The sequence below is a fragment of the Oncorhynchus mykiss genome, chromosome 10 (genome assembly GCF_013265735.2).
Source record: "Oncorhynchus mykiss isolate Arlee chromosome 10, USDA_OmykA_1.1, whole genome shotgun sequence".
NCBI lineage: Eukaryota > Metazoa > Chordata > Actinopteri > Salmoniformes > Salmonidae > Oncorhynchus > Oncorhynchus mykiss.
In genome coordinates, this window is record NC_048574.1 from 37811336 (window position 1) to 37872283 (window position 60948).

Below are 60948 nucleotides of genomic sequence, written 5' to 3' on the forward strand. Positions count from 1 at the left end.
ATTATGTTTTTCAAAATGTATACAAATGTATTAAAAACGAAAAGCTGAAATGCTCTGAGTCAATAAGTATTCAACCCCTTTAATATGGCAAGCCTAAATAAGTCTAGTAAACATTTGCTTAATAACAAGTCACCTAATAAGTTGCATGGACTCACCCTGTGTGCAATAATACGTTTTAACATGATTTTTGAATGACTACCTCATCTCTGAACCCCATACATACAATTATCTGTAAGGTCCCTCAGTCAAGCAGTACATTTCAAACACAGGTTCAAAGACCAGGAATGCTTTCCAATGCCTCGCATAGAAGGGCACCTGTTGGTACATTGGTAAAAAATAAACAAACTGACATTGAATATCCCTTTGAACATCGTGAAGTTATTCATTACACTTTGGATGGTGTATCAATACACCCAGTCACTACAAAGATACAGGCGTCCTTCCTAACTCAGTTGCAGGGATTTCACCAAGAAGCTAATAAGGAATTTAAAACAGTTACAGAGTTTAATGACTGAGCTAGGTGAAAACTGAGGATGGATCAACACTGTTGAAAGTACTCAACAATACTAACCTAAATGACAGAGTGAAAAGAAGGAAGCCTGTACAGAATAAAAAATATTCCAAAACATGCATTCTGTTTGCAATGAGGCACTAAAGTAAAACTGTAAAACAAATGTGGCAATGAAATTAACTTCATGTCCTGAATACAAAGCATTATGTTTGCGGCAAATCCAACACAGCACATCACTGAGTACTGCTCTTGTCACGGCTGGCTAGGTGTGTAGAGAGGAATCAGGCGCAGAGAGCAGAGAGGTCCAGGGGAAAGATGCACTTTAATGCGGCACCAACCTGAAATGCCCAAACACGCAGGGCGCAAAACACTGACCAACCCAAAACAACGGGTAACACGGTCCAGAGCACAAACAACACCAATGACACAACGTGAACATCAAAATAATCCCGCACAACAAAGGGGCGGGTTCCACACGCTAAATATGGAAGCAAATCAAGCACACACAAAATGGGAACAGGTGTAACAAATGAGACAAAACTAACCGAAAAGAAAAAGGGATCGGTGGCGGCTAGTAGACCGGTGACGACGACCGCCGAGCACCACCCGAACAGGCGGGGGAGCCAACTTCGGCGGGAGTCGTGACAACTCTTCTTATTTTCAAGTATATTGATGTCTGCATCATGTTATTGGTATTCTTGTCATTGGCAAGGACTAGGGAGTTTTTTATGATAAAAAGAAACGGCCAAAATTCTAGAGGAAAACCTGGTTCAGTCTGTTTTCCAACACACACTGGGAGACATATTCACCTTTCTGCAGGACAATAACCTTAAACACTGGACCAGTTGCTTACCAAAACTACAGCGAATGTTCCTGAGTGACCGAGCTACAGTTTTGTCTTAACCCTTGTGTAGTCTTAGCATTCTGTATACTCCCGTTGTCCTGAAGGTAAAAAATGACCCGCCTTCACTAAACCCCTCAAATAAAGCAGCTTAATTGAATTTTAAACCCCAAATATATTTTGCATGAAGAAACAAACCTGTCATTCATCACGAACTTTGTGAACATCTGGATTTTCCCTCTTCATAATGCAGAACGACTGCATTTAATCAGTGGTCACCACTCGTTTTTCTTACAACACACCTGTCATAATTGTTTTCTTTACTAAAGTAGAGGTTTATTATTATTATTATTATTGTTAAAGGTACTGCATAGGTGTAAACATATTTTTTTTAACAAGAGATAGCACTTGTATAGCCTAAGAAAATAGTAGAAATGTGTAGAAAGAAGTTTTGAATGCATTTTATTGAAGGGAAACAATAACAGTCTTGAACTTTTTGGCAACATAGTGATATATTCTTAAATACTGTACAATGAGGAATTCAACTACAAAATACTAGTCTTCTCCTATTTTTTAACCATTGCCCCCACCCACAAGGTGTATGACAATAAATAAGAATAAAATAAGATAATAGATACAAAACAAAACGTGAAGAACATAAATCAATCAACTCTAATTAGCACATGTAGGACTGTATGCAATTGTTTGTGCATGGACTTTGCAGATGTATTTCTCACATGTCCAGTCTATCTTTGGGGGGCAGAATTGGCATGTCCTCCTCTTGCCTGCCCCAGCTGCAGCCTCAGGTGGATCATGACAAGATTCAGCCCCATGAACAGCTTTCACAAGCACTGCGGAGGCGGCTGTGTGGGGGAGGGCACTCACTTATTTGATTGTGTGGGGTTACAAGTGCCTTTCCCAGCTGCTCCAGGAACAGCCTCCTCTTGTTCTGCTTATCAGGCATCCAGGTAGGGTTGATCTTGTTTCATATCATGAAGGCATTGTATGAGGACACATCAATGATGTTATGGAAGATGACCAGGGGCCAGCGGGCAGTCATCCTCCTGCAGCTGTAAGTTCTAATCGCCTTGTCCAGGTTGTCCACGCCTCCTTTGTTGTGGTTGTAGTCCAGGATGATGGCTGGCTTCCTGTCCTCACGAGGACCACATTCTCGTTCCTCTTTGGGAGGTAATAAACTAGAGTGGTGGTGGGGGTGAAGGCAAACTTTGATGAGAAGGCCTCTCTCCCCCTTGTTGTGAGGAGTGCAGAGGGGAGCTCAGGCTTGTTCTTTCTAACTGTGCCAACCATGGTGATCTTCCTCTTAAGGAGCTGCTGGCTGAGTTCATAATAGGTGAAGCAATTGTCACATGTGACATTGTGCCCCCTCAGTCCATCTGTCACATCAAGCACAACCCGTATCCCTTGGTTCTTCTCCGAGCCTCCACTGGTCGGCTTCCCTGTGTAGACTTGCATCTTCCAAGCGTAGCTGGATTGTGTGTCACAGGCCACCCATATCTCAATGCCATACTTTGCTGACTTGCTGGGCATATTCTGCCGGAGAGGACAGCAACCTTTTGACAAAAGAGATTACTATCAGTAATTAGTATCAGTGCCACAGAAACAATCACATAAATCAATGATATTACAGCAATACATAATTCAATTAACGGTGAAAATCACTTGCATTACAGATATGAAAATACAAATTTATTTCTGAATGGAACAAGTTGCTCATCCACTGTTACTTCAGGCCCAGGGTTGTAGAGGTATGGCAGATGCTCCACCCACTTCTCCCAGACCTCTCTTATGGCTCCACCCACTTCTCCCAGACCTCTCCGATGGCCGCCAGTTTGTCTCTCACACGTCTTGCAGGTCTTCACTCACGGTCATCAAATCGTAGCCTTCTTGAGAAAGTGTGAAAGACTTTCAGTGGCATCGTGGCATGGAATATCACCCTTCCGCTCTCTGCATCCTAGAGACTACATGTAGCCTCGCCTCGGGACCTATACACACCCACTAAGATTAGCAGCCCTATGTAGGCACGCAGGTCAATCTCATCCATCCTTTTCCAGTTGTCTCCATATTTACAGAAACCATCCAAATTTGTCATCTCCAGGATGATTTTTTTGATGGCTGGTGTGATGAACATGTAGAATGTTGAGGTGATGTCCTGGGCATGGCAACTGCATGTATTGTGGGCACTGGGGTCATCCTTATGACTCATTACCTTATGCCTTGGTTGTCATATGGTGACAAGGACCATATTATTTTGCTGTTCTTTGACAAAAATGTCTCTCTTTCAGCTTGAGGATTTCTTCTTCATCTGAAGATTAAGTGCTTGTGCTCTATGTTGTATTCTTTCCCATCTTCTTCTTCAGATACCTCCTCCTCTTCTAAATCAATGTTCTTTTGCTCCTCCTGGACATCTGAAAAAGTGGGGGGGTTGTCATCTACAGCACCTTTATAGCCTCTGACTGCATTCCCCATTAGTAAACAATGCTTTCAAGAAATGTTTATTTTGTCTATAATTTGGTTTATTTTGTCTGAAATTTAGTTTATTTTGTCTGTGAACTTGAGTCATGTGTGGGGTCGTGGAGGGGAGATGCTGCACATGCACAATAAAGTTGTGTCTGAGTTCAATCAGTAGCACTCATAATCTACATTTCTCATTGTGAGTTTGTGTGTGTGTCTTTGTGGTTTTTGTGGTGTATACATGATTTTATAACTGCTGGGTCAAAAATGACCCTAAGACAATCTTTGTACCCTGGTGGAGTACAGCTTTCATGGAAATGTGAACAAAGGCGATGTTTCACTTTTTCTAGTGTTGGGGTCACTCTAGGAAAAATCATCAAATTTCAAGTTGGAAAAAATATAATTTAGGGGGTTTTCTCTGCCGTTAAACATAGCTGCGGATCATTTCTGACCCTTAAGACAACATAAGATTTCAATCTGCTTGAAAATCTGTGGCAAGACCTAAAATGTGTTGTCTTGCAATGATCACCAAAGCTTGAAGATGTTTGTACAATGCAGGTGTGCAAAGCTCTTAGAGACATACCCAGAAAGACTCAAATCTGAAATTGCTGCCAAAGGTGATTCTAACATATATTGACTCAGGTGTATGAATACTTATGTAAATTAGATATTTCTGTATTTAATTTTCAAAACATTTGCTGGAATTTCTTTAAACATATTTTCACATTTTCTTTGTTGTGTAGTGTGTGTATGGGTGACAGAAAATCGATTTAATCCATTTTGAAATCAGGCTGTAACAAAATGTGGAATAAGTCAAGGAGTATGAATACTTTCTGATGGCACTGAATACAGTACTGAAAGGATGACATTGACATTTAAAATAACTTAGAAAACACTATTTTGACATCCATTGTGAAGTTGTGTATTCATGCATCTTAATCATTTTCGTATACCCCTGTGGCTTCACGATCTATTAGTAAATCTCATCTGTCTCAGCACATTAGATCACATTATTACTGTTAGTTTGTACTTAAACTTGTCATTCCTCCAAGGCCTAAGACTGCTCTCTGAAATGAGCTGTGTCGTGTTTTCTACTGCCCCCATCCTGTCCCCACAGGAAAGTAGTGTAGCAGCCGAGCGGAGCAGAGTCCTGACTCCTGGGCTGCTCCTGTGCCAGTCCTGTCTGCAAAGGACATGATTGGAGAGAAATTAATCTAATTAATGACTCATTCAAGGTCACATTTATTAGTTACACCCTCCAGGGTGAAATCTATATTTAAAAACCTTGAGCAGATGCGTGGTTGCTTTTCAGTGGTCTGCTCACTGACTGCAGCTTATTTGCAGTTATTTTGTGTCCATCGAGCTTATTATCAAATGAACCCCCACACTAACAGCAGACGATCCCGTGGAGGAAGACTTATGTTTGCAGGTTCACCACCGGTCAAAAAGCTACAGGCAAATAAAGCAGGACAGATGTTCTGAGGGGGTAATTAACAAGATGTTTTTAAACTTTCAGAGCACGTGTTTCCTATGAAAAATATTCATTATCAATCACAGTGAACCTTTAATAATCGGATTGACAAATTTCATAATCATATTTTTTATTGTACAAGGACCTACTGTTATCTGAAAAGTATCTAAATAGCCTGGATACCAAGGCTGACAGTGTAGTCGTGTGTAGAGAATAAAATACAAAATATACAATGGCTTTATATACAATGGATTTTTCGTCCCAGTGGAATTCGACTCAGGGTCGAATTCGATTTGCACTCGTAACTTGATTTTGTTTTGAAAAGATGCTTGTGAAGTAAAGACTATATGTGAATACAAATCAAAGACAAATCTTATGTGAATACATACAGTATATAGCAAGAGAGGTGGCAAAAAAAATGACATAACCAAACTCCTGTTATGGGCAGTTATGTATAGCTACACTGTAAAAATAGACATATTTAAAACACCATGATTGTGTAATAAAACCATGGAAAGTAGTGCACGTAACCGGAAATCTGGTGTTTGGAGGGTGTTTGACATTACAGTAAACCCATTGCAAGTGTTATTATACACAGAAAGTGTTTTAAAACAGAATAGAAGTACTCTGAAACACCCAAAGTGGTTATTCAATCTGAATATTGGTGTTTTTAAGAGAGAGTTGCGATAACACTTTTTGGGGTTTCAGTGCATGTGAAAGGCAGCATCAAAACACTGTGTCACGTAGAGTAGGCCAGAAGGCTATACTGGAAAACCTAACCTCTATCAAAATAAAAAGATGGCGGAGCCGCAAATGTTCTTCTGTGAAAGGGTGTTTATTTACCTTATGGGACAGCTAAAAACAATGCTGCCCCATTCACAGCTCAATCCAAAATGGCCTCTCCATGAACTGAAAGAGAGGCTCCTTTTGTAGGGCTACCCTCCCCTCAGAACAATTAACACTAATTAATTAAGCAATTACAACATGTGTATTAAACAATATCACCACAATATCACCACAATATTTACAAAATTACATCACTACTGACAGTGTCTTTACATTAATGAGCCATTTGGGACAGGCACTACAAAGTCAGCCCAATTCCCTTAGCTCGGGTCCTTATCCAGCATACCCGGAAGCTATAGAGATAGAGAGGAACAGAACAAACAAACAAACAAAGCGCTCATCCACAACATAGATAAGTATAATACATATTGCTTATATTAACTATGAACATTGACATAAGTGTGAAATGTATGTACTAAGACAGAAGTTAACTTGTGTGTCGACGTACATTGTCACCTTATCTGATAATGGAGCAGGGAGGAGTGATGAATGTGTGCGTGCTTTAAAGTACCAAATGCTGCCCGCGGCCAGTGACGGACTTCTACGTCACACACTGTGTCTCTCATTTAAAGGGCACAAGGCGAGACCCAAATGCAGACACAGGAGGCAGATGGTAGAGCTCCGATATTTATTATAACAAAGGGAGTAGGCAAAGGCAGGTCGGGGACAGGCGAGAGTTCATAAACCAGGTCAGAGTCCAAACAGTACCAGACAAAAGGCAGTCTCGAGGTCAGGCCGAGTCCAAAACAGTACAAGGGGATAGGCAGACTGGTAGTCAGAACAGGCAGAGTGGTCAGGCAGGCGGGTTCGGAGTCAGGACAGACAAGCATCGAAACCAGGGGGATTAGAAACACGCAGAGACTGGGGAAAAATAGGAGCAAGGAAAACCGCTGGTTGACTTGACAAACAAGACGAACTGGCACAGAGAAAGAGGAAACACAGGGATAAATACAACGGGGATAATAAGCAACACCTGGAGGGGGTGGAGATAATCACAAGGACAGGTGAACTAGATCAGGATGTGACACTCATACAATCAAATGGTTTATAGCCTAAATGTTGATTGATGATAAGGGCTATGTAAAATATTTTTGTGAAATTCCACCTTCATTTTTCAAGGTTTTTAGACTTCAGAAACAGAAAAAGACAGTGAAGTAGTGGGTGGGTGGAAGCAGGAATTCAACCCCCCAACTTCTGGAACAGTAATATGGCACATTTCATTGGAATTTTACACACTCAACTACACAGCCACACTGTAAAACCTTATTCTGGTGTGAATTGAAATTGACTTAAAACAAAAACAACCAGCATATACTTAATAAAAAATAATGTAAGTCGTTTCAACCCAACTTAATATGTTGCACAACTTGTAAATATATTTTATGAGGATAACCAAAGATAGGGAAAATGTTGTGATGGTCTGGTTTTAATCTCCTTGTACTTCCTATCTTGTACGTGGCTGTATTTATTGAGGATTGTGGGTCATTTTTATACTTTATTATTATTTAAAAAAATGTTGGATGCAGGTTTGAAAAAATAAAAGTATACTTCTATATTAGTATAAAGCAGCTTACCATCAGGTGTAATGGATCATGATGAATGGATATAAAAACCGTCAGCCAAAATTGAACAAGGAAAATACAGTAGCCTGTAATGCTTTCTGTAAAACCTCTAGTTACTGCTAGTTACGAGCTTCAATGCCATACAACACTCCTTCCATGGCCTCCAACTGCTCTTAAACGCTAGTAAAACTAAATGCATGCTTTCCCACTGATCGCTGCCCGCACACGCCCGCCCGACTAGCATCACTACTCTGGACGGTTCTGACTTATATGTGAACTACAAATACCTAGGTGTCTGGCTAGACTGTAAACTCTCCTTCGAGACTCATAGTAAACATCTCCAATCCAAAATTAAATCTAGAATTGGCTTCCTATTTTGCAACAAAGCCCCCTTCACTCACGCCCCCAAACATACCCTCGTAAAACTGACTATCGGCGATGTCATTTACAAAATAGCCTCCAACACATCACAGTGCCATCCGTTTTGTCACCAAAGCACCATATACCACCCACCACTGCGACCTGTATGCTCTCGTCGGCTGGCCCTTGCTACATATTAGTTGCGAGACCTACTGGCTCCAGGTCATCTATAAGTCTTTGCTAGGTAAAGCTCCGCCTTATCTCAGCTCACTGCTCACAATAACAACACCCACCCATAGCACGCGCTCCAACAGGTATATCTCACTGGTCACCCCCAAAGCCAACACCTCCTTTGGCTGCCTTTCCTTCCAGTTCTCTGCTGCCAATGGCTGGAACGAATTGCAAAAATCGCTGAAGTTGGAGACTTATACAGTGCCTTGCAAAAGTATTCGGCCCCCTTGAACTTTGCGACCTTTTGCCACATTTCAGGCTTCAAACATAAAGATATAAAACTGTATTTTTTTGTGAAGAATCAACAACAAGTGGGACACAATCATGAAGTGGAACGACATTTATTGGATATTTCAAACTTTTTTAACAAATCAAAAACTGAAAAATTGGGCGTGCAAAAATATTCAGCCCCTTTACTTTCAGTGCAGCAAACTCTCTCCAGAAGTTCAGTGAGGATCTCTGAATGATCCAATGTTGACCTAAATGACTAATGATGATAAATACAATCCACCTGTGTGTAATCAAGTCTCCGTATAAATGCACCTGCACTGTGATAGTCTCAGAGGTCCGTTAAAAGCGCAGAGAGCATCATGAAGAACAAGGAACACACCAGGCAGGTCCGAGATACTGTTGTGAAGAAGTTTAAAGCCGGATTTGGATACAAAAAGATTTCCCAAGCTTTAAACATCCCAAGGAGCACTGTGCAAGCGATAATATTGAAATGGAAGGAGTATCAGACCACTGCAAATCTACCAAGACCTGGCCGTCCCTCTAAACTTTCAGCTCATACAAGGAGAAGACTGATCAGAGATGCAGCCAAGAGGCCCATGATCACTCTGGATGAACTGCAGAGATCTACAGCTGAGGTGGGAGACTCTGTCCATAGGACAACAATCAGTCGTATATTGCACAAATCTGGCCTTTATGGAAGAGTGGCAAGAAGAAAGCCATTTCTTAAAGATATCCATAAAAAGTGTTGTTTAAAGTTTGCCACAAGCCACCTGGGAGACACACCAAACATGTGGAAGAAGGTGCTCTGGTCAGATGAAACCAAAATGTAGCCCTGTGCTCAACAATGCCTCCCAAAATATATTAAACTGGCAAATGATCAGATACATAAATCAATGTTCAACATTAAAATACACCAAAAGAATGTATCTAATTCTGCAGGATTTGAAACACCATAATAGTGTTTAGAAGTTTTAGAGGGAGGAAATGGCATCAAAAGGGAACTAATTATGTTCTAAACAGAACTCAAAACTCCAAACGTGTGTTTTCAACCTCTTCTGGTAGTGCTCCCAGTTCCTGGAAAGGTGTTGCACAGCACTTGGTTAAATGGTGTTACAACACACTTTGTCATGTTTCAAAACATATCAGGATGCTGTGTTTCAATACTCCAAGTTAAGGTTTCGTCCAATTCATATTGATGGCAGCTCAGTTGCCACTCGTTTTGGTGTTACAAAGCACTTCATTTTAACAGTGTATGTTCACTCATCTCACTCAGTCTTGTTCAATTTTACGTAATTTTGAACGTTTCCACAGCACCAGCAAAAGTAGCTCATGGAGTAAACTCTTGAATCACTTCTATCTGTATTTCTATGCCAATTAATGCTTTTCTTCCTGACATACTTGAAATCCTCAGTATGTCAATGTGGTTCAGGGGTGTACTCAAAGTAATCCTCCCCGAAAGACTATCTTGACACAATCAAAGCTGGCTTGTCTAAAGTAGAGCTAATCAAGGGGCACACAGTCAAGCACATTGGTATTTAGCATCTACCTCTTGAATTTCAACTGGGGATACTCCGCTGCACTCTGTCAAATCATTGTTTGTTTTATTGGCATGAGAAAGAAAGAGAGTGCTTGGTAAAGCCTGCTAAAATAACATAATTTACGTACCTCCCAGCAAACCGAGAACATTCCCAGAACATTAGCTAAGATTCCCATGAAGTTCTAGTTGGGGTGTTATCTAACATTAGGATGATATCATCCCAAAATCTTTTTTTTCTTCATAAAAAACATTCTTCAGATAAGGTATCCTTAGAATGTTCTCTTAATGTTCACTAAAATGTTGTGCACAACATCTGTAACAACCACCACAGAGCATTCCCCAAACGTTCTCGTTAGGTTTCCAGGTAAAGTAAAACCACAGTGTACCAGTAATGTGTTTAGAACATACAGCAACATCACAACTGGACAGATTTTGTGTTTTGTGAACCGATCTCTTGTCATATCCCCACAACGTTAACACAACCTAAAAAAAAAAAACATCTGAACTTTTATTGAACATAACACATGTGTTCTAGGATTGTTCTTGCAACATCAGACAGATGTTTTTTCAACCTAATAGAAACATTGTAATCATCAGCACAACTGGCCATTTTTTGTTGTTCTGGGTCTTATCTCTTGTCATGTCCCCACAATGTTACCACAACCTAAAGAAATGTTTTAGAAACTTTTAAAGAACATAAAACATTTGTTCTGAGAACGTTCTTGCAACATCAGGTGAATGCTTTTTGCACGCTAAAATAAACATTGTATAATCATTCACATGACTGGACAGTTTTTGTGTTTTGGGAACACATCTTTTGTGATGTTCTTATAATGTTCCCACCAGAATGTTTCCACAACCTAATGAAACATTCTTGGAACCTTTAAGAACAGACTAAATGTTTTCTGGAAACGTTCTTACAACGTCAGGCGAATGTTATATTCAAACATTGTATAATCACCAGCACAACCGGACAGTTTTCTAGTTATGAGAACATTTGCCGCAATCTAACAAATGTTCTGGGAATATTCACATAACCATGGTTTACTGGTCTACACTGTTTACAATTCAATTCCCAGTTGACACTTTGTGAATACCGCAGTTTTCCAACCTTTATAATGGAACTAATCTCATACATAAGCAGTTCTTTGAGAGTTTGTCTGAGTCCAAGTGGACAATAAAGTTGGCATGATGTAACAAATATTTGATGTGCTGCCAAACCTACACTACAGTTAACAACTGTCCTGCTGCGAGTACAAGAATCTAACTGTGAAGATGCTCCAGGATTGATTGCACTATGGGCAAAGTTTATGTGGGATTTCAGATGAAAATAAGAACTAAGCATAAAGGGCACCTTAAAAGGGAGGCATTACCAATAGATCAGACCAGGGAAGCCTGTGTTGAGGGGGTTGAACTTGAAAAACGAATCCCAGGTTTATTGGATTTTCTGACCAACTCAGTAGCAGTCAGGGGATGGATCAGCCCCTAAAGACCTGGCAGAAAGTGGTGAGGCAGGTGAATGATAAAGATTAGCTATTGGCACATAGATATTTACCTCTAGTTCACATTGTTCCCAGATTCAAGATTTCCTCTGTTGACAGAAATGCCTTGAATGGTGAAAACAAAAGGTCATCTTAATAAAGCCGATGGCTATCTAAGGGTCAAAGTAACATTGGAGGGCTCTATTCAACTATGGCTCTATTCAACCATATCGTTGAAGTTCAGCATTACAGCATGATTCAAATTTAAAGGCAACGTTCCTACGTAAGCAGAGACTGCATTCACGGTAAACGCTGCTGCATATGTCGGCTCTATTGGAAATTACCTTCACATTTCGATCGCACAATCTGCAATGGTTCAGCGATACAGATTGACTAGAACCAAAAGTTAGAGACTTGTTTCTCATGGAGGAGAACCTGTATGCTCATCGATTTGATCACATCCATAATTAAGAGTCCATATTAGGGGAGTGATTCAAAATAGTTTAATTTGTGTGTAGCCTTATTGCTAAATAAGAGAATGATATACGTACTGTAAGAATAACAAAATAAAATATGGTAACACATACCACTACCAGTAAAAAGTTTGGACACACCTACTCATTCAAGGGTTTTTCTTTATTTTTACTATTTTCTACATTGTAGAATAATAGTGAAGACATCAAAACTATGAAATAACACATATGGAATCATGTAGTAACCAAAAAAGTGTTAAACAAATTAAAATATATTTTATATTTGAGATTCTTCAAAGTAGCCACCCTTTGCCTTGATGACAGCTTTGCACACTCTTGGCATTTTCTCAACCAGCTTCATGAGGTAGTCACCTGGAATGCATTTCAATTAACTGTTGTGCCTTGTTAGAAGTGAATTTGTGGATTTTTTTCCTTCTAATTAATGCGTTTGAGCCAATCAGTTGTGTTGTGACAAGGCAGGGGAGGTATACAGAAGATAGCCCTATTTGTTAAAAGACTAAGTCCATATTATGGCAAGTACAGCTCAAATAAGCAAAGAGAAATGACACTCCATCATTACTTTAAGACATGAAGGTCAGTCAATACGAACATTTCAAGAACTTTGAAAGTTTCTTCAAGTGCAGTCGCAAAAACCATCAGGTACTACGATGAAACTGGCTCTTATGACAACCCCCACAGGGAAGGAAGACCCAGAGTTACCTCTGCTGCAGAGGATAAGTTCATTAGAGTTAACTGAACCTCAGATTGCAGCCCAAATAAATGCTTCACAGAGTTCAAGTAGCAGACACATCTCATCATCAACTGTTCAGAGGAGACTGTGTGAATCAGGCCTTCATGGTTGAATTGCTGCAAAGAAACCACTACTAAAGGACAACCACAATAAGAAGAGACTCGTTTGGGCCAAGAAACACGACCAATGGACATTAGAACGGTGGAAATCTGTCCTTTGGTCTGAAGAGTCCAAATGTGAGATTTGGTGATTTTTTGTGAGACACAAAATATGTGAATGGATGATCTCCGCTTGTGTGGTTCCCACCGTGAAGCATGAAGGAGGAGGTGTGATGGTCTGGGGTGCTTTACTGGTGACACTGTTCATGATTTATTTAGAATTCAAGGCATACTTATGCAGCATGCTACCACATGGACAATGACCCAATGGACAATGACCCAAAACACACCTCCAGGCTGTGTAAGGACTATTTGATCAAGAAGGAGAGGGATGGAGTGTTGCATCAGATGACCTGGCCTCCACAATCACCCGACCTCAACCCAATTGAGATGGTTTGGGATGAGTTAGGTCGCAGAGTCTAAAAGCAGCCAACAAGTGCTCAGCATATGTGGGAACTCCTTCAAGACTGTTGTAAAAGCATTCCTCATGAAGCTGGTTGAGAGAATGCCAAGATTGTGCAAAGCTGTCATCAAGGCAAATGGTGGTACTTTGAAGAATCTAAAATCTAAAATCTATTTTGATTTGTTAAACACTTTTTTGCTTACTACATGATTCCATATGTGCTATTTAATCGTTTTGATGTCTTCACTGTAATTCTACAATGTAGAAAATAGTCAAAATAAAGAACAACCCTTGAATGAGTAGGTGTGTCCAAACTCTTGACTGGTACTATATATGTAATAACAATGTAATAACAATGTGTACTTCTGTTACTTACTTTAAGTAATGGTACCCGCTACCGAATGATGCGTAAAGTTTCTAGTTTTAAAGAATATAGCAATAATACAATAGTAAGGTTGTTACAATTTAAATTGAATTAATTGAATATCTGGTATGTAGCAGTTTGGAAAATAAGGTTGTGTGTCAGTAAAGTAAATAAAGATAAAGATCTCTCTCCCAAGGTATGACTGAACCAGCAGGTTCAGACTCAGAACCCATTAGTATGAAAGACTGGAACTGCTGCATCAATTTTTCAGGATGTTTCCTCACATTTTATCACCATTGCATCACTGGTAAGTGGTAAGGGAAGACCAAAATCAAAAAGGAATTCACCCCCCTTGCAAACTTTCAATAGTCCAATACTCCATGAAATTGGCCCCAACTCCCAACTGTTCACTGTGCCCTCTAAATCAGGTATGCACATTCCTTTATATGATGTAGGAGTATGTATTCAATATATTCAATGCTTTGCATCTATTATGTTACTTAACGATAATAGCTCCTTGAATCTCTCAATCAATCAGAGTTGATTACTGCTGGCAGGCAGGACTGCCGCAAAAAAAAGATGCTGGCTCTTAGATGACAATCACCTCACTCTCTCCCGATTCACCAGTAGATACAGTTACTATTAGAAGTTATAACATTAGAATGATCGACAGTGAGAATGAATGGTGCTAGCCAAGGAACAATTGAGACCTGGACAAATATACTTGACTCTGTAAAGAATAATCTTAGCTAAAACCTAACACATACAAATAAACAATCTATAAAGCCTAACACATACAATATACTGTATATATATCGTATGTGAGTACACCAAACATTAGGAACAACTTCCTATTGAGTTGCACCCCCATCAATAAGGGATAATAGCTTTCACCTGGATTCACCTGGTGGCTTTAATGTTTTGTGTACTCAGTATTTATACACTGAACAAAAATATAAATGCAACATGCAACAATTTCAATGATTTTACTGAGTTACAGTTCATAGAAGGAAATCAGTCAATTTAAATAAATTCATTAGGCCGTAATCTATGGATTTCACATGACTGGACATGGGCGCAGTCATGGGTGGGCCTGGGACGGCAAATGTCCACCCACTTGGGCGCCAGGCCAACCCACTGAGAAGCCAAGCCAATCAGAATTAGATTTTCCCCACAAAAGGACTTTATTACAGACAAAAATACTCCTCAGTTTCATCAACCGTCAGGGTGGCTGATAATAGATGATCTTGCAAGTGAAGAAGCCAGATGTGGAGGTCCTGGGCTGGCGTGGTTACACGTGGTCTGCGGTTGTGAGTCCAGTTGGACGTACTGCCAAATTCTCTAAAACAACATTGGGTAGAGAAATTAACATTCAATTCTCTGGCAACAGCACTCATGGACATTCGTCAAGTCAGCATGCCAATTGCACGATCCCTTAAAACTTGAGACATCCGTGGCATTGCGTTGTATGACAAAACTGCACATTTTATAGTGGCCTTTTATTGTCCCCGGCATAAGGTATGTGTGTAATGATCATGCTGTTTAATCAGTTTCTTGACATGCCAAATCTGTTAGGTGGATGGATTTTCTTGGCAAAGGAGAAATGCTCATTAACATGAATGTAAATACATTTGTGCAATATTTGATGAAACATGAAACATGGGACCAACACTTCGCATGCTGTATTTATATTTTTGTTAAGTATAGATACATATTTTCATCTTTTTGTACTTTCTTTACTTTCAGGCCCAAAGGGATGGGTTGATATGGGGGAAGGTTTTCTCTGGTTTCCGGGAGAGGGGGCAGGAGGGTGGATGTAAAAGCATCCTCGGTTGACAAGCAACATTGGATGTTTAGGGGGTAGAGGGGAGGGGGACTTAGTCAATATGTGGTGGGGGAAGGGAGTGGCAGTGGTTGGTTAAGGTTAAATGGAGACATGTTGGCTGGGTGGGGTTGGGGGAATGGGATAGCAGGTTGGGTGTGGATGCAAAAATAATAATTGTTTCCAAAGTGAAATGATTCAATACGTTGTACTCCTTTTTTGAGTGGCAGCCCACAGAATGTATCTATTGTACCTGTAACCCCCCGCCCCCCACCCCCTACCCGACAAAGAAAATTTGGTCACAAAAAATAGTCCAGTAATCCTATTACATTCTTCCTCTACCTTAATTATTTTATAGCCAGGTCAAAATATCATAGGGTATGGTTGTATTATGACTGCAGACGTGCTCCAGTGGATCTTCAGAATCAGAGTGGAAGACAGAACAGCAAAGGGTTAACCTTAAGAGAGGAACAAAGAGAAGAGTCAGGGGCTGGGGCTGGCTTCAGTCTACTTACTTCTCCTTCTTGATCTCTCACACCCTGGAGAGGACAGGGATATTTCCAGCCTCTTTCCCACATTTATTCCCGAAGGGAGGACAGGCTCCAGTGTGTGAGATAATCTGCAAATCAATGAAGGAGGTTGTAAAACTCTTACTAAGTCATGTCACCCCAGTTGGGGGTAAATTCACTCTGAAAACTTCTAATTAGGAGTGTCAAACCAGTTAGGGTGTTTTAAAAGGTAGGGTGACCGTAGGCTACCCTCAAAATGTCATAGTGCGGTAGCAAGGAAAGTTGCACTGTAAGAATTTGATTTGGTTGACGTTAACCTGCAGCCCTAGTCTTCAGTCAGGTTCAGTCACATAACTGAAAATTGTACTAGATTGTAAGATGATGTGAAGATAATAAAATGAGAAATGAATAATGTATACAGACAGAGCTGTGAAGAGCGAGGCACCATCTAGTAGAAGAGGAGAACGCAGCTGCTTCTCACACTGGTTGTTTCTGGTCACAGTGCTCATAACTAAAAACCTGGAGGGTGTTTTTCACCACCAAAATAAAAAATGTAATGTGTTATTGTTAATGTTTAAAATCATTGTTGAGTAATATATACATAAAAATGTGAGAACCAGCCCCGCTCTCCCCTACAGATTTGATAGAACATGAAAATATGAAAGGTTTCAGTTTTGTCCGAGTTTATGCAGATTTTCTCTTTTTACTTTCCTGTCATTTATAATGTTAGACGTGTTTACAGCTCTTGATGAGTATGACGTTATAACTTAACTCTGTGACCTCATAAGCATTGTAGGTTTGCTCTTGCTACTAAAAGAGTCTGCAGCAAAGTCCTTGACATCATATACTATCTGTATGCAGACCTTACCTCCACAGTAATCCACACTTTCCACAGTTTGTCTCCAAAGACCTCTCTGCCCTCAAGAAGACAAACAAAGGATTTTTATGAATCCCTTCAGGATTAGCACCAACCAATAATTATTCCAGCACTCCCTTATCACTTAAAGCTAATCTAAACATGTCTATGGACAGGAGGCTGATGGACAGCCCATCCACCTCTTTGCATAGGATAGAACATGTTAAGCAATATCCTTTTTTTTGTTGAATTTATTCATAAAAGGTATTTAAAATGAACATTATTTACCTTTATTTGACCAGGTAAGTAGATGAAGAAGTTGAGAACACATTCTCTTTTTTAATAATGACCCAGGGAAGAGTTGCAGAGGAGAGGTGAAGAGTTGAATGAGCCAATCTGAGGCCAGGATGTTCAGGTGGTCATGGTACCATGGGCAGTCAGGTTGGGAATTCAGACAGGACACTGGGGTTAACACCCATTGTCTTGTGACAAGTGATATACGATCTTTGAATGACCATTGAGAGTCACTACGTCTATTTATCGTCCCTTCCGAACAACAGCACGCTTCCCGAATCTTATGGGCTCCCATCCAGGTTTCGAAAAGGCCCCACCCTGCTTAACGTCCAACAGAGGAAATCAGAGGGATGAAGGGTGGCAGTTATGGCACTCATGTTTTATTCAGAGGAAAACAGTAATAGTCTTGACCTCACAACAATGTTCTATTCAAGGGAATGGTTGAGAAACAATAAATTAAAGGATATTTCATATTTTATTTAAAGGGTGAAATTGTTTCAAAGCCTTGTGCCTAAACAGGCAAATCAGTCGCAAATTACTGTCATGCAGTCAGGAAATGCATGCCCTAATCTCCCAAAACAAATAAGGCTGAGATTCTGCCATGTCACGTCCAAGGCTTAGAAAGATTACTCTTGAACCACGTCGAATGCCTAAATAGATTAAGAAAACCGATACTGCATCCTGTTAGACTCCTGCTTTAAAGTAAGAATTAAGAAGAGAGAGGGTTTTTGGATTTCCTTCATTGCATATTTTGTGCTGTATTTGTTAGTAACGCGAAAGTGTAAACCTTTATAAGTGCCCTGAAGGGGTGTACCACTTTGCTATCATGATTAATGAATGGTCTACCTACCTGAGAAGAGGTCTATAGGTAATGGTTGTTTATACTGAGCACAACTAGCTGAGGTGAACTCAAGATTTCAGTTGACTCATGAGGTTACAATGCAAGTACAGAACAAGTTTTATAGCTTTTTATAAATATTTTTTTCCTACCCATTCCCCAGAGGATTTCCTGTTTCTGTCACATTTTTATCAAGAATATTTCATTCAATTTTGGATCTCGTTATCTACTGATTCCAAAAACAGACGACCTGCATCTGACCCCATGATCTTAAGGTGGTTTTTGTTGAAGAATGGGTCACAAAAGGACAGGGAACAGAAGTGTGTTTTGCCCTGGCATTTCTCTGGCACCTTCATATTGTTGCTTTTCTATTGCTCCTTTAAGGTCACTGGGTGCTTGCTGTGTCTATCATTGGGCTTCTGGTGGCATTTCTTTATACATTACCATGAATATTGAGGTTGTTTAAGTCCGCATGTCCCATACAATATAAATGGTTTGGTTTTCCTGCAAAAGTATGAAAGGAAATTGATATGACATTGCGGTATGAATCATCACCCCAGCTGCTATATTTCAGACCCTAATGCAAACATGTCAGTGGCTTTTATCCTCACAAACATTTTGATGTTAGAAAATAAAACATGTTACCTTGAGGGAGCTGTAAAGTGAGTGAGTAAACTGCCGGGGAGAAACCTGTAAAATCCAGGGACTGTTAATTGCAATTGGGTCAGTTAGTGCTACATGTCTAATCAGATATATAGAGACCTGTAATAGTTAGATCTACAGGCCTGCTGGGCCAGATAAATGCTGTATAACACAGCTGCCCCAGCCTCTGAACTGAGAAACTGTCATTGGCCTTTGGAATTGCTAATATATAAACAAGCTATCTCCTGTTTATTTCCCAATAATGACATATAAATCACAAGAGACACTGCCTCTTGCAGGTCACACTTCATTTTACTGTGCTTATTCACCATAGGTATACTATGTAGAAAAAACTATATCATTAACTATCTCTCATTAAATTATTACCAAGACGCAGCGATGAGAACTTCATTTTAAATTATTTATCATTCCTCATTAAGTCCCAAATCTCTGGTGCAGTTAACATTTAAAGTGATAGCTCACTCTAAAGCCCATATTTGTCAGATGTTTGTAGACATCAAACGTGTTATGTTGAGATGGTTTCATGTCCTGTGGTATCTGTTGTGTAGATCCAGCTATATGCCTCCATCCCATCTAAATCGAAAAGATAGGTACACAAATAACTAGATTAGACATTGTCTTTCTGGCCTTCCTCCTCTCCTTTTATCGAGCTAATACTTGAACAAAGTTGTATTTTGTTGCATCAGCATTATGTGAGTGCACATGTTTGTGCTCAAATTACCGAGAGTAGTGCTAATTCAATCTATCACCAGAGGAGTCCTAAGAGACCGGCGTCTTCGTCCAACACCATTCTATCAATTACAACCCAGAAGGGCAGGTGGGATTTTCTGGTTCATACCCTAATCTCCACTATCAATAACCTCATAAGGTCAAACCATTTTGTTGCTTTTGCATGTTGCATGCTTCTTGATGTTCGATGTTGCTCTGTCTGCATGCTATGTCTTGCTTGTCCTGTGTTGCTCTGCGTGTGCTCACTGCTCATTGATTGTCTGTATTGTAATTGTTTTTAATAACCTGCCCAGGGACGGCGATTGAAAATTAGCCGGCTGGCTAAAACCGGCACTTTTACTGAAACGTTGATTAATGTGCACTGTCCCTGTAAAAATCAAATGAACTTCCATTCAATTAACAAGCAAAAATGTGTTTGTCTTGAAATCAGTCTTTTTTAACCAGCAACATTCATTGTGCCCAACAAAATAAGCCAGTGAATATAATAAATACATAACAATCTGACAAAACAGAAATCTATCAATTAAATGCTCTGTTGAGGCCACCGTGCTCATTTCCAATGGGCTATTTTAACATGAGTGGAGTTGGCTGGGAAAAGTAGATTTTGTATAAAACTTGAAGTGGTATTAGTATAATTCGTTTTCAAAGACCCTCCCTTTATTTGATGTGTGCATTTTATTTCCTAGATGCTTAGGTAGTGACTGCTTCCTGCTTTAACTTTACTAAACATATAACATGTTATCATAGCTACTGTACATACACTGACTGGAGGTAGGAGCCTGAACAGAAAGAAAAGTTTCTGTGCAGAGAATTAAATATAACCGTGCTGCATGCTTTAGTTACATTGAAATTCTTGCTTTATTTCTTAAAAACGTATGACAGTTAAAAACAAGTCGGGTTTCCTTTCAACTCCAGGCCTTTACCTTTCATACGTTAAAAAAATCTTAGTGTTGATCTCTTTGTAGTGGATTTCAAACCTATGCTCACGAGGGATGAAAGAGATGTACTTTTCCTGATGCCTTGTAAAGCATGCATAAATGTAGCCTTGATGAGCTGTTTCTGAAGCTCATTTGAGATGTCAGATCTTCTTGTTGAGGTGCTAGACAGTTGAAATGATCACATATTTATTCAGAAATTCACTCTTGAATTTAGGTAAGGGGTTTAAAATTCTCAATGATTCTCAACAACACTATCCTTCAACAAATGAATGGACAACATATAGTGCCAAATGTGTGGTTATTTGGGCTCACACTGGCAACATAGCCTAATAATAATACTATTTCAAATGCAGTAATAATGTTCTATCACAATAAACGTACTGTCTATGTCAGTACTACAGTATGTACTAACTCATAGTAGGCCTACCACAAATCAACAACAACACAATGCTGAAAAGCAGAGTGAGAGACACACGGAAAGTCTCCATGGCTCACTAAAGATGTATCTTGCTCTTCTCTCCATTTCCATCTTGTATGGACAGATTATTCTCTCTTCTGCCAGTCTTCACTGACCCTCTGTCAAGCCCACACCCTGAGAAAAAAAGGGAAGTTAGCAAATCAATCCTAAAGAGATTCATTTCATCAACTGGCAGGTAGAGAAAGACCTGACACCCTGAATCCATCATCTGGGCAGAATCCTAATAAAGACAAATTCAGTCCTGAAGAAAGTCAAAAGCAATTCAATTGTTTTATTTATCCAAATGATGTGCTTACCATTGTTTATCATTTAATTTCCTGCTGCTCACCATGATTGGGGTAAAATGGGAAAAAATATATGTTGTTAGCACAAAGTGACCTCCCAACATCACATACTGTATCTGTAATGGGCGGTGGCAGGGAAGTCAGACGCAGGAGAGTGAGCAGTTTAATAAATACCGAATAAAAGGGTACAAAACCCGGCGCGCACCAGAACATGACTTGCACAAAACATACAACAAACAGTCACCGACAAAGACAGGAGGGGAAACAGAGGGTTAAATACACAACCTGTCATTGATGGGATAGAAACCAGGTGTTATGGAAGACAAGACAAAACCAATTGAAAATGGAAAATGGATCAGCGATGGCTAGAAGGTCGGTGACGTCGACCGCCGAACACCGCCCGAACAAGAAGTCGTGACAGTATCATGGTGATACACACTACCGTGCCAGGAATTAGATGTAGTACGATAGGCATAAGATTCAGAAATGATTTTAATCTCCCATGATACATCAATGTTCACTCACCACTATTCACCCCAGGGTGACATTGACATTGACACTTTTGCACAAAAAAATACTGCATGTTACTTGTTTTTTTATTATCTTTTCTTTTCTAATATCCTAATATGGCATAGATTTACATGTAAACTTTGTATCATTCTCTGAAACAGGTTTTCAGCATGAATGATTCATGCTTACATTAAAGCTATTGCATGAATATAAATTGTTGTATGGTTTCCCATATGCAGTATAACCATACAGTACATCCTGAATCTACACAATTTAAAATATATATATTTCATTACCCCACAGATAGGGAGTGCTACTCAGTAGGTATTGGGGCATGGTCGTCTTTCATTGAGAGTTCCCTTAAAAAAATCTACTGGACAGAATGATGGATGCAAAACACGGCTTTGCTTAAAAGAAAGTGCCTTGTGCCTTTGGCACAGGACCATTGTCAGTGGAAAAAATATGGACTTTCTTACTCCCGAGTTTCTCCCCAAATAAGCTCTGTGCATTGTAGTATGAACTATTGCCGTGGCCACCGTTTACCATGGCTGAATTATTGATGTTGATATTTACAACAGACCATCCTTTTATTACCAGACCATGTCAATAATTTCGCCTCAAGTGTGTTTGGTTCTGACTGCTTCCAGTCTGTACATAGCAGCCTAGAAGGCATCAAAGTATTCTCATCCCTGGATGGACTTAAACAGTTCAATTAATTCCATTCTATCATTTTAGAGGTCTACTATGACTTATTGACCTAGAGAAAAGACATACAGCTCCCATGAGCATAGAAAGGGTTACTTTTGGTAGTACCCTTAAGCCTGAAATGTCACTGCCTTCATATTTCTTAATGCTTGGTATTTCCCGCTTTCATGCAGTAGTTACAGTTTACTAATGGTTCTGGAGTAGCTGAGCTGGGATAATTTTGTCACCAATTTCCAGTTTGTCTGTACATCAGGCCAGACTAGCCTGAATGCTAAAGAGATACCAGTGGGGGGGGAGGGGGGGGGGGGGGGGGTCTAATTTGAGCCACAGCACCTCTCCATGGCAATTTGAAATTTGCAATAATCTGAAGGAAAACCATTTCTAGACACATAGATTTGCACTGCTCAAAGTAATATGTCACAGCTAGCTACTGTCCTTCACTTTATTATGTTACCCCTGTAATTGAAATGCTTTGCCTATTGACTAGATCAAGTTGAGTCAACAAAATGTATCATTAGTTAATGCTTAAATTTTAAATCAGAGGGGTCATCTTTTTTTAGTTTGAAAGGGTGAGATTTTTTTATTGTAACAACATTCTAGTGCTTTGGGATAAGAAAATATAGTCATATATTATTCCTAAGCATTTATTATTGAAATATTATTATTTCAATCACTTTGCCTGAAACTAGCCCTCACAAATCACTCTTGTACAGTATTATTTGGAGACCTGTTGCTAAGAAACAAAATGTGCAGCAGTGCATGCCAGAATACTTACTGCTGTCAAATCCAATGAGGCATACACTAGACTGACAGAGAGAAACCAGCCCACATACAGATCTTGATTTATATGACGATGATTATTATGGATGCCACATTTAAAACAAAATATAAATGGCATGTCCAAATAGATCAAATACAATACAATTGAGAGAGAAAAAACAAGATTGATATTTACTTTTAATCTCAAAGAATAGGACCACTGAACAATTTCAAGCTCTAGTCTAGATGTTTCTGTTAGAATCAAGACAGCTAGACAATGTGCCTTTCATCTGTCAATGACCATTCACAAAGAGAATCGGAAAACTGAAATCAAAAGTGACATTTTGACAAAACATTATAAGAAACCTTGTATTGGGCTACATAAATGAAACATTGTAGGGTGTTGAAAATGAAATTCAATACAAAGCCATTTTCTCATGAATATCAAATTGGAATCCATTTCTTAGCATTTGCATGATATTAAAGGGGGACTACAAAAGAACATGCCTATACCTCCCCAGGGTTGTTTGGGCAGATCAACCACTTTATGCGAGGAGGAAAGTTGCACATTCACCCTGAAGTAAATGTAGTGTGCCAGAAGATAGGTTCTATCACGTAAATACAAAGGGTGTATAATAAAATGCATCTACATTGTCTATCATTTTTTGGTGTGTGTGTCTTCCACCCCTACTCTGAGACAAACCACTTTAGAGCCCATGAATACACATTTCAAATTGTTTACAAAAATACTTGACTAGTCTGGAAAGGCTCTATGATGTTGTAGGCAAGATGTGTCGATGATGAAGGGGGCTGTGCTTCTTTACTGACTGGTTCTCCTCTGTGTCTTTCTCACTCAAACATCCACATAAACATCCACACAGCCCCCGAGCGTCGCCCCGTTCCAATGCAACTGTTGGATTTTCAAATCCAAATAACTGGAGGTCTCAACCCCCAGATCCTTTTGTTGTTGTTGAGAGAACCAATCAAAGCTTAAGCCTCAACTTCTGTTTAAATACCACACTAACAGCGAATACTGCTCGCCTGTCCAGACCAGTGTGTCACAGCTCTCCCTCGCTGTGTATCACACGTGTTGTGTCAGCCAGGCTAGATCGTTACAAGTAAGCAGAGAAGTAATGGTAAAGGTAAAAAAGCACACATTCTTTATAAGACTGAGAAATGACTGACCATGGGTTTCTATTTCTACATAAAACTGAAAATCAAAGACATTTTTATTTCTATTGTATATTGATATACTTTTGTTTTCTGTCTTATTTTCGGAGGAAATGAACAGTGAGTTATGCTACGTTCTTCCTCCCACCTCAAAAATGCATTGTGAGATTGGATTTCCAGCTCATTTAACAGGCAGAAAAAGTGCGAATGGCATTCTGGCTCTTGGACTGGGAGTAATTCAGACTGTAATGAGTAATCTGGGCCATGTCCTGCCCCGGGTAGTGGAATCACTGTGTGACTGAATACAGAGGTTAATTCAAGCACCTCTACAGGTGTTGGGGAAAATCAGAGCTCCACTGCCTCTGTAATACAGTAGTCCCTTTCCTCAGATCAGAACACATCTGCTGTGAGATTGGATGCGGGGCTCTCTCTTTTAAATAAAGTGACAGGTGACCCAGTTTGCCCTTACAAAAAAAAACACATGTCAAATTTGCATTTCCACATGTGAAAATCACATTTTCGAATGTGAAATGGCTGTTTGCACATGTTGAGCTTAAATGACACATGTGAAACCATATTTTCGTATGTTTTACATTTAGAGTTGTTCACACCACCTTTTCACATGTGAGGGAAAAAAAAACATGCTTTCACCTCATGTGAATTCCACTACTGATATGCAGTTTCCTATGTGAAAACATTTCTAATGTGGAATTGCAAGTTGTGAAATCTAATTTGGAGTTTCACATGTAAGAAACATTGGCATGTGAAAATGTAACATGGGGAAAAGGTGTTATTCTCCTCACATCTGAAAAGGTGGTGTTAACACGTTGCAGTAGCAATGTTTCCACATATGCAATTGCAAATTCTGTAATGCCATTCTGTAAAAGCCTACCTGAGTGTAATAATTCAACTCAATTAAAAATGATGAGCCATCCATTCGGAATGTTACTGCTGCAGGTGCACGCCTCTCTTCATATGTTCGTTAGTGACCGTTGGAAGAAGCCCAGTGAAAAGAACAGAAGCTAGCGCCCCGTGTCTCCTTATTTATCCTGTTCAACATGTTAAAATTAGCGCTATCATTTATTAATCAGTGAATTGTTTGAAATTTTAGTGAAAGCGTTCAAAATACACTGAAAACATGCAAAATGCATCATATATACAGCTATAAACAACAATACGAAGTCAAAACAAATTGACTCTGAGGTTAAAAAAAGTGTTTATCAATTTACCTGATTTTGCTAATCGTTACTTTGGACAAAATCAAGACGTCAATATTCATGTAATGCTTTTTGTATAAAAAAAAAATGAAATTACAGCTCAATCCTGCGATATACACGATTACATTGTTGAATTGTTTGACAGCCCAAGTTGACTTTAAAATGTGAAAATGCACATGTGACATGAGTCGGTCATGGTTGCTCATGGTCATGTGATGAGGTAGCCTTGCCTGCGACTTCAAAATTAGTGATGCCCCTCTTGGTCTAATGGTGAAGACGTTGGCTGAGACCTGGGTTCTAATCCCGCCAGTTATAAGCAAATTTATATCACACGTAAAATGTTGGGAAACAACGTGTCTGAGTCATGTGAAAAACGTACAGGTGAAAAATCCATGTGAAACGTCACACGTGTCCGAAAAACACGCCTGACTCGTGAAAATATAAAACGTCACACGTTTTCAAAAACCACGTTTTTTCACAGGTGTTCTTTCCACGTTTCATTTTTAAGGGCAGTGCCATGTTGCTGTGCCTATAAAAAAACAGAGGTCCAGCAGAGCTTGTCTGGCTTTTTAACAGTGTATGAGAGGTGAAAGACACACAGGTCTCATGAAGCCATATTGATTTCCAATCAGCAGCAATGTCCAGATGTGCGTGTTGAAGGAGAAGGACAGCGGGGGGGCTTATTGAAGGTCTGGGTTTTAGGAGCTGGTCAACAGGTGTGCTGTTAGAATGACCTGCTGTGCTTGATAAAAGACAGTACGGGCTGTACCACAGGGTGTATGTGCTATTTCTATTCGGGAACAAATGAATCACAAGATGCAGGAGGGTATGGAAGAATGGCACATGGGTAGGTGGGAAAGCAGATGGAGATTATGAAAAAGTACTTGGCATTGGCTGAACAATACAAAAGAAAGGCAGCAGCAGGCAGTTCTGACAGCAGAACTAACAGTTACACTAAGGCATAGTGGCAAGGCACTGGGAGACAAGCCAGCAGCAGAGGAGGCCCCAGGATATTAGGACTGGGTGTCAAAAGTAGGAGGAATGGTAAGCTGAATTAATTACAGGCTTTCAAAGTAAGACTCTTCTTCTTTATGATGTATGCTGACTATCATTTAACATTATATGTAATTCAGCTGGCTTGCTGTCATGTTGATGTCACTCGTGGAAATTATATCAATTATACGTATGATAGGCAAAGCGATATACATAGAAACAATATACTGTTCCAAAAAAACTTGGAAATCAAGTGATTATGTTAGCACTGCACATGCCATACCGTTCTGCCACAAACAGTACCTTGGTTAGAGTAGGCCTACACAGAGCTGTGCACAATGGTTTCCTTCCCCCACATGGAATAAACAGCCTATTCGCCTTGGGACATTGTGATCGGGTCATATGTGAATGTGAATCTGTAAACCACTACACAGGGCTTTGGCACCTATCATGCATCAGAACGCTACTGTGAAGTGATATTAGACTGGGAGGTCATACCGATATTGTGGACCGCATATAGCTCATCTTACAGCAACCTAATGAGGTGCATAATTACAAATATAAACAATATTCATAAAAAATAGTGATTGTTGTTCATTTAGAGTGATTGGTGAGGTGATTTGGTCCAACAAGTAGGTCACTTTAGTCCTGAACAGGTTCTGTAGAAAACAGTGGTACTTACTGAAAGATAAGACAAATCATGAAACACCCCATCATTAGCATTGTTAGTTGGTTTGTAAGACAGAATAGTCATCTTGTCATACGTAGAACATTGCTCTCTCACCAGACAGCCGTTAGTGCTGTAAATGTGCAGGGTGTCATCTCTCATAACCTGACTGGCAGCCGTCAAGTGATGGAAAATGACTTGGAGACAGGCCAAGGTTTCCTCGCCCCTCTATTGCTGGGCCTGACAGCGAGAATAGCAGCTATTATCATGTACTGTTCACAGGGTGTTTAGTTGGCCAAATAGTCTCAGGGGCAACATTGTGTCTTCCTCGCAGACAGAGCTGATGCCATTTTGACTGGTTCACATATATAAACGGAGAAAATAGTGGTAAAGGGGCAGTGCAGTAAAAAACAGTGCAGTTCTTCATTTTTTTAAAGGATTTTTGGTTGAAATAACAGGTTGAAATAACACAATGAAATTGTGACAATGATGATAATGCCCTTTTTGTGTATGAGCTGTTTGAGGAAAAAAGGTGAGATGGAACCTTTAGCCCACATCATGAAGTCACGATGTGATCTGATTATAATAGACCTTTTCATTTGGTTAAGGGGGTGGGCTCTGGACCAATCAGGGCTGTGTATATCTTCACATTTCTTTCCTTACGCCAACATGATCAGACTGAACATTTCAAGGGCCAAAGGAATCTCAGGGAAATAACTTATAAAAAATATTATTTTCACTAAATAAACACACATTGATCTATTAGACATATCGTGATGATTTAAAAATACAATTACAAAGACATGGATTTTTCACATCAGTGTAGTAAATCAAGAAATGTATCTAAAGATAATTCTGTCTATTTTGTATGAATATCAACAGTTGTTACATGTACAATGAGAGATGATATCTCTTCACCCATAATTTAAATCATTCTAAAACCACCAAAAGGAAACTCCAATTCAAATTTGTCTATTTCACACAATCTATTTTCTATTGCGTAATTTCAGATGGAAGTTCACACTTTGATACACCATAGTTTCCAGCAATATCACAAGGGGAAGATAGTAATTAAATGAAGAAAAAAAAAACGGAGACTATGATGGAGAAATCGATTACAAACTCCATTACAGAGTCAATATTGTGTTAATGTCAACAGAATTATCTCTGTGTACCATCTACACAGGGACAAGAAACAAGTCAACTTGAAAACATCACCTTTCTAACTTGTCTTAAGTCGTGTTTCTTCAGCCCAGTCTCACCTGGGACTGAGATCACTTGAAAATCAAAGACAAACACATTGAATGGAGGGATGCTGATCCTCCTCTGTGAGAGGCTGTTGTTGCTTTCCTTTCTTTTAGTTTTTGCTCTTTTCTTTCCTCTAATCAATTGATGCCAATCTCTGAGGGCCTCATTATTTCTTAATTATAGATAGGCTGGCTCTACGATTTGGGACCAGAGTTTTATGAGGGCTGTCATGCATCATGGCTCCCTTCTTCTCACAGAGCATTTATAAGACAACAGTTCACCTTGGGATATTCTCTAGGAGGACAATGGCATGAATTTCACTCTTAAAATAAGGGAATCATATTCATCAGCACAAAGAAAAAACTATTTGACGCAGTGTCAGTGTATCACACAATGTTGTCTTTCAGATAATGCAGTAGCCCACAGTATAAGATGTTCCTGATTGACAATGTACACAAACATAATACATCTAACAACAATATTTTAACTCTGCATTATGCATCGTATGTAGTTTAGTCTGCTTAAAATAGGTGTACTGTTGTCACCGGTCAGAATTGAAATTGTGTATCAACTAAGTGACCCAAACTAAAGCTCCTAGTGATTCACACCAATTAGACTATTTGAAAAGCGACAAATGAGAACCTCCCTAGTAACTGATAATTAGATAATCCATGCATTAGGAAGGATGTAACATTGTTAACATTTATCACACCTGAGTAATCACAGCTACTGTACGTGTTAATTAGAACTAGGCTGCATGTAGCTCCAGGTTTTTTCAACTCTGGCAGAAGACACCTTAAAGATATGCATGCTACCGAGATTCACTTACAGTTTTTCTACAGATGTTTGTAAGTATTAGTTACAGTATAAATTGCAGGGCCTAATATCACGGTCTCAATCAGATCATGCTAACACAGTCTCACACCTTAAAGTAAGTTCACAGCTCTGAAGCAGCGATTCTATTTCAATTAGATTAAAGGTAAAGTATGTGTGATTTGAATTACTGCTTTTTGAAAACAGAATAAAAAACGAGTTTAGTTGGATTCAAGGGGAATATCCACATACTGAAGGGTGGTTTGCAATATCATTGGTTTCTTAACAGGTTAAAAATGACATGATGAATATACTATAGTATATTCTCAGACTAGCCACCTGGTTCAAGACTGGTGAAGCTGCCTCTTATTCTAGGACAGCGTTAAAATGCCCCCATGTGGACATATAGTGTAACTGCATCCTCCATGAAGCACAAAGAGTTCCCTCCCAATAATAAATGAGCAGCTTAGATTAATCATTGCTCAGTGAAGCATATTATTGCTCTAGAATTTGTAAAAGGGGAACCACACACATTTTATGCCAACAAAAATGGTGGTCCAACATGTTGCAGCTGTCAGTGTCAATACAATATATACCACATGAACAAAAGTATGTTGACACCTGTTCGTCGAACATCTCATTCCAAAATCATGGGCATTAATATGGAGTCCCCCACTTTGCTGCTATAACAGCCTACACTCTTCTGGGAAGGCTTTCCACTAATGTTTTGGAACATTGCTGCGGAGTCTTGCTTCAATTCAGCCATAAAAACATTAGTAAGGTTTGGCACTGATGTTTGACAATTAGGCCTGGCTCACAATAGGTGTTCCAATTCATCCCAAAGGTGTTCAATGGGGTTAAGGTCAGGGCTCTGTGCAGGCCAGTCAAGGTCTTCCACAGCGATCTCAACAAACTATTTCTGTATGGACCTGGCTTTGTGCACTGGGTGCATTGTCATGCTGAAACAGGAAAGGGCCTTCCCCAAACTGTTGCCACAAAGTTGGAAGCACATAAAAATCTAGTATGTCATTGTATGCTGTAGCATTAAGATTTCCCTTCACTGGAACTGAGGGGCGGAGCCCGAACCATGAGATACAGCCCCAGACCATTACTCCTCCTCCACCAAACTGTACAGTTGGCACTATGCATTGGGGCAGGTAGCGTTCTCCTGGCATCCGCCAAACCCAGATTTGTACTTATACAAATTATGTAATACTATCTGCTATTGTTGGGTTCACAGCTTTCTTTAGTTTAGTTTGATGAGTTTAATATATTGTGAACTTGGATTTTGTGTGACACAAAAGTTACTCTCAAAAAAAGGTAAAGTACAGTATAACTAAGGTTGGATTTTGTTTAATGAACTCATGCATTTAAAAAATGTACAGGAAAAGCAAAATACAACAGGTACTTTTTGTTCAGATACCAACACTTAAAATAGTTTAAAAGGATCAATGGAATTAAACTCAATATAAATTGATCTGAGGATATGTGCAAAGCAACAGGTTATATAAGGTGCATACAGGGAACCGCTTGATGTAACATAATAACAATGTGTCAAACACAGGTCTTCAAAAACAGCCATGCACAGAAATAGAGGAAAAACAAACATACAAAGGTTGCTATTTCACCACAACGCCAACTACACAAGGAATTAAACAATCAAAACAAATCCGTAGATAAACTCAGCAAAAAAAAAGAAAAGTCCCTTTTTCAGGACCCTGTCCTTCAAAGATAGTTTGTAAAAGTCCAAATAATTTCACAGATCTTCATTGTAAAGGGTTTAAACACTGTTTCCCATGCTTGTTCAATAAACCATAAACAATTAATGAACATGCACCTATGGAACGGTCGTTAAGACACTAAAAGCTTACAGACGGTAGGCAATTAAGGTCACAATTATGAAAACTGAGGACACTAAAGAGGCCTTTCTACTGACTCTGAAAAAAACAAAATAAAGATGTCCAGGTACCTGCTCATCTGTGTGAACCTGCCTTAGGCATGCTGCAAGGAGGCATGAGGACTGCAGATGTGGCCAGGGCAATAAATTGCAATGTCCGTACTGTGAGATGCCTAAGACAGCACTACAGGGAGACAGGACGGACAGCTGATCGTCCTCGCAGAGGCAGACCACATGTAACAACACCTGCACAGGATTGGTACATCCAAACATCACACCTGCGGGACAGGTACAGGATGGCAACAACAACAACTGCCTGAGTTACACAAGGAACGCACAATCCCTCCATCAGTGCTCAGACTGTTCGCAATGGGCTGAGAGAGGCTGGACCGAGGGCTTGTAGGCCTGTTGTAAGGCAGGTCCTCACCAGACATCACCGGCAACAACGTCGATGGACCAGACAGGACTGGCAAAATAGTGCTCTTCACTGACGAGTCGCAGTTTTGTCTCACCAGGGGTGATGGTTGGATTCGTGTTTATCGTCGAAGGAATGAGCGTTACACCGAGGCCTGTACTCTGGAGCGGGATCGATTTGGAGATGGAGGGTCCATCATGGTCTGGGGCGGTGTGTCACAGCATCATCAGATTGAGCTTGTTGTCATTGCAGGCAATCTCAACGCTGTGCGTTACTGGGAAGACATCCTCCTCCCTCATGTGGTACCCTTCCTGCAGGCTCATCTTGACATGACCCTCCAGCATGACAATGCCACCAGCCATACTGCTCGTTCTGTGCATGATTTCCTGCAAGACAGGAATGTCAGTGTTCTGCCATGGCCAGCGAAGAGCCTGGATCTCAATCCCATTGAACACGTCTGGGACCTGTTGGATCAGAGGGTGAGGAATAGGGCCATTCCCCCCAGAAATGTACGGGAACTTGCAGGTGCCTTGGTGGAAGAGTGGGGTAACATCTCACAGCAACAACTGGCAAATCTGGTGCAGTCCATGAGGAGGAGATGCACTGCAGTACTTAGTATCTGGTGTGGCCACCAGCTGCATTGACTTACTTTTGATTTTGACCCCCCCTTTGTTCAGGGACACATTATTCCATTTCTGTTAGTCACATGTCTGTGGAACTTGTTCAGTTTATGTCTCAGTTGTTGAATCTTGTTATATTCATACAAATATTTACACGTTGCTGAAAATAAACGCAGTTGACAGTGAGAGGACATTTCTTTTTTTGCTGAGTTTACATATAGCATGCGGAGTTTCAAAGGTCATCAAACAATTTCAAAAAAGAGTAATACAAAATGTCTTAAAAATGAGAAGCCACACTTCCACAACTATTGAAGGTTGTTTGTATTTTTTGTGTGGGTGATTAATGCTGTTTGTTTTTGATGGGCCAAATCCTAACTTGAGAACTGTGTGCGTAAATCAAATGATCAAATGACTTATCTTTCAAGTTAGGATTGGGCCTGCTGGGAGCTACATTAATTACATGACATCTTCAGGCTCTCGCTTTCTTCTCTTTGCGTCCTGTGCCTTCTGATGACGCATCTGCCTTCCTTTTGTGAGCCTTAGAATAAAAAATGACATTAGAATCAAATCAATTGCATGTCTATGTGTGAATGTTACAATGTATGTATGAAATATTAATATTCTAACACTTGAGTATTGATCCATTTGTCATGGTAACATGGTTCAGAATCCTCAAGATGGTCAGCCAATACACCTGTTGGATTTTGGACATTAAAATGGTTCAAATCTGTATATTATTCTTTTGAAATGGTAAGATCAATTACCGTCTGGCTTTTTGGTGTCTTTTTCTTCTTTTCAGCACGCTCCTTTTCCTCAATCTCCATATTTTCTTTTTCGATGAGGGAGATGAGAGTGTTACAACGTCGCTGGAGTTCCTGGGGGAACAAGAGACAGCTGTTAGCAGAGAACAAGAAAACAATAGTACAATGTATGTCTGCTGTTCCTCTCTGTTAGCCAGTCTGTTTGTAGCAACAACAAAAATATATATTCATTCAATATGCTCTTGTGTGGTTATTACAGTTTTTGTTCGTAATATTGACATTTCAATAACCAAAACAGTTCATGTAACATACCACTTTGTCAAAAGCACAAAGTAATGAAAAATAACCCCAGAGAGGTAAGTGTCTCTGTATTCAAGTGATGCATGAAACTGAATCTATAGGAGTCGTTCGTCCCATGAATTCTCATCCATCTCAACTTGTAAAGGAGGAACACATATATTCCGCCATACCTACTATAAATGTCAGGCAAGCAAACAAGATGATCTTCTGAATTCACTACAAATGTACTATTTTCTATAATAAAAGTAATAAAACAGGTTTTTATGATGGGTCCAGAGAAAGCAAAGAAGTAGGACACTAAGACACTGTAACTGGGTTTATTGACTATCCCAGAGGCAGTCCAGGTGTCATATCAAATACCTGTCCCCATGTTTGCTCAACGAACCCTTCTAACAGCTATAACATAGTCAAACTGTTCAGGGTGTACTGTACCATGGCAGTTCGGGACTTGATGAACCAGTCAAATCTGAACTGTGGAGCGTTCCGGACACACTGTCGGAGTTCCTCATAAACATTCTCCTTGTCAAAGCCCATCTTGTGAAGCATACAGATCAGGAACCTGTCCTCCTCCTCTGTGTAGTTCTTCCCTTTATTGGTGCCATACTGAATCCTCAACTGGTGGAAAGGGGCCTTGTATCTCGCAACCTGAAATGAATCAAGACAACATTTCCATTTGGTCAATTTGAAAATAAGAATTCATCTTGGAGCATACTCAAAATAAAAGGTTGCTAGTATCACATTCAAATAAGTAATTTCCACAGTATATACAAGGGAAATATGTTTTAGAGAGGCAATCATTTCATTTTAAAGATCAATACAAAAATACTTAATATCAGCCACTATCCAACACACTTGAGCACTTATTTAGAAAATCTATGTAAAGTAGTTGACCTTAGCATCCAGTGCCTTCTTAATGCTGATCCTCCTCTGGATGCGGGCCTCACCACGCTCCATCTGGGCCATGATCTTCTCAATATCCTGGAGTTCATTGCACCGCTCCCAGAAAATGGCTTGAAAATAAAACAAGAGTATGAAAAGACTAGTGTGGAGCATATAAAATGATAATAAGCTGTAATAACCATGGTTATTTGAAACAGATAAAAGAATAGGTCTCTAGTAAACAACTGTAATGGAATGATGATCATGATGATGATGAGGACCTCCGGTATCTTACCAGAATATTCAATGACTTCTTCAGGGTTTTTCCCCTCGACTTCCCGAGCGATGTTGTCGATGTCATCACGGCCATATTTCTCATTGGCTTTAATGAACTGATTGAAATCTCGCTTGTTCCAACTTGTGAACCCCTGCGAAATAACATTCACCACAAACACAGCACTTGTTAGATACAAGCTTTAGCATGTACAATAATGTGGCACCTTTTGTGACAAACACTATAGGGATCTTAGACAGTTGTGTCTAGCCTAGCGCCCTCCAGTACCTGTGTAAGAAGCTTCTCCTTCTCCTCAGTCTCCTCAGGACTGAGGGGCCCTGCCTCGTCGATCTTCCTCTGCTCCTCCTTCTGCACCTGAGCAGAGTTAGAAATGTCAGGGCTCCTGGGCACCTGCAGCAGCACAGTGGAGAGGACGGACACAGCTCATATTAGATAAACCTCTGATGAGACAAAACACTGAATGGCTCTGTCTCTCGCTATTAAGCTGGGCGAGAGACCCCTAAGGCTGGGTGAAGCGATAGACAGGCCTGTTGGGGAACCAGGCTAACTGGGCAGAACTGAGCAGATGTACCCTGGGATCAGGTGGCATAGGGGGAATGTGTGTGTATTTGTGTTCTGTGGTTCTGGCACCATGGAGGAGTAAAAGCTCCAATCTGTCTCAGTTCAGCAGTCTGCCTTGGCAGCGAGTGCCTTGGCACAGTTAAGCACTTGGGATGCTGCTCACAAATGTCAGAGTTGAGACACACTTCTATGGGCTCTATTCACCATCCCACAACTAATATGTTGGCTCTGTGAAAGCCCAAGCCAACAGATTTCAAAATATTGTTTTTAAATATTCAACTTTGTAAATTGTTTCAGTAAAGTAGAACCAGCAAGAAGGGACATTCAAGTCACAATACCATGTGCAGGAAACAAGAATACATGAGTATAAATGGCTAGGCTTAACGCTACCTATGTCAACATGGGCACACTTTATTTATCCATCAGACGACTTAACTACAGCCGTCTTACCTTGTAGCCTATAGTATTCCTGTAGAAAAGGATCTCCATCTCTAGCAGCTCAAACAGGCGAGGGGGAAAGAACTGGAAGTCCTGGATGTTGGGCTGTTTGGGGGGACGTGGGGCCTGAAATATATTCATCATTATTAATCATGTTCTGGTGAGCAAGATTAACATATGTACCTCTTCATCATTCTGACTTCTTGACCATCATTATTTGGAAGAAGTGGGAAACAAGAGGAATGATTAGAATTCCAAAGCTACAGGTAATATACCAAAGTTACCGGAATCTTCTATAATTTTGGTAATGAACAGGTAATCTATGGCAATTTAGGTCATTTATACTTTAATAACTAATTTGTATTATTAATATATAGTATTAATTTATTGTATCTGTGTCCATATTGCCCATGAGTTTCTAGTGGACAGACCATATGGTTAAAGAGAAAATAGCCTAATTATCATAAAAAGTATATAATCAACAAAGGCATTCTTTTCAATTAACTCTGCAATTCTTCCAGTATTGACTTTTTTTCACAACTGCCACCAGTTTGGAAGTTACCAAAGTTTGAATGTTACCAAATTTCTGGTAGTTTATTTTGCAACCCTACGAATGATTGACTAGCAACTCTTCCATGAACACCAGGACCACGGTTACTATAGTTTTGTGATTTAATGTTGGTTTTATTTCTATTCGTTTTTAGATTTTTATATGAACATTTTGAGAGGTGGTTGATCGGTTTCTCAAGCCTGATGACAGTGGTCCACAGACAGAGAATATTCTCTCCACCAACGCTTGGGATGCAGGGGCAGAAACCAGATCCGGTGCCACAGGGTACAGCTTTGGATAAACAGCCATCCTTGCCTGCCAGAACTGGAGAGGTGACTCTAAACATGCCCCCCTTCACCTCTTCCAGGCATTTCCTCAGCTCACACGGGGCACTTAATGCCCTGCCAGGTTGACTCTTGGGACAGTGAACTCAGACACAATCCTCGATGCAAGAAAGCTATATTTATGAAGCACTGTGGTCGAGATGCTTGTTGGATTTATCTTGCTGGTATCTTCTTGGGGTACTCCTGCCCCATGGCTGTACTCTCTGATTTGCTGAAGTACAAAAGACTCTGCTTCCCTCATCAGTGGCTCCGTCTGTTGAGCGAAGTGACAGAGAGACACTTGGGTCCATCAAGCAAGCTGCTGCAGGGGATGGATCGAAATTGGCTGCCAGAAGACTCAGTATGCATGCGAAGTGCTCACACTGACTTCAGGAGGACCTGTGCCAACTGTTTTGCAATAGTAATTGACTGCAAGTGTGCCTCAAGGTTGAGAAAGCACGGCACCACATCAGACTACGACTGGCTGTCAGTTTGAAGTTGGTCGGTGTAGATTGTGAACGGCTGCAGCAATTTCACAAGCCGTTCTAGCTTGGCCCAGACATACTCAATGCGCGCCTTTGGATTTCTTCCCTGTTAGCTAATGATAGTGATGCACAAGCTAGGCCTATTTGAAACATCGGCATCTACTAGCAGCATTTACCCTCCAGATTCAGAAGCCAGAAAACCCCATTAGAAGCTTGAAAACCTTGTCCAAGAAAAAAAATGAACTAAAGATAATTTGATGGTTTTTCCTTTAAGTTAATTTTGTAGTCAAATATAATAGTTTTAGTATAGTTTTACAAACGTTTTTCAGAAATGTTTTATTTAACTAAATTGTTTTTCCAATTTTGTTTTTATTTTAGTTTCAGTTTTCGTTTAGTATAATAACCCTGATTGGGACAGCACTTGAATAAGCATGTCATTTATAAGCAGGGATGCAAAGCCAGGCAGTTGGCGGTTTCTGTGTCAGTTTGTGAGTGGGTGTTACCTTGGGGGCTCGAGGTTCACTGACACGCAGGGCCTCTCTGAAGTAGGCATCCACCGCATAGTTGGCTTTCCTCTCTCTTTTAGGAGGCTCAATCCATTCCATCATACTCAGCTACAAAAAAAGACCAGTCCATCCCTCACAAGGTGAACCAACTCAGCATACGGTACATGATGCACACCACATTTCATGGTTACGGTGGTTTCATAAAGTGTATTTCATAAGCACCTATGAATAGTATACTCTGTATGCCATCTTTACCTCTATCACACAGTAGTCACAAAGTTCAATATCTAAGATGAAATTCAACCTGAGGCACAAGGGACTTAGCTAATCAAAGTACAGTACCATATCAAGCTGCTCAGTTGGTTGAGCATGGCACTTGCAATGCCAGGGTTGTGGGTATGATTCCCACAGGGGACCAGAGCAAAAAAGAATGCACTCACTACTGTAAGTCGCTCTTGAATAAGAGAGTCTACTAAATGACTAAAATGTCAATGCAAAATGCTCTTTGATGCTATTAACCTTGAGTCATGACAAAACATGTAGTAATTTAATACCTTTTGCTTCTCTCTGTAGTCCTCCCCTTCAAAGTTGTAGAGGCTGGTCTCTGCTCCTCCGGTGTCCACAGTGAAGTTCCTGAGGGAGCTTTCTCCCAGAGACTCCATGCGCTCGTTCATCTCAGCTGTCTAGGATAAGTCAAAAGGCAGTGGTGTAAAGTACTTAAGTAAAAATACTTTAAAGTACTTCTAAAGTATTTTTTGGGGGGGTCTGTACTTTACTATTTATATGTTTGACTACTTTTGCTTTTACTCCACTACATTCCTAAAGAAAATAATGTACTTTTTTCATACATTTCAAATGCTTAGCAAGACAGGAAAATGGTCCAATTCACACACTTATCAAGAGAACATCCCTACTACCTCTGTTCTGGCGGACTCACTAAACACATGCTTTGTTTGTAAATTATGTCTGAGTGTTGGAGCGTGCCCCTGGATATCCGTAAAATAAAATAAAACAAGAAAATCGTGCTGTCTGGTTTTCTTAATATAATTATTAAATTATGTATACTTCTACTTTTGATACTGAAGTACATTTTCGCAATTAATTTACTTTAGACGCTTAAGTATATTTAAAACCAAATACTTTTAGACTTTTACCCAATAAGTATTTTACTGGGTGACTTTCACTTTTATTTGAGTCATTTTCTATTAAGGTATCTTTACTTTTGCTCAAGTATGACAATTGTGAACAGGTGAGCACAGAAAACCAAGCAGCCAGTCTGTCAACCAAACACTGTATACTGATCCTTCACATGGTCCTCACTCACCTTCTTTGCCCCCCTTTCTAAGATGGTGTTGATGTCTTCGTCCGTGAGCTCATTGTCTTTGGAGGCGAAGACGTGAGTGGCCCCATGCCTGATCATCTGCAGCATCTCATCTTTCCCCAGCTTGTTGGACTGCTCCATCAGCCTCCCTGGAAAGTTGAAAAGATGTGAGAAGTAGTTGGGGTGTGGGACTGAATGTACAAGACCCTGCAGCAGGCACTTACATCCATGTCTCAGGGTCTAGATCATTCTATAAAGTACTAAAGTATATGTATGCATGCATCTACAGCATATATGTGTGGTCTAATTTTGTCTCAAGCCTAACCAAGGTCTGTCTTGCCTGTCCCAATAACAAATCCAAGTCTGATTTACTGTCTGCTGAGTCAGACCATAAAAAAAAACAATAAAAAAAAACAGTTAAGGACACATTTAAGGGATTTGAACATGGAATTAGAATACTAGAATGGACATGAACCTTCTTATATATGGTCCAAAGGTCAGCCATGTTGGTCAGGGAGTTAGTCAACCACAGTTTGTCAGTGCTGTGATAAAATATTGTGAAAAACAATGAATGTGAAGAAAGTATCTGCACTGTGTGTTAATTAACTAGCTAGCCAGGCAGTTTTAGAGGAATCACCTGCCAATATGCCAACATTCCATTCAAACAATGCAGTCAATCCACAGCCATACACAGGCTCAGATCAGTTCATAATAACAATAATTCATTTAATTTGTAAAGCTCTTTTCTCACACCCAAGGCACGAAATAGGACTTGGATGAGTTACAATATCAGTACTTGCTGCATTTCTATCATATAATAGCACTCAGCTTTCCAAGAAAACAAAACATGAGACAGTTATGGACTGTTTACATATATTTTAGATGCTGTTTATCCAGAAAATGTGTATAAAACGCCATACTGTAATTATAATTTGACAATATTTTATGTTGACTATAATTCCGTTACATAATTTCTGATACATCACATGCCTTACTTTTATTTTCCTGTGTTAAGTAAAAGCAGGAAATGCATCACCTACATTATGCCTCTACTGCCATTCATTCCAATTAGACTGGTTTTGGATTTCTTCCTGACTAAGCTGGCTGCAAATTTCACCCCATTATGGAACTTTGAGGGTTTATGACATAACCCCTCTAGTAATTTCATATGATCTACATGGATTTGAAAGCCATGGAATGACAAACCACGAAGTTGCAAATTAAAACCATGCTGAATACCTTGTTGTATAACAATGGAGTCTAGCCTCAACTTCATCTCAGCTCTCTCTACAATCCTCTCTTCGACTGTATTATCAGTGATGAGGCGGAACACACGCACTGGTTTCTTCTGACCAATTCTATGAGCCCTGTCCTAGAGAGGCAAAAACAAACACACTGATTGCCTCAGTGTATGGAGGTGTCTATTTCTTTGAAACAAGGCACTTTTTAAAAGTAAAAGACAAGGTACAAGCCAGTGTTATGAACTAACATTACTAGTATTTTTGTATGCATGACATAGTATTTATTAGTCACTTATGTGTGAAATTCTAACTAATAATTACTAAGTCATATTTACTTTAATTTAATAATACTGACTAATAATTACTTTTCCAAATGCTTAATATACAGTGCTTTCAAAAAGTTCAGACCCCTTCCTTTTTCCACATTTGTTATGTTATAGCCTTATTGTAAAATTGATGTAAAAAAAACTAAAATCCCTCATCAATCAACACACAATACCCCATAATGACAAAGTGAAAACATGTGATATTTTGGAAAATGTATTTAAAAAAACAGAAATACCTTATTTACATAAGTATTCAGACCCTTTGCTATGAGACTCGAAATTGAGCTCAGGTGTTTCCATTAATCCTCCTTGAGCTGTTTTTACAACTTAATTGGAGTCCACCTGTGGTAAATTCAATTGATTGGACATGATTTGGAAAGGCACACACCAGTCTATATAAGGTCCCACAGTTGTCAGAGCAAAAACAAGCGATGAGGTTAAAGGAATTGTCCGTAGATCTCCGAGACAGGATTGTGTCGAAGCACAGGTGTGGGGAAGGTTACCAAAACATTTCTGCAGCATTGAAGGTCCCCAAGAACACAGTGGCCTCCATCATTCTTAAATTGAAGAAGTTTGGAACCACCAAAACTCTTCCTAGAGCTGGCTGCCCGGCCAAACTGAGCAATCGGGGGAGAAGGGCCTTGGTCAGGGAGGTGACCAAGAACCCAATGGTCACTCTGACAGAGCTCCAGAGTTCCTCTGTAGAAATGGGAGAACCTTCCAGAAGGACAACCATCTATGCAGCACTCCACCAATCAGGCCTTTATGGTAGAGTGAGCAGACGGAAGCCATTCCTCAGTAAAAGGCACATCACAGCCTGCTTGGAGTTTGCCAAAAGGCAACCAAAGGACTCACAGAACATGAGAAACAAAGATTCTCTGGTCTGATGAAACCAAAATTGAACTCTTTGGCCTGAATGCCAAGCGTCACATCTGGAGGAAACCTGGCACCATCCCTACGGTGGAGCATGGTGGTGGCAGCATCATGCTGTGGGGATGTTTTTCAGTGGCAGGGACTAGGAGACTAGTCAGGATCGAGGGAAAGATAAACTAAGCAAACTAGAGATATCCTTGATGAAAACCTGCTTCAGTGCACTCATGACCTTAGCCCCAATCTAAGGTTCACCTTCCAACAGTACAATGACCCTAAGCACACATCCAAGACAAAGCAGGAGTGGCTACGGGACAAAGCTCTGAATGTCCTTTAGTTGGCTAGCCAGAGCCCGGACTTGAACCCGATCGAACATCTCTGGAGAGACCTGAAAATAGCTGTGCAGTGAAGCTACCCATTCAACATGACAGAGCTTGAGAAGATCTGCAGAGAAAAATGGGAGCAACTCCCCAAATATAAGTGTAGCAAGCCTGTAGCATCATACCCAAGAAGACTCAAGGCTGTAATCGCTGCCAAAGGTGCTTCAACAAAGTACTGAGTAAAGGGTCTGAATACTAATGTAAATGTCATATTTAAGTTATATTCTTAATACAGTTCTAAAAAAATTCTAAACCTGTTTTTGCTTTGATATTATGGGGTATTGTGTAGATTGATTATAAAAAAGGCTTGAACGTAACAAAATGTGGAAGAAGTGAAGGGGTGTGAATACACACTGCTCAAAAAAATAAAGGGAACACTAAAATAACACATCCTAGATCTGAATGAAAGAAATATTCTTATTAAATACTTTTTTCTTTACATAGTTGAATGTGCTGACAACAAAATCACACAAAAAATATCAATGGAAATCAAATTTATCAACCCATGGAGGTCTGGATTTGGAGTCACACTCAAAATTAAAGTGGAAAACTACACTACAGGCTGATCCAACTTTGATGTAATGTCCTTAAAACAAGTCAAAATGAGGCTCAGTAGTGTGTGTGGCCTCCACGTGCCTGTATGACCTCCCTACAACGCCTGGGCATGCTCCTGATGAGGTGGCGGATGGTCTCCTGAGGGTGGACAAAAGCATCCGCCAACTCCTGGACAGTCTGTGGTGCAACGTGGCGTTGGTGGATGGAGCGAGACATGATGTTCCAGATGTGCTCAATTGGATTCAGGTCTGGGAAACGGGCGGGCCAGTCCATAGCATCAATGCCTTCCTCTTGCAGGAACTGCTGACACACTCCAGCCACATGAGGTCTAGCATTGTCTTGCATTAGGAGGAACCAACCGCACCAGCATATGGTCTCACAAGGGGCCTGAGGATCTCATCTCGGTACCTAATGGCAGTCAGGCTACCTCTGGCGAGCACATGGAGGGCTGTGCGGCCCCCCAAAGAAATGCCACCCCACACCATGACTGACCCACCGCCAAACCGGTCATGTTGGAGGATGTTGCAGGCAGCAGAACGTTCTCCACGGCGTCTCCAGACTGTCACGTCTGTCACATGTGCTGAGTGTGAACCCGCTTTCATCTGTGAAGAGCACAGGGCGCCAGTGGCGAATTTGCCAATCTTGGTGTTCTCTGGCAAATGCCAAACGTCCTGCACGGTGTTGGGCTGTAAGCACTGTGGACGTCGGGACCTCATACCACCCTCATGGAGTCTGTTTCTGACCGTTTGAGCAGACACATGCACATTTGTGGCCTGCTGGAGGTCATTTTGCAGGGCTCTGGCAGTGCTCCTCCTTGCACAAAGGCGCAGGTAGCGGTCCTGCTGCTGGGTTGTTGCCCTCCTACGGCCTCCTCCACGTCTCCTGATGTACTGGCCTGTCTCCTGGTAGCGCCTCCATGCTCTGGACACTACGCTGACAGACACAGCAAACCTTCTTGCCACAGCTCGCATTGATGTGCCATCCTGGATGAGCTGCACTACCTGAGCCACTTGTGTGGGTTGTAGAATCCGTCTCATGCTACCACTAGAGTGAAAGCACCGCCAGCATTCAAAAGTGACCAAAACATCAGCCAGGAAGCATAGGAACTGAGAAGTGGTCTGTGGTTATCACCTGCAGAACCACTCCTTTATTGGGGGTGTCTTGCTAATTGCCTATAATTTCCACCTGTTGTCTATTCCATTAGCACAACAGCATGTGAAATGTATTGTCAATCAGTGTTGCTTCCTAAGTGGACAGTTTGATTTCAAGGAAGTGTGATTGACTTGGAGTTACATTGTGTTGTTTAAGTGTTCCCTTTATTTTTTTGAGCAGTCTATATAGAAGTACGTTTCCAAGGAAGCCACAACTGAAATGTTTCTCACCATTGCTTGCAGATCCACTTGAGGGTTCCAGTCGGAGTCATACAGGATGACGACGTCTGCAGTTGCCAAGTTAATGCCCAGACCTCCAGCTCTGGTGCTCAACATGAAAATGAACTTGCTGCTGTTGTCAGCATTGTAGGCCTCTATGGCTTCCTTGAAACATGGCCATAAAGCTAATGCATTAGTTAGACACACTAAGATATCAGTTTTGTTTCATGTAGTTAAAGTAATTACACTTTACACAAATTTTACAAGCACAGTCAGTACGAGCACAATAGGCAAAGTACAGTGTTTTGAAGGAAAGATACTACAAAAACACGACCATGGTAGGTTTGATTGAACTGTTCCAATACAGCTCCTTATGGTTTCCATGGGAGCCTGTGATTGTGGTCAATGAGGCCTCATCAGCTGAAGTCATGCCCCGTACCTGTCTGGCTTCGTGTGGAGTGTTCCCATCTAGACGGCAGTACTCATAACCTCTCCACATGCAGTAGTCCTCAAGAATGTCAAGGACCCTGGTCATCTGGCTGAAGATGAGGACTCTAGACCCTGGCAACCAATGAGACAAAACAGTAAAGGGAACAGAACAGCATACAATATCAGGTCACATAGCTCTAGTTCAAATGCAGCAAGGTTTGATTAATTCTAAATGAGCATGACTAATTTGATTGTCAAATGAATGTCTCATCATGAAAGCTTCATGAAAAAAAATGAAATTCTACATGTGAATCCTGATATCCTTCAACAAAATGCAAACCTTTGAGCCTGCATCCTATGAGGTTGTCCTTACCCTTTTAACCTCTACGAGATGGGTGTCTGATTTGTCATCCTGAGGGTCCCAGAGATAAAATGTAACATCGTTTTGTTTGATAAAATAATTTTTTATGTTCAAATGTAGTAACTGGGGTCTACAGTTTGACCCCACTGCTGTCTCTGGCTCCACACTCACCTCACCACCTAGATGTGAAAGTTTGTGTATAAGCTAATGATTCATCATGTATGACATTCCTGAGAGTGTGTAAACTTTAATTAGTTTTTTTTACCATAGCATTTTTGAATGTTCTCTATAGTTATGTACTTGAAAATCTATCAATTGACCAATTCAGCACATTTGGGCAAACTCCTGGCAGACCTGATACAAAATATTGTGCAGTAATGTAATTCACTGGCTCAGTCTGACTTTGCACACACACTGCTGTCATCTGGTGGCCAACATCTAAATTACACCTAGACTCCTATCCTTTCAAATAGTATCAAGAATATGCATATCCTTGCTTCAGGTCCAGAGCTACAGGCAGTTAGATTTGGGTGTCATTTTAGGCGAAAATTGAAAAAAAGAGTACATTCCTTAAGAGGTTTTAAAGGACCATTATGTACTTCAATCTATCAGAGTTTGTATATACAACCTATTGCATAGTCTGTTACAACTGAAAATGTACAGTAACAACCACAGATCAAAGCTCTGAGATAAAGACATCAAATTTACATGAATAATGTATTTTTTGTTTAACCCCCCTTATTATCTGTTGGGATAAACTACAGTAAAAGTATTTAATGATCAGAGAGAATGTAGCACCTTGCTCCTGGACTTTGGGCAGCAGTTTGTCCAGGGCCACCATTTTGCCGCTGTTGGTTACAAGGTGAGTGTCGGTGGTGTAGGGGGGTCCAGGCTCGGCCCCATCAAACAGGTATGGGTGGTTGCAGCACTTCCGCAGCTGCATCAGGATGTTCAAGAGACGCATCTTGTCAGTTTTTCCAGAAGAATTGAGGATGTCAATGTCCTTCATCAGAATCCGTGTGTACCTAACAAAATTAGAACAAAACATTGTTTCATTTGAAATATTTTTTTCTTGAATTTCTTGGTAGAAACATTGAACCAACAAAAGCTATGGCCAACACTGGAAAGTACTAAGTATTTGAAGCAAACACATACCATTCTCGCTGCATCTTACTCAGTCCGAGGTAAATCTTCACCTCTTTTTTGGGAGGCAGGTTTTTCTCCACTTCAGCTTTAATGCGACGCAGAAGGAAAGGCCTCAGCACCTAAACAAGGCAAAAGCTTTAATTCATCTATTTTTACCCATGTATTACAAGTATTTCTTTACATACACTGAGTGTACAAAACATTAAGGACACCTGCTCTTTCCATGACATACACATTCAGTGTAGATGAAGGGGAGGAGAATGGTTAAGGAACGATTTTTAAGCCTTGAGACATGGATTGTTTATGTGTGCCATTCAGAGGGTGAATGGGCAAGACAAAATATTTAAGTGCCTTTGAACAGGGCATGGTAGTAGGTACCAAGTGTACCATTTGTGTCAAGAACTGCAACGTTGCTGGGTTTTTCACACTCAACAGTTTCCCATGTGTATCAAGAATGGTCCACCACCCAAAGGACATCCAGCCAACTTGACACAACTATGGGAAGCATTGGAGTCAACATGAGCTAGCATCCCTGTGGAATGCTTTCTTGTAGAGTCCTTGCCCTGACAAATTGAGGCTGTTCTGAGGGCAAAAGGGGGTGCCACTCAATAGTAGAAAGGTGTTCTTAATGTTTTGTACACTCAGTGTATTTCATTTTAAAAATGTGTTTTATTTAACCTTTATTTAACTAGGCAAGTCAGTTAAGAACAAATTCTTATTTACAATAATGGCCTACCCCGGCCAAACCCGGACGACGTTGGGACAATTGTGCGCCGCCCTATGGGACTCCCAATCACAGCCGGATGTGATACAGCCTGGAATCAAACCAGGGACTGTAGTGACGCCTCTTGCACTAAGATGCAGTGCCTTAGACCGCTGTGCCACTCGGGATGTATTATGTATACTAAAAATAAATATAGATAAGAAGGAATCTGCAGTGAACTCTGAACGTAATGGAGGTGTGAAACACAGCTTACCGCATGCAGACGCTCCACCAGCTTCTGGTCCCCCAGACAGTTGTTGGTGTCAAACCAAGAATCAAAGTCCTGAGAATTAAAGAAAAATGTTCATTTTGTTTTTAACACATAGATTTTCCGTGAAAGTGCAAAAGTTATTTTAGAGGGGGAAAAAAAGGTAAAGATGATTCTGCTTTGGCTTCGGTTGTAGAGATGATTGTGTTAGAGAAAAGGACAGGATACATATGATCAGCTACTGCCTCTGGGGGTGACTGGGGGAGGGATCCCAGACAAATTGGGAGGAACTGACAATAGAACAGAGCAGTGCCTGAGGGGGGAAGCCTATGCTCGGGGCTACCTTTCCCTCTGACACATCATGGAAAGACAAGAAGCATGTCAGGTGAGGCTGAGGAGCTCAGTGATTGACTGAAGCGAATTGAAACTTAGTGATATAAATGGAACAACAAAAAACATTAAGATACTGCTGGAGGGTCTTTTGATACAAAACAACAAAAGAATGCAGTTCCTTTTGCCTGGAGCGAAATATGAATTTCTTTCTTCCTCGATTTGGTATTCCAGTCACATTAATCTAAAGGAGAGGAATATCACTACAAGAGGAATACATGGAGAGAACAAACAGAGGCAGGACTCACATTGGCAGAGTTGAAGACATCAGGCAGCAGGAAGTTGAGGAGTGACCACAGCTCATGGAGGTTGTTCTGCAGAGGTGTTCCAGTCAGGAGGAGACGGTTGGTGGTTTTGAACTCACGGACAATCTCTGAGAGCTGACAACACAGGATTCATGTAAAGGTTACATAAAAATCATAAAAAATGATTGTGTATAGGCCAAACTTCATTCATTGAAAAGTAGAAAAAGAAACGTGTTTTATCCCTAAATTATTTTAATTTGAGTTCATACCTTAGACTTCTCATTTTTTATCCTATGAGCTTCGTCAATGACAAGGTATCTCCAGTTGAACTTCTTGAAGACAGATTTCTCTCTGATGACCATCTCATAGGATGTGACGCAAACATCCCATTCCCCTGGCATCATGACATCACGGATGAAAGCCGCCTGGTGAATAAGGAGAACATTTGTCAAAGGAGTCATTAGTGGTCTTGGTTACCTACCCGCCTGAAAATGAGTTATGAAAAGGGATGTTTAATCAGTGTCAATCAAGAGAAGAAAACAGGACATACTCTTGCATCCTTGTCCCCGATGAGACAGACTGCCTTAAGGGTTGGTACCCAGCGTTTGAACTCATTCATCCAGTTGTGTAGCGTTGATTTGGGAACCAGAACCATGTGGGGGCCTGGAATGTTCCTGTAATGCTTCAGGTATCCCAGCAATGCAATGGTTTGGAGGGTCTTCCCCAAGCCCTGTGGTCAATAAACAAATAAATAAACAACCTGTCTTACATACAGCGCATAAGATTGACTCACAACTAGTAGCACTTACCAGACACTTAAGGGCCATCCACACCAAGGACAATAACAATAAAACATTTTTTTTAACGTTCTTATAATTCAAGTGAACAGCAGCGTCCACACTACAACAATAACTATAAAAACAGTGGAAAACAATAGCTATCGTTGGGATAACTTTGTGTGATTTTATCCCTGTCTCCCCAACAGTACAACGTCAAAAAACAATCCAAAAAACTTTCTATTAAAGCGTTCTAGGTTAGCAAGGAATAGCCGCTCAGAGGGGAGAGGCAGAGTGTGCAGTGAGCTTTTCTGAATAAATGGGCATGTAAGCATATTGGTATCCACATAAATTATAGGACGACTTCGAAGACTAATGATCCACGACAGATAGCGCATCTCAATGTCAGAAGAAGCCATTTTTTTCCTATGTACATCATATAGAAAAGTATGTGGACACCCCTTCAAATTAGTGGATTCGGCTATTTCAGCCACACCAGTTGCTGACAGGTGTATAAAATTGACCACACAGAAATGCAATCTCCATAGACAAACATTGGCAGTAGAATGGCCTTACTGAAGAGCTCAGTGACTTTCAACGTCACACCGTCATAGGATGCTACCTTTCCAACAAGTCAGTTCCAACAAGCTGCCCCGGTCAACTGTAAGAGCTGTTATTGTGAAGTGGAAACGTTTAGCAGCAACAACTGCTCAGTCGTGAAGTGGTGGGGCACACAAGCGCAGAGAACGGGACAACCGAGTGCTGAAGCACGTAGCGCGTAAAAATCGTCTGTCGTCGGTTGCAACACTCACTACCAAGTTCCAAACTGCCTCTGGAAGCAACATCAGTCAGCACAAGAGCTGTTCGTTGGGAGCTTCATGAAATGGGTTTCCATCGCCGAGCAGCCTAAGATCACCATGTGCAATGCCAAGTGTCGGCTGGAGAGGTGTAAAGCTCGCCGCCATTGGACTCGGGAGCAATGGAAGCTCATTCTCTGGAGTGATGAAGTACGCTTCACCATCTGGCAGTCCGTCGAACGAATTTGGGTTTGGCGGATGCCAGGAGAACGCTACCTGCCCCAATGCATAGTGCCACTGTAAAATTTGGTGGAGGAGGAATAATGGTCTTGGGATGTTTTTCATGGTTCGGGCTAGGCCCCTTAGTTCCAGTGAAGGGAAACCTTAACGCTACAGCATACAATTACATTTTAAACGTTTCTGTGCCTCCAACTTTGTGGCAACAGTTTGGGAAGCCCCTTTCCTATTTCAGCATGACAATGCCCCCATGCACAAAGCGAGGTCCATACAGAAATGGTTTGTCAAGATCGGTATAGAAGAAATTTACTGGCCTGCACAAAGCCCTGACCTCAACCCCATCGAACACCTTTAGGATGAATTGGAATGCCGACTGCGAGCCTGGTCTAATCGCCCAACATCAGTGCCCAACTTGACTAATGCTCTTGTGGCTGAATGGAAGAAAGTTCCTGCAGCAATGTTCCAGCATCTAGTGGAAAGCCTTCCCAGAAGAGTAGAGGCTGTAGTTTTTTATATAACCTTTATTTAACCAGGTAGGCTAGTTGAGAACAAGTTCTCAACTGCGACCTGGCCAAGATAAAGCAAAAGCAGTGTGACAAAAACAACAACAGAGTTACACCTGGGATAAACAAACGTACAGTCAATAACACAATAGAAAAATCTGTATACAGTCTGTGCAAATGAAGTAAGGCAATAAATAGGTCATAGTAATTACAATTTAGCAATTAACACTGGAGTGAGATGTGCAGATGAGGATGTGCAAGTAGAAATACTGGTGTGCAAAAGAGCATAAAAACAAAAACAAATATGTTATGAGGTAGGTAGTTGGTTGGATGGGCTATTTATAGATGGGCTGCAGCTGCAGCGATGGTAAGCTGCTCTGACATTTAATGCTTCAAGTTAGTGAGGGAGATATAAGTCTCCAACTTCAGATATTTTTGCAATTCGTTCCAGTCATTGGCAGCAGAGAACTGGAAGGAAAGGCGGCCAAAGGGGGTGTTGGCTTTGGGGATGCCCAGTGAAATATACCTGCTGGAGCGTGTGCTATGGGTGGGTGTTGCTATGGTGACCAATGAGCTGAGATAAGGCAGAGCTTTACCTAGCAAAGACTTATAGATTAACCTAGAGCCAGTGGGTTTGGCGACGAATATGAAGCGAGAACCAGCCGACGAGAGCATACAGGTCGCAGTGGTAGGTAGTATATGGGGCTTTGGTGACAAAACGGATGGTACTGTGATAGACTTCATCCAATTTGCTGAGTAAAGTGTTGGAGGCTATTTTGTAAATGACATCGCCGAAGTCAATAGTCAGTTTTACCAGGGTATGTTTGGCAACATGAGCGAAGGAGGCTTTGTTGTGAAATAGGAAGCCGATTCTAGATTGCATTTTGGATTGGAGATGCTTAATATGAGTCTGGAAGGAGAGTTTACAGTCTAGCCAGACACCTAGGTATTTATAGTTGTCCACATATTCTAAGTCAGAACCGTCCAGAGTAGTGAGGCGGGAGGGAGCGAGCAGCAATCGGTTGAAGAGCATGCATTTAGTTTTACTTGCATTTAAGATTAGTTGGAGGCCACGGAAAGAGTATTGTACGGCATTGAAGCTCGTTTGGAGGTTTGTTAACACCGTGTCCAAAGAAGGGCCAGATGTATACAGAATGGTGTCGTCTGCGTAGAGGTGTATCAAAGAATCACCCGCAGCAAGAGCGACATTATTGATATATACAGAGAAAAGAGTCGGCCCGAGAATTGAACCCTGTGGCACGCCCACAAAGACTGCCAGAGGTCCGGACAAAAAGCCCTCTGATTTGACACATTGAACTCTATCTGAGAAGTAGTTAGCGAATCAGTCGGGCAGTCATTAGAGAAACCAAGGCTGTTGAGTCTGCCGATAAGAATACAGTGATTGACAGAGTCGAAGGCCAGGTCGATGAAGACGGCTGTACAGTACTGTCTTTTATCGATGGCGGTTATGATATCATTTAGGACCATGAGTGTGGCTCAGGTGCACCCGTGACCAGCTCGGAAACCGGATTGCATTGCGGAGAAGGTACGGTGGGATTCGAAATGGTCGGTGAGCTGTTTGTTCACTTGGCTTTCGAAGACTTTAGAAAGGCAGGGCAGGATGAATATAGGTTTGTAACAATTTGGGTCTAGAGTGTCTCCACCTTTGAAGAGGGGGATGACTGTGGCGGCCGCTTTCCAATCTTTAGGAATCTCAGACAATACAAAAAAAGAGGTTGAACAGACTAGTAATAGTGGTTGCAACAATGGCGGCGGATAATTTTAGGAAGAGAGGGTCCAGATTGTCTAGCCCAGTTAATTTGTAGGGTTCCAGATTTTTCAGCTCTATCAGAACATCAGCTGTCTGGATTTGGGTGAAGGAGAAGCGGGGGGGGGGGGCTTGGGCCAGCTGCTGTGGGGAGTGCTGAGGAAATTTATAGAAAGTTCCCAGAATTTTGCAACCCTACCGGAGACACAACCCAGTCGTTCAGTCTTTTTGTTCTGTATCTATGGCCACGACCCAGTCGTTCATTCTAAAATGTTCCATTGCCATACTGGCTGGCATCTTTTTATCCCTTGCTTTATCCCAAGAGTAGCTGCATTTGCATTTGTTTAAGATGTTTTATAGAGTCATTTAGTTGGATACATCCAATGAGCTAATGAGGCGCGATTTCGCCGGGCATAGAAGATGTGCTCTCTAGTCAGGACACTGTTATTCTAGGAGCTAGCCAACAACAGAGCTAACACAATCACTTCAAACTGAAGCTGGAAAGACTGCAAACTTGCTGCACTTCGTTTCGTTTGACCTTTTTTCTATTGACTTTTCTTTGTATATACCGCTATACTTAAAAATGATCAAATGAAATGTTATTTGTCACATGCACTGAATACAACAGGTGTCGGTAGACCTTCAGGTGAAATGCTTACTGACAAGCCCTTAACCAAGAAATAGAGTTAAGAAAATATTTACTTAATAAACTAAAATAAAAAATACAATCAAATAGTAAAACAATAAAATAACAATATCGAGGGGGTACCGGTACCGAGTCAATGTGTGGGGATACAGGTTAGTCGAGGTAATTTGTACATGTACTGTAGATAGGGGTAAAGTGACTATGCATAGATAATTAACAGAGAGTAGCAGCAATATAAAAACAACATAAATAGTCGGGTGGCCATTTGAATCTTTTGAATCATTTGACTCTTCAGCAGTCTTATGGCTTGGGTGTAGAATCTGTTAAGGAGCCTTTTGGACCTAGACTTCAGTACAGCTTGCTGTGCGGTAGCAGGGAGAACAATCTATGACTAGGGTGGTTGGAGTCTTTGACAATTTGTTGAGCCTTCCTCTGACACTGCCTAGTATATAGGTCCTGGATGGCAGGAAGCTTGGCCCCAGTGATGTTCTGGGCCGTACACACTACCCTCTGTAGCGCCTTACGGTTGGATGCCGAGGAGTTGCCATACCAAGCGGTGATACAACCGATCAGGATGCTCTTGATGGTGCAGCTGTAGAACTTTTTGAGGATCTGGGGACCCATGCCAAATCTTTTCAGTCTCCTCAGAGGGAAAAGGTGTTGTCGTGCCCTCTTCAAGACTGACTTGGTGTGTATGGACAGTGATAGTTTGTGGGTGATGTGGACACCAAGGAACTTGAAACTCTCGATCCGCTCCACTACAGCCTTGTCGATGTGAATGGAGGCATGTTCGGCCCTCCTTTTCCTGTAGTCCACGATCATCTCCTTTGTCTTGCTCACGATGAGAGAGAGGTTGTTGTCCTGGCACCACACTGCCAGGTCTCTGACCTCCTCCCTATAGGCTGTCTCATCATTGTCGGTGACCAAGCCAACCAATGTTGTGTCGTCAGCAAACTTAATGATGGTGTTGGGAGTCATTATGAAAGCTGACTCATGATTTCGACTGGCTGAGAAATGCTGCCTGCCTGCCTGTCTCGTCTCAACACGCTCATTACTATGGGATTGCTGGAGATCTAATTAGAATTTTTAAACAATGTTGCAAATGTTGGAAAGACAGACAGCAAGGTTTATACAAATCTCCGCTGTTGAAAACAAAATATTAGTCTAAATTGAAATGTGAGATATTGTCTAGATGCTTTTTATAGTGGAGATCAAGTTTATAAATTACCTGGCTGGGCTGATGAGACAGTGGATTGCGCAGTCAGATGAAACAGAGTAAATAGACATTTTAAAGTCATAGATTTAGCCGGTGGTAACTTGTGGAATAGACACTGGCTGGAATGCGGTTTAAACCAATCAGCATTGAGGATTAGACCCACCTGTTGTATAAAGCCTCGTTATTGTAATTTTATTGTATTACTTTTTTTCTTACTTTAGTTTATAAAAAATGTTTGTTGGTTAAGGGCTTGTATGTAAGCATTTCACAGTATTTTATAAATGTTTTATTTAACCTTTACTTAACTAGGAAAGTCAGTTAAGAACAAATTCTTATTTACAATGACGGCCTACCCCAGCCAAACCCTAACCCGGACGACGCTGGGCCAATTTTGTGCCGCCCTATAGGTCTCCCAATCACAGACGGTAATGATACAGCCTGGAATTGAACCTGGGCCTGTAGTGACGCCTCTAGCATTGAGATGCAGTGCCTTAGACCGATGTGCCACTCGGGGGCCCCACAGTAAGGTCTACACTTTTTGTATTCGGCGCATGTGACAAATAAAACGTGATTTAATGTTTGATTTGACACATCTCAACTAGCCTCTCTTCCAGCTGTTACCATGCGCATTCCCAGGAAAAGCTACAGGCTACAAAAGCTATATAAAAAAAAAATGTTGCATTTTTTTTTTTTATAGTACACCTAACAGCCTATTCGAGGACACAAGCAGGCTTGCTCTTGCTAATTGCTGAATGTAAAAAAAGTTGAGGAGAAAGAGATTTCTTTAGCTGGTGATAACATTGTTGCATTGCAAATGGTGTACAGAACAAACAGATGAGCACAGCGAAAAAGAAGATTTGACAACTATTAGAAAAATGGAAATCACTTGCAAACCACTAGAGCAATTAGGCAAGCACGACAAGAAGATGCACAGGCTAAACAGTGTTTGTTGTTGAATTGCTACATTTAAATTTGTGTTTCTATATTATTAATTACATTGAAGTACTATTTGCAGTAGTCACTATGAAAATGAACACACCATGAAAATAGTGATAAGCCTACAGCGTGCAGTAGGATGCGTTAATCAGTTGATTGACAGGTGTAGCCTAGAGTGTAGAACAGGGGTTGGCAAACTACGGCCCACACAGGCGGGAGGTTTGAGTAAAAATGATGAGCTGGGAAATTATTGTTTTGTGTAAAAAAACGTCACTTGAATGTTTAAAACTAGATAGAAAGTGTGTATTTTATAATGGACCTATATATTTTCAAATAACTGCTCTTTTTCTGGCCCTCCGCTGAATTTCAAAATCCTGATGTGGCCCTAAAGCCAAAAAGTTTGCCCACCCCTGCTGCAGAACAATAAACCTTCCTCTAGTGTGGAGGCTTGCCAACGTTTTATAGTTATGTATAGTTTATCTTTATCATCCTTGGTGTGGATGTCCCTTTACACTTGGATATCAATATATGGCTCTGGCACTTAATGGAGGCAAGTAAACATCAACTATTGTTAATTCTATGTTTAAGTTACAGTCATTATTACCATTTCATCAGCCAAGATTCCATTAATGCCATTTTCATAAAGGGAGATCATCCAGTTGAGACCTCTGATTTGGTAATCTCTCAGCTCTCCATTTTTTACATCTGGAAAAGACAAAAAGTTTTGTCATTAATGGAGGGAAAAAAAATCATCATCAGCAGTTCTCAAATGGGAGCTAATTAGTATTAAAGGTATACACCTGCTAGAATACAACATTTACAGCACCTGCTACAGTTAATTTACATGGAGGCCTGACTATTAAAATGAGCATTTAAAAGCTATATGAAAACATCGTACAGGATGGGGACTCTTCAAAGCGAACCAAGACGTTAGCTGCCTTCCTGCTCTCAGATAACAACTCCTCATCTTCTTCCTGTTCTGTGCGTCGGTGGCGGTTACTGTAAAAACACAGGTGGCGGACAAATAGTATGCTTTGCTACAATGGTAAACAGATTGTATTGTTTATTATTCATGCATTATTCACCAATATAGCTTGTTTATTTACAATAACATAGACCTGACATTTAGAAAATTGTAAATAAAGGCAAGACTCTTAAAACAAGTCAGCAGCCACATACTCTCCAACAGAGAGGAGATTTTGTTTCTCATCCTGTTTAACGCGAGGTCGTCCAGGTTTCACTTTCAGGGGTGAAGTAGGAGACTTCTGAGACGCAGGCTGGATGAAGTGGGCAAAGAGTTCTGTTTGCTTGAGCAGAAACTCAAACCGGTTCGCTCTATCTGTTTTCTATGGTAAAAAGACAGGGGGGGGGGGGGAATACAGAAATACACCAACAAATTGTTTTTGACTAGTAAGGATATGAGATCAATGTTATGCTTAACTGTAATTGTGCCATTCACATTCTCCCTATACACTGCAGTCTCACTACTACACACTGCAATTCCCCACATTTACCACAGTGGGGAGCCCATTGCAAAAGTTGGAAAAAAATGTTATGTTTTTCTCAAATATCTGGCACAGAATTTAACCAATGCTGTGACTAATCTGTGTCACGTGATACTCCCTGATGTAATCATTCAACTTGCAATTGCATTTTAAAATCTTAAATTAATCCATAGAGAGTTTGTGACAAAGCAATTTGTCTCACCCTTTTCTCTTCGTATTCTGGATCCACCTCTCCCTCCGCCTTAGGCAAAGCCTTTGGAGGTGGCTTCAGCTGAAATGGGGGGTCTTTTGCCTGAGCACAAACACAGTAGACTACTTTATGACATGCTCACTGAATTGTACATATTTATTTGGCATATGATTCACTAACATTTAATCAAAGTAATGTGCAATTTAAAACAAATTTGTATGGCAATTTCAGTTATCTTATACGGGAATGAGCTGTGTATTGTATACCATTTCCTGTGACTTCATGCAACATTATTCTATTATACGTTTAATCAATACAGATTTATGATTGGCGGTCGAGAAAGTTTTCTACATGTGATGCTTGTTGCACAATCAATTATAATACATTTTGAGCACGTTCCCATATTATTTATTATAAAGTGTGCAATAAGTTATGCCTTCAATTGAACCGATGTTAAAGTTCACGCAGTTAGGTACACCTCACCACGCCTCTTCTTCATAAACATGACATTGTTAGCTACTGTAACCAATTGACAGTCCCCAGAGCGCAACAAGCAGCTAGTGTTGAAAGTAGACAGCTGATTTGCTCTGGGCTGGTCTTGCTGCATGCGACTGTGCGGTGTGCTGCCTGGGCTAAGTGAAACAGACGACAAGCTACAGATACAGTCATTGGGGTTGCTCTGGGACTCCAAGGCTCGTCAGACTGAAATTGGCAGGATTTAAAAGTCTACGGGAATATTGGCTACATTACTCTCAACTGCACGACGACAAACATTGTAGCTAATGTTTTCTGGTCAGCGTTTGACCTGGTGGTATCTAGTTAGCTAGCATCTGTAGAGAGCTATGCAGATGTGCAAGCCTCCTTCCCGCCATGTTCCCCCCCAAATCAACAATACTGCAAACTTCTAGCTAGCTACTAACACTCTATCTCATATTTCTGGAAAAGAAGATGTCTGCTTTCAAATGCTCACCTCTTCATCTTCGGGTAAAGGCTCTCTGGAAGTTGACGGAATCTCTTCATCTGACATTCTGTGGACTTTGTTCTTATCATGAGTTTTTAGACCAGACTGTGTAAGTTATTATACAGCAAATAGGCTTGGTACGTCATTAGATAGAGCATTGTGAACCTAGCGACATTAAGGTCACATTATCAAACGGCTAAATTTCATAATAAAAGTTCCCTCAAAAATGTTTACTAGACTTACAGTACGTTTTTTAAATATAAAATCAGAACGGTAGTGGTTTAAAGTTACTTAAACATTTAAATTCATTATTTCATACGTTGTACCTATGGGCTGCAGCTCAAAAAATAAAATAACATTACAAAAGGTACATAACTGCAAAGCATTGATCATTTTGAAGGCTATATTTGCGTCATTCAATAGTTTATTTGAGGAAAACCTACTGTCAACTGTTACCAAAACCGTATTTTCATTACAGCACTTTACAGCTATTTGTTACTGTACAATTGGAACAATACAAGTTGTATCCAATTAAGGGGGTGATTTGGAATCCTCGTACACTAATAGGATCCAGTGTTATACCATCAAAGTTTGTGTCATCAGGCTATTTTTTTCAGCAGAAATCTACGTCCACTGCTGACATTTATTTGTATTTTATTTAAGTCCTCTATGACAACACTATACATGACAATGTGGTGTGGCGATTTAATTCACACAACACACTCTGGCAGGGGAACATGGGCCACTTTGATAGAGGTGAAAGAGCTGGTGTGCCTGAATGATGGCCGAGGGACCAGGATTAATGTAGCCACAGGGAATGATTCTGCCTTGGACCACACTCTGGTATTTAGTATGATGGCAAGAATCTTGGGGTGGAAGGTATGGGTGGAGTCGACGTAGGGAGTGATATTTACCCCTTAGTAGGCCTGAGGGAGGAGGAGGTGTCAGTGGATGGTGTAGGAAGGTGGGTGTTTGGAAGGGGCAGAGTGAGCAGGGAATGGCTTTGGTGGTTATGATAGGTGATGTGAGTAGCGGGAATATCTCGGTGAGAGCAGAATTAGTAGGGGCTACTGAGAAAAATGTACATGAATACAGCATATCAAATCCTATTGGTTACTTGAAACTCAGTCTCATCTACAACAACCTCATCAGCTTCAGATAAGTCAGATAAGTCTGTCTGTCTGTCTGTCTGTGTCTGTCTGTCTGTCTGTCTGTCTGTCTGTCTGTCTGTCTGTCTGTCTGTCTGTCTGTCTGTATGTCTGTCTGTCTGTCTGTCTGTCTGTCTGTCTGTCTGTCTGTCTGTCTGTCTGTCTGTCTGTCTGTCTGTCTGTCTGTCTGTCTGTCTGTATGTATGTATGTATGTATGTATGTATGACAGTCTGTGGGTTATTTCTTGGTTCTCCTCTTGTAACTGATTTTATATGGACAACTTGCCCCCTTCAGCTCATGTGCTTCTGCAAACCCTTTATGATTTCACCCACTCTTCACAATGTGGGTTTGTTGTTTTAACAATGCAATAACAAAACAATGTACAATGTAATATGTGTTTATAACAGTCAATAACAGTGTAATAATTGTAAAGTTTATAAACATGCACACCAAATCTACCAATGCATGTGTTTGACTAGTTTAATCCTCAGACCCCTGGAGCAGCATGGGGGACAGTGTCATCCAGTGGAATGGAAATTAAACTAATATTAGAATATTTAACTTTCAATCATTAATTCGTTTTCAACTAATTTACATATAACATTGATGTTTAATAAATATGTCCCCTTATTAAAATAGAATGATTGCGTTTTTTTGTTTATTTACCCACCTTGGCAGAATATTTACAAATAACCTCTAGAATTTAACCATGAGCCTTAATATCTATTAAAATAACACGAAAAGATGAGGGTAGGATCAGAAAAACAGAACACATCTTGAAACAGACAAACTATAATACAATTTGTGATCGTGTTCAGGTAAATCTATGATTTTGTTTTGAAGCTTTTTGCGCGATTTGGGACCCGTTAGTGTCGCTTAGTGTGGCTTAATGTCGCTGATTTCACGTAGCTATTAAATAGAATGTACACGAGAGAATACGCCCCTTTCGTAATTTCTCGCTGGTTTACAGTAGTGAAATACCGCGATAACACAATTTATACCACTAGAACGTTCTCAATAATATTTATATAATTTATACATGATGAAAATAACCTTGGAAATGAATATAATTGAGATAGTAACACATTTTGTTTTTTTCTATAATGTGTGCAAATCTTAAAATAGTGGGCATCAACAAAAACAATGGTGCATCCCATCATATGTTCACATGCACAGCACTAGGTGATTTCTATAACACATCTAATAACAATTCAACATCATTTGGGGCTATACATCATTTGTTTATAAGGTAGGCTATCCTTTGGGAACAAAAGTATTTTAAAAATTGAGTTTTTTGTTTTTGTTTGAAATAAGTAAAATAAGAGAGTTAATCCTCAATACAGTTTCTAAACCATATTCTTAGAAATGAAGGCTTTATTTTGTTGAAATTAGGCCTGCTAGATACAGTATCTACCACAAGATGGCAATCAGGGATAAATCTTTACTGTCTCGTTCACCAGCCATGTATCTTGTTCAGCACGACACATTAGACCATTTAATTAATATACAGTGCATTCTGAAAGTTTTCAGACCCCTTGACTTTTTCCATATTTTGTTATGTTGCAGCCTTATTCTAAAAATGGATTCAATTGTTTTTTCCCCTCATCAATCTACACACAATACCCAATAATGACAAAGAAAAAACAAGTTTTTATATTTTTTTGCAAATTTATAAAGAAAAAACGACTGAAATATCACACTTACGTAAGTAGTCAGACCCTTTACTTTCATATCAAATCAAATTGTATTGGTCAGATACGCCTGGTCAGCAGATGTTAATGCTTGTGTAGCGAAATGCTTGTGCTTCAAGTTCCAACAGTGCAGTAGTATCTAACAAGTAATCTAACAATTCCCAACAACTACCTAATATACACAAATCTAAAGAGGTAAATTAGAATATGTACAAATAAGTATGTGGATGAGCGATGGCCGAGCTGCATAGGCAAGATGCAGTAGATTATATAAAATACAGTATATACATGTGATATGAGTAATGAAAGATAGGTAAACATTATTAAAGTGGCATTATTTAAAGTGGCATTGTTAAAAGTGACTAGTGATCCTAGTGAAAGTCAGCACTTTGTTGAAGCACCTTTGGCAGTAATTACAACCTCAAGTCTTCTTGAGTATGACGCTACAAGCGTGGCACACCTGTATTTGGGGAATTTCTCACATTCTTCTCTGCAGATCCTCTGTCAGGTAGGATGGGGAACATCGCTGGACAGATATTTTCAGGTCACTCCAGATATGTTTGATCGGGATCAAGTCCCTAGCTGGGCCATTCAAGGGCATTCAAAAACTTGTCCTGAAGTCACTCCTGCGTTGTCTTGGCTCTGTGCTTAGGGTCGTTGTCCTGTTGGAAGGTGAATCTTCACCCCAGTCTGGAGTAGGTTTTCATCAAGAATCTCTCTGTACTTTGCTCCGTTCATCTTTCCTTCAATCCTGACTAGTCTCCCAGTCCCTGACTCTGAAAAACATCCTCACATCATAATGCTGCCACCACCATGCTTAACCTTAAGGATGCTGCCAGGTTTCCTCTAGAGGCGATGCTTGGCATTCAGGCCAAAGAGTTGAATCTTGGTTTCATCAGACCAGAGAATCTTGTTTCTCATGGTCTGAGAGTCTTTAGGTGCCTTTTGGAAAACTCCAAGTGGGCTGTCATGTGCCTTTTACTGAAGAGTGGCTTCCGTCTGGCCACTCTACCATAAAGGCCTGATTGGTGGATGCTGCACAGATGGTTGTCATTCTGGAAAGTTCTCCCATCTCCACAGAGGAGCTCTGGAGCTCTGTCAGAGTGACCATCAGGTTCTTGGTCACCTCCCTGACTAAGGCCCTTCTCCCCTGATTGCTCAGTTTGTCCGGGTGGCCAGCTCTAGGAAGAGTCTTGGTGGTTCCAAACTTCTTCCATTTAAGAATGATGGAGACCACTGTGTTCTTGGGGGCCTTCAATGCTGCAGGCATTTATTGATACCCTTCCCCAGATCTGTGCCTGGACACAATCCTGTCTCTGAGATCTATGGACAATTCCTTCGACCTCATGGCTTAGTTCTTGCTCTGACATGCACTGTCAACTGTGGAACCTATATAGACAGGTGTGTGCCTTTCCCAATCATGTCCATTCAATTGAATTTACCACAGGTGGACTACAATCAAGTTGTAGAAACATCTCAAGGATTATCAATGGAAACAGGATGTACCTAAGCTCAATTTCGAGTTTCATAGCAAAGGGTCTGAATACTTTTGTAAATAAGGTATTTCTGTATTTTTTTAATATATACATTTGCTAAAAACCAAATTGACCTGTTTTTGATTTGTCATTTTGGGTTATTGTGTGTAGATTACACACAATACCTCATAATGACAAAGTGAAAACATGTTTTTAGAAATGTTTGCAAATTTATTGAAAAATAAATAAAGACATTTATATAAGTATTCACACCCCCA

The 60948-nt window shown here is 40.5% G+C and overlaps 1 protein-coding gene across 1 annotated transcript; it reads right to left on the reverse strand.

Moving 5' to 3' along the window:
* Positions 1-32198: 32198 nt before the first annotated feature.
* Positions 32199-56522, reverse strand: LOC110533824 (SWI/SNF-related matrix-associated actin-dependent regulator of chromatin subfamily A member 5). The gene is made up of 24 exons (XM_021618357.2): positions 56365-56522; positions 55407-55496; positions 54879-55045; positions 54598-54698; positions 54304-54404; positions 47371-47550; positions 47090-47245; positions 46824-46955; positions 46192-46260; positions 45224-45333; positions 44867-45093; positions 43718-43839; positions 43291-43443; positions 39776-39908; positions 38540-38685; positions 37770-37898; positions 37213-37323; positions 35364-35477; positions 34620-34742; positions 34353-34485; positions 34070-34188; positions 33611-33823; positions 32882-32992; positions 32199-32655 (listed from the first exon to the last, which is right to left on the reverse strand). Exons 1-24 carry the CDS (start codon positions 56419-56421, stop codon positions 32587-32589), a joined length of 3066 nt encoding a protein of 1021 aa, XP_021474032.1. The 5' UTR covers positions 56422-56522; the 3' UTR covers positions 32199-32586.
* Between the last annotated feature and the right edge of the window lie 4426 nt (positions 56523-60948).

Bases quoted from the DNA above. Each gene is read 5' to 3' on its own strand.
- LOC110533824 (XM_021618357.2), bottom strand. From the start codon at position 56,421: ATGTCAGATGAAGAGATTCCGTCAACTTCCAGAGAGCCTTTACCCGAA. The intron at 39,909-43,290 runs GTGAGAAACATT...TTGCCTCTCTAG, and splicing joins AAGTGGATCTGCAAGCAATG to GACAGGGCTCATAGAATTGG. The intron at 32,993-33,610 runs GTACAGTACACC...TTGTTCCCCCAG, and splicing joins TCAAGTCCCGAACTGCCATG to GAACTCCAGCGACGTTGTAA.